At 40.1% G+C, this 72,089-nt stretch overlaps 2 protein-coding genes across 2 annotated transcripts; one reads left to right on the top strand and one right to left on the bottom strand.

The window, feature by feature from the left end:
* Positions 1-10,180: 10,180 nt before the first annotated feature.
* Positions 10,181-24,913, top strand: LOC134577668 (alpha-tectorin-like). Its single transcript, XM_063436522.1, has 7 exons — positions 10,181-10,226; positions 11,185-11,223; positions 14,531-14,661; positions 15,023-15,304; positions 19,089-19,226; positions 24,489-24,648; positions 24,738-24,913. The coding sequence occupies exons 1-7, from the start codon at positions 10,181-10,183 to the stop codon at positions 24,911-24,913; spliced, it is 972 nt and encodes a 323-aa protein (XP_063292592.1).
* A 6,479-nt stretch (positions 24,914-31,392) lies between these two features.
* On the bottom strand, positions 31,393-45,671 carry LOC134577460 (alpha-tectorin-like). Its single transcript, XM_063436219.1, has 8 exons — positions 45,651-45,671; positions 44,439-44,500; positions 44,310-44,348; positions 43,612-43,742; positions 43,214-43,495; positions 38,943-39,080; positions 38,321-38,480; positions 31,393-33,545 (listed from the first exon to the last, which is right to left on the bottom strand). The coding sequence occupies exons 2-8, from the start codon at positions 44,476-44,478 to the stop codon at positions 33,370-33,372; spliced, it is 966 nt and encodes a 321-aa protein (XP_063292289.1). The 5' UTR covers positions 44,479-44,500; positions 45,651-45,671; the 3' UTR covers positions 31,393-33,369.
* Between the last annotated feature and the right edge of the window lie 26,418 nt (positions 45,672-72,089).

The following is a 72,089-nucleotide window of genomic DNA, read 5'->3' on the forward strand; positions in this document are numbered from 1 at the left end:
ATGTGCTCACCTATCATGGTTCCCCTTTCCAATATTGTATCTGTGCTCACCAATCATGGTCCCCCTTTCCCATATTGTATCTGTGCTCACGTATCCCGGTCCCACTTTCTCATATTGTATCTGTGCTCACGTATCCTGGTCCCCCTTTCCCATATTGTATCTGTGCTCACCTATCATGGTTCCCCTTTCCAATATTGTATCTGTGCTCACGTATCCCGGTCCCCCTTTCCCATATTGTATCTGTGCTCACCAATCATGGTCTCCCTTTCCCATATTGTATCTGTGCTCACGTATCCTGGTTCCCCTTTCTGATGTTGTATCTGTGCTCACGTATCCTGGTTCCCCTTTCTGATGTTGTATCTGTGCTCACGTATCCCGGTCCCCCTTTCCCATATTGTATCTGTGCTCACGTATCCCGGTCCCCCTTTCCCATATTGTATCTGTGCTCACCTATCCTGGTTCCCCTTTCCCATATTGTATCTGTGCTCACCTATCATGGTTCCCCTTTCCCATATTGTATCTGTGCTCACCTATCATGGTCCCCCTTTCCCATATTGTATCTGTGCTCACCTATCATGGTCCCCCTTTCTCATATTGTATCTGTGCTCACGTATCCTGATTCCCCTTTCCCATATTGTATCTGTGCTCACGTATCCTGATTCCCCTTTCCCATATTGTATCTGAGCTCACGTATCCTGGTTCCCCTTTCCCATATTGTATCTGTGCTCACGTATCATGGTCCCCCTTTCCCATATTGTATCTGTGCTCACGTATCATGGTCCCCCTTTCCCATATTGTATCTGAGCTCACGTATCATGGTCCCCCTTTCCCATATTGTATCTGTGCTCACCAATCATGGTCCCCCTTTCCCATATTGTATCTGTGCTCACGTATCCTGGTCCCCCTTTCCCATATTGTATCTGTGCTCACGTATCATGGTCCCCCTTTCCCATATTGTATCTGAGTTCACGTATCCTGGTTCCCCTTTCCCATATTGTATCTGTGCTCACGTATCCTGGTACCCGTTTCCCATATTGTATCTGTGCTCACCTATCATGGTCCCCCTTTCCCATATTGTATCTGTGCTCACGTATCATGGTCCCCCTTTCCAATATTGTATCTGTGCTCACGTATCCTGGTCCCCCTTTCCCATATTGTATCTGTGCTCACCTATCATGGTTCCCCTTTCTCATATTGTATCTGTGCTCACGTATCCTGGTCCCCCTTTCCCATATTGTATCTGTGCTCACGTATCCTGATTCCCCTTTCCCATATTGTATCTGTGCTCACCTATCATGGTCCCCCTTTCCCATATTGTATCTGTGCTCACCTATCATGGTCCCCCTTTCTCATATTGTATCTGTGCTCACGTATCCTGGTTCCCCTTTCCCATATTGTATCTGTGCTCACGTATCCTGATTCCCCTTTCCCATATTGTATCTGAGCTCACGTATCCTGGTTCCCCTTTCCCATATTGTATCTGTGCTCACGTATCATGGTCCCCCTTTCCCATATTGTATCTGTGCTCACGTATCATGGTCCCCCTTTCCCATATTGTATCTGAGCTCACATATCATGGTCCCCCTTTCCCATATTGTATCTGTGCTCACCAATCATGGTCCACCTTTCCCATATTGTATCTGTGCTCACGTATCCTGGTCCCCCTTTCCCATATTGTATCTGTGCTCACGTATCATGGTCCCCCTTTCCCATATTGTATCTGAGTTCACGTATCCTGGTTCCCCTTTCCCATATTGTATCTGTGCTCACGTATCCTGGTCCCCCTTTCCCATATAGTATCTGTGCTCACCTATCATGGTCCCCCTTTCCCATATTGTATCTGTGCTCACGTATCATGGTCCCCCTTTCCAATATTGTATCTGTGCTCACGTATCCTGGTCCCCCTTTCCCATATTGTATCTGTGCTCACCTATCATGGTTCCCCTTTTTCATATTGTATCTGTGCTCACGAATCCAGGTCCCCCTTTCCCATATTGTATCTGTGCTCACCTATCATGGTCCCTCTTTCCCATATTGTATCTGTGCTCACGTATCCTGGTCCCCCTTTCCCATAATGTATCTGTGCTCACGTATCCTGGTCCCCCTTTCCCATATTGTATCTGTGCTCACGTATCATGGTCCCCCTTTCCCATATTGTATCTGTGCTCACGTATCATGGTCCCCCTTTCCAATATTGTATCTGTGCTCACGAATCCTGGTCCCCCTTTCCCATATTGTATCTGTGCTCACTTATCATGGTCCCCCTTTCCCATATTGTATCTGTGCTCACGTATCCTGGTCCCCCTTTCCCATAATGTATCTGTGCTCATGTATCCTGATTCCCCTTTCCCATATTGTATCTGTGCTCACCTATCATGTTCCCCCTTTCCCATATTGTATCTGTGCTCACCTATCATGGTTCCCCTTTTTCATATTGTATCTGTGCTCACGAATCCTGGTCCCCCTTTCCCATATTGTATCTGTGCTCACCTATCATGGTCCCTCTTTCCCATATTGTATCTGTGCTCACGTATCCTGGTTCCCCTTTCCCATATTGTATCTGTGCTCACGTATCCTGGTCCCCCTTTCCCATATTGTATCTGTGCTCACGTATCATGGTCCCCCTTTCCCATATTGTATCTGTGCTCACGTATCATGGTCCCTCTTTCCAATATTGTATCTGTGCTCACGAATCCTGGTCCCCCTTTCCCATATTGTATCTGTGCTCACCTATCATGGTCCCCCTTTCCCATATTGTATCTGTGCTCACGTATCCTGGTCCCCCTTTCCCATAATGTATCTGTGCTCACGTATCCTGATTCCCCTTTCCCATATTGTATCTGTGCTCACCTATCATGTTCCCCCTTTCCCATATTGTATCTGTGCTCACCTATCATGGTCCCCCTTTCTCATATTGTATCTGTGCTCACGTATCCTGGTTCCCCTTTCCAATATTGTATCTGTGCTCACGTATCCTGATTCCCCTTTCCCATATTGTATCTGAGCTCACGTATCCTGGTTCCCCTTTCCCATATTGTATCTGTGCTCACGTATCATGGTCCCCCTTTCCCATATTGTATCTGAGCTCACCTATCATGGTCCCCTTTTCCCATATTGTATCTGTGCTCACGTATCCTGGTCCCCCTTTCCCATATTGTATCTGTGCTCACGTATCATGGTCCCCCTTTCCCATATTGTATCTGTGCTCACGTATCATGGTCCCCCTTTCCAATATTGTATCTGTGCTCACGTATCCTGGTCCCCCTTTCCCATATTGTATCTGTGCTCACCTATCATGGTCCCCCTTTCCCATATTGTATCTGTGCTCACGTATCCTGGTCCCCCTTTCCCATATTGTATCTGTGCTTACCTATCATGGTCCCCCAATCCCATATTGTATCTGTGCTCATGTATCCTGGTCCCCTTTTCCCATATTGTATCTGAGCTCACCTATCATGGTTCCCCTTTCCAATATTGTATCTGTGCTCACGTATCCCGGTCCCCCTTTCCCATATTGTATCTGTGCTCACCAATCATGGTCCCCCTTTCCCATATTGTATCTGTGCTCACGTATCCCGGTCCCCCTTTCCCATATTGTATCTGTGCTCACCAATCATGGTCCCCCTTTCCCATATTGTATCTGTGCTCACGTATCCTGGTTCCCCTTTCCCATATTGTATCTGTGCTCACCAATCATGGTCCCCCTTTCCCATATTGTATCTGTGCTCACCAATCATGGTCCCCCTTTCCCATATTGTGTCTGTGCTCACGTATCATGGTCCCCCTTTCCCATATTGTATCTGTGCTCACCAATCATGGCCCCCCTTTCTCATATTGTATCTGTGCTCACCAATCATGGTCCCCCTTTCCCATATTGTATCTGTGCTCACGTATCCTGGTCCCCCTTTCCCATATTGTATCTGTGCTCACCTATCATTGATCCACTTTCTGATATTGTATCTGAGCTCACGTATCCCGGTCCCACTTTCTCATATTGTATCTGTGCTCACGTATCCCGGTTCCCCTTTCCCATATTGTATCTGTGCTCACCTATCATGGTCCCCCTTTCCAATATTGTATCTGTGCTCACCTATCATGGTCCCCCTTTCCCATATTGTTTCTGTGCTCACGTATCCTGGTCCCCCTTTCCCATATTGTATCTGTGCTCACGTATCCTGATTCCCCTTTCCCATATTGTATCTGTGCTCACCTATCCTGGTTCCCCTTTCTGATATTGTATCTGTGCTCACATATCCCGGTCCCCCTTTCCCATATTGTATCTGTGCTCACGTATCATGGTCCCCCTTTCCCATATTGTATCTGTGCTCACCAATCTTGGTCTCCCTTTCTCATATTGTATCTGTGTTCACCAATCATGGTCCCCCTTTCCCATATTGTATCTGTGCTCACGTATCATGGTCCCCCTTCCCATATTGTATCTGTGCTCACGTATCCTGGTTCCCCTTTCCCATATTGTATCTGTGCTCACGTATCCCGGTCCCCCTTTCTGATATTGTATCTGTGCTCACGTATCCTGGTTCCCCTTTCTGATATTGTATCTGAGCTCACGTATCCTGGTCCCACTTTCTCATATTGTATCTGAGCTCACGTATCCTGGTCCCCCTTTCCCATATTGTATCTGTGCTCACGTATCCCGGTTCCCCTTTCCCATATTGTATCTGTGCTCACCTATCATGGTTCCCCTTTCCCATATTGTATCTGTGCTCACGTATCCTGGTCCCCCTTTCCCATATTGTATCTGTGCTCACCTATCATGGTCCCCCTTTCCCATATTGTATCTGTGCTCACGTATCCTGGTCCCCCTTTCCCATATTGTATCTGTGCTCACGTATCATGGTCCCCCTTTCCCATATTGTATCTGAGTTCACGTATCCTGGTTCCCCTTTCCCATATTGTATCTGTGCTCACGTATCCTGGTCCCCCTTTCCCATATTGTATCTGTGCTCACGTATCCCGGTCCCCCTTTCTGATATTGTATCTGTGCTCACGTATCCTGGTTCCCCTTTCCCATATTGTATCTGTGCTCACGTATCCTGATTCCCCTTTCCCATATTGTATCTGAGCTCACGTATCCATGTCCCCCTTTCTCATATTGTATCTGTGCTCACGTATCCTGGTCCCCCTTTCCCATATTGTATCTGTGCTCACGTATCATGGTCCCCCTTTCCCATATTGTATCTGAGCTCACGTATCATGGTCCCCCTTTCCCATATTGTATCTGTGCTCACCAATCATGGTCCCCCTTTCCCATATTGTATCTGTGCTCACGTATCCTGGTCCCCCTTTCCCATATTGTATCTGTGCTCACGTATCATGGTTCACCTTTCCCATATTGTATCTGTGCTCACGTATCCTGGTCCCCCTTTCCCATATTGTATCTGTGCTCACCTATCATGGTCCCCCTTTCCCATATTGTATCTGTGCTCACGTATCATGGTCCCCCTTTCCCATATTGTATCTGAGTTCACGTATCCTGGTTCCCCTTTCCCATATTGTATCTATGCTCACCAATCATGATCCCCCTTTCCCATATTGTATCTGTGCTCACCTATCATGGTTCCCCTTTCTCATATTGTATCTGTGCTCACGTATCCTGGTCCCCCTTTCCCATATTGTATCTGTGCTCACCTATCATGGTTCCCCTTTCCCATATTGTATCTGTGCTCACGTATCATGGTCCCCCTTTCCAATATTGTATATGTGCTCACCTATCATGGTTCCCCTTTCCCATATTGTATCTGTGCTCACGTATCCTGGTCCCCCTTTCCCATATTGTATCTGTGCTCACCTATCATGGTTCCCCTTTCCAATATTGTATCTGTGCTCACGTATCATGGCCCCCCTTTCCCATATTGTATCTGAGCTCACCTATCATGATCCCCCTTTCCCATATTGTATCTGTGCTCACGTATCCTGGTCCCCCTTTCCCATATTGTATCTGTGCTCACCTATCATGGTTCCCCTTTCCCATATTGTATCTGTGCTCACGTATCATGGTCCCCCTTTCCCATATTGTATCTGTGCTCACCAATCATGGTCCCCCTTTCCCATATTGTATCTGAGTTCACGTATCCTGGTTCCCCTTTCCCCTATTGTATCTGTGCTCACGTATCCTGGTTCCCCTTTCCCATATTGTATCTGTGCTCACGTATCCTAGTTCCCCTTTCCCATTTTGTATCTGTGCTCACGTATCATGGTCCCCCTTTCCCATATTGTATCTGTGCTCACGTATCCCGGTCCCCCTTTTCCATATTGTATCTGTGCTCACGTATCATGGTCCCCCTTTCCCATATTGTATCTGTGCTCACCAATCATGGTCCCCCTTTCTCATATTGTATCTGTGCTCACCAATCATGGTCCCCCTTTCCCATATTGTATCTGTGCTCACGTATCATGATCCCCCTTTCCCATATTGTATCTGTGCTCACGTATCCCGGTCCCCCTTTCCCATATTGTATCTGTGCTCACGTATCATGGTCCCCCTTTCCCATATTGTATCTGTGCTCACCAATCATGGTCCCCCTTTCTCATATTTTATCTGTGCTCACCAATCATGGTCCCCCTTTCCCATATTGTATCTGTGCTCACGTATCCTGGTCCCCCTTTCCCATATTGTATCTGTGCTCACCTATCATGGTTCCCCTTTCTGATATTGTATCTGTGCTCACGTATCCCGGTCCCCCTTTCCCATATTGTATCTGTGCTCACGTATCCTGGTCCCCCTTTCCCATATTGTATCTGTGCTCACCTATCATGGTTCCCCTTTCTGATATTGTATCTGAGCTCACGTATCCCGGTCCCACTTTCTCATATTGTATCTGTGCTCACATATCCCGGTTCCCCTTTCCCATATTGTATCTGTGCTCACCTATCATGGTCCCCCTTTCCCATATTGTATCTGTGCTCACCTATCATGGTTCCCCTTTCCCATATTGTATCTGTGCTCACATATCATGGTCCCCCTTTCCAATATTGTATCTGTGCTCACCTATCATGGTTCCCCTTTCCCATATTGTATCTGTGCTCACGTATCATGGTCCCCCTTTCCCATATTGTATCTGTGCTCACCAATCATGGTCCCCCTTTCCCATATTGTATCTGAGTTCACGTATCCTGGTTCCCCTTTCCCATATTGTATCTGTGCTCACGTATCCTGGTCCCCCTTTCCCATATTGTATCTGTGCTCACCTATCATGGTTCCCCTTTCCCATATTGTATCTGTGCTCACGTATCATGGTCCCCCTTTCCAATATTGTATCTGTGCTCACCTATCATGGTTCCCCTTTCCCATATTGTATCTGTGCTCACGTATCCTGGTCCCCCTTTCCCATATTGTATCTGTGCTCACCTATCATGGTTCCCCTTTCCAATATTGTATCTGTGCTCACGTATCATGGCCCCCCTTTCCCATATTGTATCTGAGCTCACCTATCATGGTCCCCCTTTCCCATATTGTATCTGTGCTCACGTATCCTGGTCCCCCTTTCCCATATTGTATCTGTGCTCACCTATCATGGTTCCCCTTTCCCATATTGTATCTGTGCTCACATATCATGGTCCCCCTTTCCAATATTGTATCTGTGCTCACCTATCATGGTTCCCCTTTCCCATATTGTATCTGTGCTCACGTATCATGGTCCCCCTTTCCCATATTGTATCTGTGCTCACCAATCATGGTCCCCCTTTCCCATATTGTATCTGAGTTCACGTATCCTGGTTCCCCTTTCCCCTATTGTATCTGTGCTCACGTATCCTGGTTCCCCTTTCCCATATTGTATCTGTGCTCACGTATCCTAGTTCCCCTTTCCCATTTTGTATCTGTGCTCACGTATCATGGTCCCCCTTTCCCATATTGTATCTGTGCTCACGTATCCCGGTCCCCCTTTTCCATATTGTATCTGTGCTCACGTATCATGGTCCCCCTTTCCCATATTGTATCTGTGCTCACCAATCATGGTCCCCCTTTCTCATATTGTATCTGTGCTCACCAATCATGGTCCCCCTTTCCCATATTGTATCTGTGCTCACGTATCATGATCCCCCTTTCCCATATTGTATCTGTGCTCACGTATCCCGGTCCCCCTTTCCCATATTGTATCTGTGCTCACGTATCATGGTCCCCCTTTCCCATATTGTATCTGTGCTCACCAATCATGGTCCCCCTTTCTCATATTTTATCTGTGCTCACCAATCATGGTCCCCCTTTCCCATATTGTATCTGTGCTCACGTATCCTGGTCCCCCTTTCCCATATTGTATCTGTGCTCACCTATCATGGTTCCCCTTTCTGATATTGTATCTGTGCTCACGTATCCCGGTCCCCCTTTCCCATATTGTATCTGTGCTCACGTATCCTGGTCCCCCTTTCCCATATTGTATCTGTGCTCACCTATCATGGTTCCCCTTTCTGATATTGTATCTGAGCTCACGTATCCCGGTCCCACTTTCTCATATTGTATCTGTGCTCACATATCCCGGTTCCCCTTTCCCATATTGTATCTGTGCTCACCTATCATGGTCCCCCTTTCCCATATTGTATCTGTGCTCACCTATCATGGTTCCCCTTTCCCATATTGTATCTGTGCTCACATATCATGGTCCCCCTTTCCAATATTGTATCTGTGCTCACCTATCATGGTTCCCCTTTCCCATATTGTATCTGTGCTCACGTATCATGGTCCCCCTTTCCCATATTGTATCTGTGCTCACCAATCATGGTCCCCCTTTCCCATATTGTATCTGAGTTCACGTATCCTGGTTCCCCTTTCCCATATTGTATCTGTGCTCACGTATCCTGGTTCCCCTTTCCCATATTGTATCTGTGCTCACGTATCCTGGTTCCCCTTTCCCATATTGTATCTGTGCTCACGTATCATGGTCCCCCTTTCCCATATTGTATCTGTGCTCACGTATCCCGGTCCCCCTTTTCCATATTGTATCTGTGCTCACGTATCATGGTCCCCCTTTCCCATATTGTATCTGTGCTCACCTATCATGGTTCCCCTTTCCCATATTGTATCTGTGCTCACCAATCATGGTCCCCCTTTCCCATATTGTATCTGTGCTCACCTATCATGGTCCCCCTTTCCCATATTGTATCTGTGCTCACCTATCATGGTTCCCCTTTCCCATATTGTATCTGTGCTCACGTATCATGGTCCCACTTTCTCATATTGTATCTGTGCTCACGTATCCCGGTTCCCCTTTCCCATATTGTATCTGTGCTCACCTATCATGGTTCCCCTTTCCCATATTGTATCTGTGCTCACCAATCATGGTCCCCCTTTCCCATATTGTATCTGTGCTCACCTATCATGGTCCCCCTTTCCCATATTGTATCTGTGCTCACCTATCATGGTTCCCCTTTCCCATATTGTATCTGTGCTCACCTATCATGGTCCCCCTTTCCCATATTGTATCTGTGCTCACCTATCATGGTCCCCCTTTCCCATATTGTATCTGTGCTCACCTATCCTGGTTCCCCTTTCTGATATTGTATCTGTGCTCACGTATCCCGGTCCCCCTTTCCCATATTGTATCTGTGCTCACCAATCCTGGTTCCCCTTTCCCATATTGTATCTGTGCTCACCTATCATGGTCCCCCTTTCCCATATTGTATCTGTGCTCACCTATCATGGTCCCCCTTTCCCATATTGTATCTGTGCTCACGTATCCCGGTCCCCCTTTCTGATATTGTATCTGTGCTCACCTATCATGGTCCCCCTTTCCCATATTGTATCTGTGCTCACCTATCATGGTCCCCCTTTCTGATATTGTATCTGTGCTCACGTATCCCGGTCCCCCTTTCTCATATTGTATCTGTGCTCACGTGTCCTGGTTCCCCTTTCTGATATTGTATCTGAGCTCACGTATCCCGGTCCCCCTTTCTCATATTGTATCTGTGCTCACGTGTCCTGGTTCCCCTTTCTGATATTGTATCTGTGCTCACCTATCATGGTCTCCAAGCACCTGGAAGTTTTTCCCACATATCAGAGATCACAAGGACACGTGAGAAATTATCTCAACAAAAACTTAAGCAGACTCCCCGCCTCTGCTTTAAACTAATACGAATTACTGAAAATTTTCTGATTTCTCACACATTCTGTAAAATACCAGTAAATAAAAGTAGTGATTTTTCTTTATTTTCAGATGTGCAAAAAATGCAGTCTTTAAACAATATGAAGATTGTCCCACAGCTTGTTTTTGGTAAGTGTCTTGTTTATAATAATGTTTATATACACGTATATATATTTTGCCCTCTTGTGGATATATCTTGCAACTCCTAGTCTAACATTCCTAATAGTCAATTTTATCTTGTATTTACAGTATACACTCCACATCGTTATGTAAATTAAAGATATAATTATTCCAAAATGAATTGTAAGAAACAGAACCAGTCAATGCTAAGTTTACACATTGAAGTATGGATGGCACAGGCGAGGTGTTAGATGTGAAGAACAGATGAGGGTAAAAGAGCGATAATTTGAGTGAAACAGTTGGAAAGTGTTATATAGGATTAAGATATTACAGGAGGCAATCTATCTCGTACTCGGCTTATGACATATCCTGCAATTAAAGAGGAATGTATTGGGATATTTACTAATTATTTTGCACAACATGCCTAACCCTTTGAAGATGTAAAATAGATTTTATTTTGATTTGTATATTATTTAAGAAATCAATAGCAGACACTTTGTTGTTTGTATATGTAGTGCTCAGTGGAACTGTTGTTGGCTGCAGTAGGAGCTGGGGTGAGCATCTATCCCGTAATAATTTCTCTTTCGCCTGGCCAACTGTTCACACTCTGTCATTCTTTGGGGAACATTCGGAATGCCTATGTTTGTGTTTTCTCATATATTCCAGTCAGACAGAATTCTGGGCTGTGACTTGGCCAATCAGGTTCTTTGTTTTAAGTGACTGCGGAGTAGCATTGTGTGTGTTTAGGGTCTTTATCCTCTCCTCCAGTCTTTAATGTCCTCCAGAGTGAAGAAGGGTTTAGGAATTGCCTTATATTGATCTCCATTCTGACCTGAACGCTCCCAGCCTTCGATGATGATAAGAATATTACTTTTCTAGATTTGCTGTAAAAAAAAGAAATCAAATCTTTACTTTCCTCGTGGAAACCTGCAGATTCACAATATATAATCCTCTGTTTATTTTGCAGTTGTGATATTTTGTGTTGGTCAAATCACGTCGGAACAAGGTATGAAATATTTGTCTGGTTTATATTAGAGAGAGTTATATCGAGAAATTGGATCCAAATTTTTTTTTCCAGTGATATGGAATAGACGCCATACGCGATATTTAAAGGGGATCTCCAGGGCCAGGAAAACAATCCGTTTTCCTGGCACTGCAGGTACCCTCTCCCTCCCACCCCCCAATCCCCGGTTACTGAAGGGGTGAAAAACCGTTCAGTCACTTACCTGAGGCAGCGACGATGTCCCTCGTCTGGTGAATTCAAACTTTGCGCCTAAACCAAGCAATGATCAATCAGCCAAAATGGCGTGAACCAAATCGCGCCAATCAGCCTTAGGGGGATGAAGGAGTTTCGACACCCAATCCGAAGAAAGGGCGCGAAACTCGGCTGCACCAATCTGTGCTTGAGGAGGATGGGGGTTTTGCAGCCCAATCAGAAGATAGGGCGCGAAACCCGATGTCACCCGAATCCACTGGAAGGTGCGAAACTTAATCAGAGCCCAGGGATGGGAGGAGTTTCGCCGCCCATTCAGATGAAAAAGCGCGAAACCCAGTTTGAACAAGCGCTCCTCCTCGGATTGGTCACTCGCTCCCTGCGGTGACGAATCAACACTTTATTCATGCCGGCCAACCAGGATAGTGTCGCAAACCCAGTTTGAATGGGCGCTCCCTCTCCCATTGGTCGGCATGGACTTCCATGCGGCCAGTGGGAGCCCTGTGGTCATGAGACTGACTCACAAACCCAGGGACTTTCTGGGCTTGTGCACGTCCCTCGCCTAGGCAGCCATGAGCATAACCTCGTAGCTCCCAGGTAACAGACAGGGATGAGGGATTACGGGTAGGACAAGGGAAGGGAGGAGTGATTATAGCTCTGTTTGGAGTGGGTAGGGTGATCCCTGACACCAGGATCAAAGACAGGGTACACAGACCGTTCGGGAGACAAATGCTCCCCCCTGGTGGGCATTCGGTAATACGAACCGGCGGCCACCCAGGGGCAGCACGCGCAGCTCGTTCTATTGTGGTTTGTGGTTTTCACACCTCATTAGTGAGGTGTGAACGTTCTAATTGGAATATCAAGGTGGTCTGGCACCGTTCGGGAGATACGAACCGGTGGCCACCCAAGGGAAGCACGCGCAGCTCATTCTCTTGTGGTCTGTGGTTTTCACACCTCATTAGTGAGGTGTGAACATTTAAGTAAACGTTCTAACTGAGGTGACCTGAGGTGCCCCCGGTCGGTCAAAAGGTGTAGTGCAGGATTTTATAGTCAAAATTATAGAAAAAGGAATAGGAAAGAGTGGAAACACACATTCTAGAAGAGTACATCCACACACAAAAGAAACACTCATCCAATCCTACCAAAATACTCATCCAAGTCTCCTGATCTCACCTTGCCAAAATACTCATAGAAGCCTATCGAATTACTCAACTCAGCATACCAAAATACTCACCCAAACCTAACGAATTATTAAACTCAGCACATCAAAATACTCATCCAAGCCTACTTAATTATTCAACTCAGCCTACCGAAATACTCATCCAAGCCTACTAAATTACCCAGCACGTCCTATTGAAATACTCATCCAAATCTACAGAATTACTCAACTCAGCATACAAAAATACTCATCCAAACCTACTGAATAACTCAACTCAACCTACTGAAATACTCATCCAAGCCAACTGAATTACTCAACTCACCCTACTGAAATACTCATCCAATCCTACCGAAATAGTCATCCAAGCCCACTTAATTACTCATCTCACCTTACCAAAATACTCATAGAAGCCTATCAAATTACTCAACTCAGCATACCAAAATACTCACCCAAGCCTACCGAATTATTAAACTCAGCACATCAAAATAATCATCCAAACCTACTTAATTATTCAACTTACCGTAATACTCATCCAAGCCTACTGAATTACCCAACACACCCTATTGAAATACTCATCCAAATCTACCGAAATACTCATCCAAGCATACCGATTTACTCAATTCAGCCCACCGAAATACTCATCCCAGCCTATCAAATTACTCAACTCAGTCTACTGAAATACTCATTCAAGCCTACCGAAATACTCATCCAATCCTACCGAAATACTCATCTAAGCCTACAGAATTACTCAGCATACCAAAATACTCATCCAAGTCTACTGAATTATTCAACTCAGCCTACCAAAATAATCATCCAATTCTACCGAAATACTCATCCAAGCTTACCAAATTACACAACTCAGCCTACTGAAAAACATATCCATGCCTACTGAATTACTCAACCCACTCTATTGAAGTACTCATCCAAATCTACAGAATTACTCAACTCAGCATACCAAAATTCTCCTCCAAACCTACCAAATCATTCAACTTAGCCTACCGAAATACTAATCCAAGCCTTCTGAATTACTCAACTCAGCCTACCGAATTACTTAACTAAGCATACCAAAATACTGATCCAAGCATACTGATTTACTCAACTTAGCCCACCGAAATACTCATCCAAGCCTACCAAACTACTCAACTCAGCCTACTGAAATACTCATCCAATCCTACCGAAATACTCATCCAAGCCTACTAAATTACTAAACTCAGACTACCAAATTACTTAACTAAGCATACCAAAATACTCATCCAAACTTGCCGAATTACACAACTCAGCCTACTGAAAAACTTCTCCATGCCTTCTGAATTACTCAACTCACCCTATTGAAATACTCATCCAAATCTACCGAATTACTAGACTCAGCATACCAAAATTCTCATCCAAATCTACCGAATTACTAGACTCAGCATACCAAAATTCTCATCCAAACCTACCAAATTATTCAACTTGGCCTACTGAAATACTCATCCAAGCCTACTGAATTACTCAACTCAGCCTACCGAATTACTCAACTCAGCATACCAAAATACTCATCCAAGCCTACTGAATCACTCAACCCAGCCTACTGAAATACTCATCCAAGCCTACTGAATTACTCAACTCAGCCTAACGAAATACTTATCCAAGCCTACTGAAATAATCATCCAAGCATACCAAATTATTCAACTCAGCCTACCCAAATACTCACCCAAGCCTACCATATTTGGTAACCTTCTCTAGGCTACCAAATTACTAATCTGAGCTTAGTAAATTAGCCACTTGAGCCTTAAAATGACTAATTAGAGCATGAAAAAGAATAACTCACAAGTGCCTACCTAGTTACTTATCTTAGTTGTTATCCTGACACAACTAAAGTAAACATCTTGCAATGTGCCACTTTGTGTCCTGTTTGTATATTACAGCATCTCTTACTTTCTATTTGATTTTAACTGCCAGAATCAACTCTCTATCCCTATGGAGCATCAGTGGGGGATAAAGAGACCCCAAAAGAAGATGACGGTGCCAGCCCTGAAATTGAATCCTCCGTTCCATTTACATTTTTTGGAAGGACTCACAAATATCTCTACGTAGGTGCATCTCCCTACAGAAGGTTCAGTTGAAGACAATCAGGTTTAATATGTTTTACTTGTATGATACATGGAGATATTAAAAGTCAGACAATGCCTGATCTAAAATAAAGCTTGATTTACACTGTTGGCATCCCGACAGCAGGCATGGAAAGTCTGCTTTATGTGCAATCTCATCATCAGCAGTCAGAGAAATTTGAGGATAAATTTGACAGGGGAAGAGGCTAAATATCCATAAGGGAATATAATTATAAAATTGGGTGATGCACTGATCCCCTCTACTGCAGAAAATGGAAATTCAGAGGAATGACCATTATGGAGAGAAATAATAAATCCAATAAAGTTCTGTTTGTGTTTTTAGGTTAACAATAATGGAGTGGTTTCTTTTGGAGTTCCAGTTTCCACGTATACGCCAAATGCCTTCCCATTAGCTGATGGCAGCCCTTTTGTCGCCCCTTATTGGGGAGATGTCGACAATGAAAAATCTGGAACGGTGTATTACCGGGAGACCACTGGTTCAGCTTTATTACAGAGGATAAATGAAGAGATGGCCAAATATTTTCCAAATCTTCATTATAAGGCGACTTGGGCATTTGTTGCTACTTGGGATGACGTCCCTTACTACCAATCTCTGTCCAAAAAGGTGTGCTGTTTATTAAATGAAGGCAATACTTAATTTTACTGTAATTCGATCCCCTATAGATGCTTAGGGTGTTTAATGATTCTCCAGCAATTCACCCATCACTGTCTACAGACCCTCTACCCATCATCCAATCACTGTCTACAAACTCTGTACCCATTGTCCAATCACTGTCTACAGACTCTCTACCCATCGTCTAATCACTGTCTACAGACTCTTTACCCATTGTCCAATCACTGTCTACAGACCCTCTACCCATCATCCAATCACTGTCTATCTCTACTCATTATCCAATCACTGCCTACAGACACTCTACTTATTGTCCAATCATTGTATACATACTCTCTACCTATTATCAAATCACTGTCTAGTAACTCTCCTTCTAAGCAATCACTGTCTACAGACTTTCTACCCATTGTCTAATCACTATGTAGTCACTCTTTTCCTACTATCCAATCACTGTCTATAAAAAACTCCATTCACTGTCCATTGTCCAATCACTGTCTACAGACTCTCTACCCATTCACTAATCACTTTCTACAGACTCTCTACCCATTGTCCAATCACTGTCTACAAACTCTATACCCATTTTCCAATCACTGTCTGTAGCGGACTATGGGTAATCCGACTGGTTACCTCCGCTAATTCCTTCCTTCAGTCACTCTGGCTCCATTAAAGCATACACACATCCATTCCCCCAGTAACCAGACGAAACATGGTTCTAGGAGTTAACTGATTATATTTTGGCCACACACGGCTTTTATGCACAAACCCCTACATCGGGTCTCCCATACAATAATACAGGGCTTTCCCTCCCAGGATCCTCTACAGAAAAATATGAAATATTCTAAAAAAAACAAAACATTTTTTAATAACTTTGGAACCCCATGAAAGTTATATCACCGAATAGCTTAGCTCTGAGCACACACTTTGCCAAAATATCATTCAGATTCCTCCAATGGTTTATTTCCCTTAGAGCTACTACATGAGCGCAGTGGGTGAGAAGGCAAAAAAAAAGAACAAGTGCCGATATGCAAGGTAGAGGCATGAGAGCCCTCTCCCATTGTGTCTCTAATCTGGGGGAGGTGTCACGGCAAGGGTACACAATTCATTGTTGTACTATAGAATATAACCATTTAATGTAATTTGTGTAGTGTATATATGAACTCGCATCTTGGTAGAGGTGGTATTGACAATTTCAAAATGGGTTAATTTGATTGTATGGGAGGTCAGAGCTTACAACCTAAATTCCTCTTTGAAGCTGGGACCCCAACAGAACTACTCTGTAAGATGCGAGAAGTCACACATAAGTGGCCTGGAAGTCTGGTTTCAGTATAAACTAACTCTCTCATTTGCCATATGTCTTGATTCCCTCTTAGATAAGGAGTCATTTGATATAAATAGTCATTAGCTTTCAAAACCAAGCCTTGTGTTCCAATATCATATCCAAAAGAGACATTAATACCTATCCACAGATTAACAATCAAGCCTCATTTTTTTAAAATCATATTTAGAATGGGACAAGCACAATCTTCTTAACAAGCCTAAACATGATTTACGTACAAGGGGACCCCACAAAGTTGGTTTGGTAAACGAACGAGCATCAAACAAAGGGATTAAAAGTGTAGCTAGGTCCTCTATCCCGCTACATATATAATAACTCCCGAATGGAAAAAGGGAAAAACACAAGAATAGGGGCAAAGTATACGAAATTGGCAGTAGGTTCTGCCACACTGTCTACAGACACTTTACTCATTGTCCAATCATTGTGTACAGACTCTCTGCCCATTGTCCAATCACTGTCTCTACCCATCGTCCAATCACTGTCTACAGACTCTCTCCCCATTGTCCAATCAATGTCTACAGACTTTCTACCCATCGTCCAATCGCTGTCTACAAACTCTCTACGCATCGTCCAATCACTTTCTACAGACTCTTTACCCATTATCCTATCACTGCCTACAGACACTCTACTCATTGTCCAATCGTTGTGTACAGACTCTCTACCCAGTATCCAATATCTGTCTAGTCACTCTCTTACTACTATCCAATAACTGTCTACAAACTTTCTACCCCTTATCCAATCACTGTCTAGTCACTCTTTTAGTACTATCCAATCACTGTCTACAAACTCTCTATGCATTGTCCAATCATTGTTTACAGACTCTCTACGCAATCACTAATCACTTTCTACAGACTCTCTACACATTGTCCTATCACTATCTACAAACTCTCTACCCATCATCCAATCACTGCCTACAGACACTCTACTCATTGTCCAATCATTGTGTACAGACTCTCTAACCATTATCCAACCACTGTCTAGTCACTTTGTTCCTGCTATCCAATCACTGTCTACTTCTATTCATTGTCCAATCATTGTCTAGTCATTTTTTAACCACTATCCAATAACTCTATACAAACTTGTGACAAACGCTCTTGGAGGAGTGTGGAAGCCAGCCTCCTGCACACCGACTATGGTCCAGTTCAGAGACCCCATTTTGGAGTTACCCTACACAGTTGCCATTAGCAGCTTTCCCTGGGTGCCCCTGTTTCAGCACTTTCCCCTAATTCGAATAGAACTGAACGCTAGCTCCCTGGCGGCCGTTCGCATGAACCAAACCCACGAATGGCCCTCATTGGTACTTAGCTGCAATCGCTATGGAACTAATTTTGGCATGAGAACATCGTGGGTCCCCGGTCACGAGGGGGGGGAGAGGTGGTAACACATCTCCTTCGCATAGAGTTGATCAGGTTGTGGATTGTGGCCTGTGGAATGTTGGTCCACTCTTCTTCAATGGCTGTGCAAAGTTGCTGGATATTGGCAGGACCTGGAACATGCTGTCCTATACGCCAATCCAGAGCATCCCAAACATGCTCAATTGTTGACATGTCCGGTGAGTATGCTGGCCATGCAAGAACTGGGAGGTTTTCAGCTTCCTGGAATTGTGTACAGATCCTTGCAACAAGGGGCCGTGCATTATCATGCTGCAACATGCCTCTCTGTTCCTGGGAGATAATCAACTTACCTGTTTTAATGCAATTATCTCCCAGACACAGATATCTTTATATTGTTTGGAGACCCCCTGCTTTGGTTGTGTATATAATCAGGCAACTTCTCCCTAATAACAAAGCAGTTCCTTTTCACCCTTCACTCAGTCTGGGCTAGAGATTGGGTGGATCAATATTATTCTGCAGGAGAGCTTAATCACTTGAAGCTGTACCCAGGACCCTGTTCCAGGGCGGGAAGCGATGGAGAGACCCCAGACAAGCTGCAGCAGCTAGGGGCTGAAGCACTCCTGTGCACCGGAGGAGAGCTAGGAAGCGAGCTTGATGGAGGTACCCAGTCGGGGTGCCAGGCAGTCCATCACAAAACTCTCTATCCATTGTCTAATCACTATCTACAGACTTTCTACCCATTTACTAATCTCTTTTTACAGACTCTCTATCCATTGTCCAATCACTGTTTACAGACACTTTACCAATTGTCCAAACACTGTCTACAGACTCCCAACTCATTATCCAATCACTGTCTACAAACTCTTTGCCCAGTATCCAATCATTGTCTACAGACTCTCTACCCATTAACCAATACAATGTCTACAGACTCTCTACCATCTATAACTATTGGCTCTGTACTCATTGTTTATTCTCTACGTTCTCTCTTCAGAAGGCTGTTTAATTATGGGCCAAAATGTGACTGAAAGTCCAAATCATCCATCATGCACAGCTGATATGAAATTTACCATATTATATTTAATATTATAAAAGCTGTTCTGTTTTCCAGACAAACACATTTCAGGCAGTTCTTCACACGGATGGTAAGAGATCGTTTATTATGCTGAATTACGGCAAAATTACTTGGACAACTGGTGGTGCCAGCGGTGGCAATCTGCTGACAGGGTTAGGAGGTGTTCCAGCCCAGGTATATCTAAAATCTTGTGTCAGATAAAATATTTGTATATTTACTTGACACTACGTATTAACCCTTTGTGAGGCTTTTTAATATTTTATGATTTGTGCCTGAGAGATAATTAGTTTAAGCAAAGTACAACAAATTATCTCCCAGACACAGAGACTCCGGGGCATGTTGTGGGAGTATCATCGTCCTGTTGTGGAAGTGTTATGCTATGTCCTTGCTTTAGACCTCCTGCTGGGGTTGTGTGTATAAAAGTGGGCCATATGGCCATACTAAAACATTCCCATTGTACCCTTCATCAAGTCTCGACTGATGTTTGGGTATGTGATCGATGAACCATTGGATTTGTTCTCACAAACCGCTTGGATTACGGGAACATACGAATAAACTTACTATGTGAACGGGCTGTAAGCACTAAGTCCTCATCATTTCGGGAGTATATGAACGAATGGATTATTCGAAAGACAAGGCGTTCTTTACAATTGGTGGCAAGAGACAGGATTTGAATGGACCTCCCGAAGACAGGAAAGCAGTGAATGGTCCAACAGTATGAAAGCCTCAAGCGAAGTATGCTGAAAGACCTGCAGGAAGCTTGAGTATTCTGTAAGAAGACACAGCATCGCTACCAGGATCTAGTAATGGAGGACAGCGTAAGAAAGTTAATTATGCTGCATTTAAAAACTTTACAGACGGCGAAATGGAACTTTGCAGGATTTTTGTTCTCTGGAAGACATAAGGAGAGCTGGGCAGGAGAGCTGGGCAGCCATCCTGACCAGCAAATTATCAGGCAGAGCAGCTGAAGCCTACCGGGAAGTACCCGACTCCGACATACACAGCTATGAGCAGGTAAAATACATTTTACTGGCCCAGTACGCTGTAACACCCAAAGCATACAGGAGGAATTTTCAGGGATTAAGAAAGGGGAACAGAGACTCTTTTGCAGAATGGACTTTCCGGATGCACTGGGCAGCCAAGAAATGGATGCAGGGATGCCAAGCAACAATCTTGGAAGATGCGCTACAACTGTTGCTGCTGGAGAAGTTCTTTGACCATGCACCAACTGAGATTAACCACAAGGAAGTAATGGGTGAGAGGTCGTAAACCTGGAACTGTGGAGTAGGCAGCATGGTTAGCAGATGAATATCACGATGGAAGGAAGATAGAATCAAGTGGAGGATGCAAAGCACTCCACCTCCACCCAGACGAACTACCTTCACTCCAGCACCCACTCAAGCACCCTTCCGATGCCCGGTGCCCTTGTGCCATGTGTGCAGCCAACCCTGGCATTTCAAAAATAATTGCCCAAGCAAAAACAGAGGGAACTGAAAACATCCAGCTTCACAACCAACCAGGGCATCAGCTCATTGTTACCAACAAGAGTTTCCACCATGCAAGGCCACAACGAGGAGCAGTGGACCGTTCTACATGAGGTGAATTTTGTCCAAGCTGCAGGGAAAAACTGGGAACATCATCTGCAATGGGTCACCATAGACGAGCAAGAGGCAAGGGGACTGAGAGATACTGGAGCAACGTTAACTCTGGTCCAACCGCACAAAGTCAGTCCACAAGCCCGAATCGGCCAGACCATAGCAGTGAGGGTGGCTGGAGGCGCCATCCACTGACTACCAACAGCCCGAGTTCATCTTAACTGGGTGTGGCGAAAGTGACCTCACCACTCACCACTGGCTTTTGGAGGTTTGCCAACCTCCTACCTTGCGATTATGGCCCCTGCAATAGACCTGGCTAAAATACTTCAAACAGGCTCTGAGACCACCCTGGAGCTTGTTAACAGCGATTAACAACTTGGAACATTTCTCACCGCAGTGTTCTAATTGTTCGTCTGAGTGGCCACAATTCCTATGAACAACCATGAAATGGCAGCCATCTTGTTTGCATGAATGCAGGCAGTGGGCATGAGGATGAGTTGGTGACCCATCCTACCCAGCCTTATGTCAGTTTTGTTCCTGTCCAAAATTGCACCGGTGGCGTCCCTTGATCTAGTCTTTGAGTGCAACTAAGGCGACGACTTCCTGGGTAACCTCTGTCATCATTTCTGGATGATCAATTTCGTGCACATGGCGAAACGCATCATCACGCTCGACCTTGTACAGACGCACATTGGGAAGCTTGCAGACTGATAACTCCGCCCCCCGGAAGTCTCTGATTGCGGCGTTTTGGCTGCTCGTGGTGGAAGAAGCTGGCCCTTACACTGGGAGAAGTCCGAACTTACACATTGCATATACGGGGGGGTTGTTTGGAGAAAGCTGCTATTTAAATCTGTGCAATAAATCTAAAAGTGGATCGTTTTGCCTCTGCCGTTTTTATCCCAGGAGGGATTGAAATTAGGAGCTGTCATAGTTAGAGCAGACTTCTCTGCTCTACTCTTGTGAGTGAACACTTTATTCATTTATACTTTGCTTTCTGTGTAATAGAATTACACTATTATTGTTTTATGTTACATGGAGAGGATTTACATATGAATTTATAAGTGAGTGTTTTGTGTATTTTACCACGATTGCACATTTGAGTACACAATATAAGTGTTAAGGAAATGTATGCACTTTATATAAATCACATTTTGCACAATACAGCACTTGTTACACTTTAAAGACATGTTTGTCTTAAATGCACAGCACACCTATGTTTTGATTTTTGTATTATATGTGTGTTTTTATGAGCTAGAACACTGTATATGGTGCTGCTTCTTTTAAAAGATTTGTTTGCACTTTAATCTAAAAAATAAATAGCATTTTATTTATATTTTCACGTCACTTTTTTATTCTCTTATAAGAGCTTCACAGCTATACTCTCTTGGTGTAGAGGCCTTCCCACTGAGTCCCTGGAACCAAGGTGGGAAGGGACAGCAAGACCCCAACCAAGCTGCGGCAGTTTGTGGGGTCTACGGTGCTTATGGTGTCCGGTGCGGTGCTTATGGTCCACAGCGTCATCTAGGAAGCATCAATTGGCAGAGGTACCCAGTCGGGGGACCAGGTGGTCCGTCACACTGTTGTTTGGGGGCCAAATGCTGAAGGTTGGCATTATGCGAGATCTCCCCGCTGAAGAGTTGTTGGGGAACGACCCAGGCTGCCTGACATCGCAGTTCAACACTCCCCGCCCAAAGGAGATGTTACCAGTGACCACATGACTACAAGCCTGCAGGGGAGAGCCACCATCCTGATTAGTCCATGAGTTCAGGGGGATTGGTGTGAGAGGTGCAGCTAATAGTCACTACATATCTATCTGTTCACATAGCAGCTCTGTGTTACAAAGCCTTACTGTAGCTTAATCCAACTGAGATTGTGTTCTTGGAGCACCATCAAGTGGACATATTTATTATTGGCCTGATATCTTATTAATCGAAAGTTATAGCTTTGTCTCTAGTTCAGGTTGTCCTAATCAGCACTCAATTTAAGATTTGTTTTTTTAAATTTTACAATTATTTTTTCAATATATTAAAATATCAAAAAATATATCAAATATAAAAAGCATAACAATATATAAAAAAATTGGCAATAAATTAAAATATTCTTCAAAATATGAAATCATTAGATTAGTTTATCCAAAAATATTAAATAATTTTAAAAGCCTATTCAACAATATTTTATGGAGGCCAAGATATGCGTGCCTCAATTTTGCGATTCGTTTTCAATAAAAAAATTAAATGTGTAGAAGAAGAAAAACGTCTTGTCTTTCGTATACTCCGTTTGTTCGTATACTCCCGAAATGTTAGGAACTTAGTGCTTATACCCCTTTCGCATAGTACATTGATTCGTACGTACCGAAATCCAAGTGGTTCGTGAGAAAAAATCCAGCAGTTCGTCGATCACATACCCAAACTTCAGTGAGTAAAATAGTGTAACGGTGAGTAACATAGAGTAATAGTGAGTAACATAGTGTAGCAGTGAGTAACATAGAGTAATCTTGAGTAACATAGAGTAATAGTGTGTAACATAGAGTAATAGTGTGTAACATAGAGTAATCGTGAGTAACATAAAGTAATAGTGAGTAACGTAGTGTAGCAGTGAGTAACATAGAGTAATAGTGTGTAACATAGAGTAATAGTGTGTAACATAGAGTAATAGTGAGTAACATAGTGTAACAGTGAGTAACATAGAGTAATAGTGAGTAACATAGTGTAACAGTGAGTAACATAGAGTAATAGTGGGGAACATAGAGTAATAGTGTGTAACATAGTGTAATAGTGAGTAACATGGAGTAATAGTGAGTAACATGGAGTAATAGTGAGTAACATAGAGTAATAGTGGGTAACATAGAGTAATAGTGTGTAACATAGTGTAATAGTGAGTAACATGGAGTAATAGTGAGTAACATAGTGTAACAGTGAGTAACATAGAGTAATCGTGAGTAACATAGTGTAACAGTGAGTAATGTAGAGTAATTATGAGTAACATAGTGTAACAGTGAGTAACATAGAGTAATAGTGAGTAACATAGTGTAACAGTGAGTAACATAGAGTAATCGTGAGTAACATAGTGTAACAGTGAGTAACATAGAGTAATAGTGAGTAACATAGTGTAACAGTGAGTAACATAGAGTAATAGTGAGTAACATAGTGTAATAGTGAGTAACATAGAGTAATTATGAGTAACATAGTGTAACAGTGAGTAACATAGAGTAATAGTGAGTAACATAGAGTAAAAGTGTGTAACATAGTGTAACAGTGAGTAACATAGAGTAATCGTGAGTAACATAGTGTAACAGTGAGTAAAATAGTGTAACAGTGAGTAACGTAGAGTAATAGTGAGTAACATAGTGTAACAGCAACGCAGTGTAATGTATTGTAACATAGTGTAATGTATTGTAACACAGTGTAATGTATTGTAACATAGTGTAATGTATTGTAACACAGTGTAATGTATTGTAACATAGTGTAATGTATTGTAACACAGTGTAATGTATTGTAACATAGTGTAATGTATTGTAACACAGTGTAATGTATTGTAACATAGTGTAATGTATTGTAACACAGTGTAATGTATTGTAACATAGTGTAATGTATTGTAACATAGTGTAATGTATTGTAACACAGTGTAATGTATTGTAACATAGTGTAATGTATTGTAACACAGTGTAATGTATTGTAACATAGTGTAATGTATTGTAACATAGTGTAATGTATTGTAACACAGTGTAATGTATTGTAACACAGTGTAATGTATTGTAACACAGTGTAATGTATTGTAATATAGTGTAACTTATTGTAGCACAGCCTCTATGTGACGCCACCTTACTATGTCGTGTATACAGGCTGGATTTAACAGTGGTGACAATACACATTATTTCAACATTCCTGACTCCAGGACAGACAATGTCATTAACATAAATCGAACATCCAACGTAGACACTCCTGGACGATGGGTCTTCCAGGTGGACACCTTCAAGGCCCCCGGAGGGTGTATTTTTGAAGGTATGTTAATGTTAATGATCTAATTTAGAACAGACCCTGAGATTAAATGTAAACCTGCATTTAATTGTCTGATAATTTCTATTCTTCAGCTAACTTTGCTCGTTATAATGAAACCTTCTGGAAGGACGATAGCTGTGAAAATAAATGTGTATGTAACACGGATGGCGAGATGAAATGTACCGATGAGTCATGTCCAGGGTTCATGGTGTGCCAGCCCTCGGCCTGGCACTTCACTTGTCAAATCAGTCTTGGAACCTGTTTCTGACGTTACCAAGTTATAGTGTCTTTACAAAGCTAGCAGTTCCCAATGGAGACATGTTTCAAACTCATTGTCAATATCTGGATAAAGGCCTGTAAACAGCAAACATCCAATAAATAATCATTTAGAGATTTCTTGGTTTTCTTGAAGTGAATTTTTGGAGTTGTGTATTTTGTGTGTTTTAGCACAATTGTAAGAAATGTATCTTGTTGTATCCTTTGCTTGTCAGGATCTGTGGTCGAACATGTGCTTAGTGCAGCCTGGCTCCCTGCCACCCTCCGCCCAATGCTGAATGTAGTGTGTCTGCTCTCTAGGGTTAAGAGATTAAAGTATACCATGACGTGATTACGTATATTGTTATATTTTATATTCTGTTTAGATTTGCCAGGAATGATAAACATGAATAAATATCTACATTTCACACTGTTGTTGTACACTGCCATTGACCCATTTTTAGCTCACTTTGCTTTTCGTTATTGGGGACTCTGTCACTCAGGTCTCTAAGCCCCCTTGTTTGGTGATGCCCTTTTTCCACTTTACTTTTGTCTTCTAGTTAAATCCTAAATTTATAAACACAACATTTTACATAATTCGCTCTTAAACAGGGATATCAAACTTACTGCTTTCTTTGGGAAAAAAAGATTTATACACTGCACTTTTATATATTTTTCTACCTACTATACCTTTTATAAAGTTATTTGTTTTAAGCTATTTTTAGATTTAAAGTTTGCTTTATACTATACCTTCAACGTTGTTCTCAAATACTGTCTAAAATGAAAGCAGCGTTTATGACATATATACTGCCTGCACCCTCTACTTTTATACTTTGTGCTTTCAAATCTATACAAATTAATAGGAGTTATGACACGAGATGGCTCTCTACATAAAATATGTGGAGGATGTTAAAAAAAATCTGGATGAAAACCTGCTTTGAATAATGAAAAGATTCATATGCTTCCTCAGGATGTGAGCACCCTCGATGGAATGGATGTGGGTCAGAAACAGAAAGGACAGATCCTGAGGAGGCAGGCTGAAAGCTAGCCGGATAAGAGGCATGTGTGGGTGTGGTGAGTGTAGGTGCAAAGTGGTAAAGGAAATGGATAAGGGGCTGGACTATATAAATAGGCAGTCATTTTGCCTCCTGACTTCAGCCATCTTAAATTAACGGTTTGGTAACAGCTTTCCAGGTACCTTGTTTCAAGACTTGTGTTGCCAGAGCTTGCTACGTGGCCAGGGCATAGATATTGATAGCATCCTTGTTGCCCTCAGGGCTGAGGCCCTACAGGACGGTGCACCTGCAGGCCCAGCCGCCGAGACTTCAGGGTGCCGTTGTGGTTGCCGCTTCTCCCAACAGTGGTCGCAGTTTCCCGCGCCGCCAGGCGCGCGGCCCCCTTGGCGGGCTCGCGGGCCGGGCACCATGCAGCCGCGAGCATGGGTAGTGTGGCCCTGCCTGCTTCTGCTGCCACACCCTGCACTTCCTTGCAGGCCGGGTGCCTTGCGGCTGTGAGGTCTCTCACCTCCAGGATGTTGTGGGCTGCACGACGGATTGCGAAAGCCCGCCCTGCTTCTCCCAGGTCTCCAGCTGGACAGGGGCCTTTGCGGCCTACACAGAAGACGTTGGAGGTGTGGTCTACAGCCACAGCATCCTCAACCAGGCAGTCCTCAAGGAGGGTGAGTAAGCCGTAGGCTGGCAGGAGGGTTTCCGCTATATCTGGGGGGTTGGAGGCCAGGGCATGGAATCTGGGTCGGTTAGTGAGTCTGACAGCCCCCCTCCTTCCCCTCTTGCTTCCCCCTCAGTCTCCCTTGGGCCTGTACCTACTGGGCTTCCTTCCAGCTCCTCTGTGGCTGGGCCTTTGTCTGCTGGAGTGGGTGGGCTGGGATCTCACTTACCTTTGCTGTCTTCACAGGTCACTCCTGCACAGCTTCCCACGCGGTCTTCCACCACCGTGACTGGCTCGGTTTCCCTGTTACCTACTTCTCCTGCGTCCATCGGTGATTATTACAGCAGGGTGGGGGTGGGCCTTGGGCAGCAGGCGCTGGGGGATCTCAAGACTGGGGTGACTTTGTTAGGAGTATGCAGTGTTTTCTGGATGCCTGGGAGCATAGCAGTCGCACTGCGTCTCCTTTGCCATCTTCTGTGGATGGCCAGATTCGGACTGGCTTGGTGGGTGATCCTCCTGGGGTCGCTAAGTCGCCCCCATCACCCGGGAAGAGGACTTCTCAGGGCCCAGCTCCTGCACCGCTAGTTATGTTGCCTGAGGTTCCTGTAATAGCGGCTGAGGATCCTGTGGTGTCGGCGCCAATCTCAAATTGTAAGGTGGCTCCGGCTGCCCATGGAGCAGCTTACATGTGCTGGTCCGGCACACAGGGCCTGCACTTGAAGTCGGATGGTGCAGGAAAAGATTTGGAATGGGGTGTTTGTGGAGATTTATTCCCTTCTCCCATTGGAAGAATTGCCACAGTTGGACAAGGATGCTAAGGAGGCTGACAAGGAGAAGGAGCGTTTCCGGTATAGGAAAATACCGAAAACCTTTGGTAACTGGATTCGGGCCTTTTTCATCCTGGCCAGCGTGATTGGAGGAAAAAGCACCAGAGAATTGCTCTTTCCTTTTTTGCTACCAGGATCTTATTTGGAATGCGTGTCGGGTCTACGGGGGGCTTGGATGGTGGCGGTACGACAAGCAGTTCTGCCAACAGTTGTCGGTCCGCCCTTCTACTGGCTGGGACCAAATGGACATTGGTCTATGGCTGGCAATCATGACTCGCCCAGCCTCACACCAAGGAGGAATCTTGTATTTTCTCGGGGGAGCCGGCGCGGGTACTTTGCCCGCCGCGTCGGCTGGTCAGCGCAGAGCGGGATGTTGTTGTCAGTACAATGACAACCAGTGCAAGTTCGGCGCTGGCTGTAGATTTAAACACGAGTGCTCAGGGTGCAGGGGGTCCCACCCTGTTTCCCGCTATTTTAAGCTGGGCAGATCTGGTGACAAGGGGGAAGTCTTGGGAACTAAGGGAGAGGACGCCAGTGGACATCGACGCGATGCATCCCTGTCTAAACCTTTATAAGAAGAGGAAGGAGGCCGCCTTGCTGCTCGAGAGTTTTGGGGAAGGGTTCTGGATCCCTCACCGGGAATGGGTGGCGATCCCAGCCTGTTGTAACCTTCGGTCGGTGAAGGATCACCCAGTTGTAGTACGGGAGAAATTAGCAAAATAAGTGGCACTGGGACGCATGGCGGGCCCCTTTCGGGAGCCGCCGTTTCCAATTCTCCGGGTTTCACCCCATGGGCGTTGTGCCAAAGAAGGAACTGGGAAAATTTAGATTGATTCATTATTTGTCACATCCTCATGGGGGTTCGGTGAATGATGACATGAAGGGTGTCATACCCCTCGTTTGATGCCGCAGTAGGGATGGTGAGAGCCGCGGGTCCGGGTGCATTAATGGCTAAAAGCAATGTAAAATCTGCGTTTCGTGTCCTCCCGATTCACCTGGAGTGTCATCACCTCCTGAGTTGAGCCTTCGTAGGGTATTTCTATGTGGATATGTGCCTTCCAATGGGGTGCGCGATTTTGTGTTTTTATTTTGAATGCTTCAGTTCCTTTTTGGAAAGGGTGGTAAAAGTGGAGTCGGGTCACGACTCCATTCTTCATGACCTTGAAGATTTCCTATGTGTGGGTCCTGCCCAGTCACAGGTGTGTGCCCAGCTCCTGCAATCTGCTGCGGACATGGCTTGTTTCTTCGGGGTCCTGTTGGCCCCCAACAAAACGGTGGGCCCAACGATGTGTTTGAGCTTTCTCGGGATCGAGATTGATTCAGTACACGGGGAATGCCGCCTGCCCTTGGATAAGGTGCGGGATATGCGAGGGGCGGTTAAAGAGGTGAAGGTCCTTAAAAAAATAACACTGCAAAGGTTGCAATCACTGTTGGGCAAATTGAACTATGCGCGCCGTATCATGCCTATGGGCAGGATATTCAATCACCGTTTGACTGTGGCTACGGCAGGGATTACGAAGCCACACCAATTTGGACACCTTACTCGGGTGCTTAGGGAAGATCTGGTGGTATGGGGGGCTTTTCTCGACGGTACAATGGTAGGCCCTACTGGCAACAGCCAGAAGTTCAGAATTCAGTGCTCCATCTGTTCACACATGCGGCGGGGTCCATGGGGTTTGGTGCCATACTTGGTGCGCATTGGTGTGCGGAGTCCTGGCCAGAGGCATGGCATTCTTAAGGTCTGACTAGGAACCTAGCGTTCCTGGAGCTGTTCCCGATTGTCGTAGCAGTTCATCTGTGGGGGACAGTCCTTCGGGACCGGTGGGGGACAGTCCTCCCCTCCAGTGGTCCGGCTGTTGCGTTATCTGGTATTGAGCTGCTTGTCCTTAAATGTATCTTGTTGAGCTGTGCACATTCCGGGCATGACGAATATCACAGCAGAGGCACTTTATCGTTTGCAGTGGCAGGTGTTTCGGGTGGCCGCGCCGGAAGTGGTCCCTTGGCCTGAGTGAGTGAATGCGTGGTCATTGGTATCGGAAGCAATTTGGTCCCGGTATGGTAAGGCGTGGGGAGACTAGTTGGCCATGGAACAGGAGTTTGAGGGCTTTGGCTTGGTCGAGGGCCGGGTCCAGGGTTTCTTGCACCTGCTCTGGTTTTGGGAGGCCAATGGGTGCTCGCCGGCGTCAGTCTGAGGGCAAATTGTCAGACCTTGGCTTTTGGTTCAAGTTGACCAGTGTTCCGGACGTCACCAAGGACTGTCTGGTCACCTTGGTGATGAGGGGTTGGCGTAGAGGGCCAAGCGTTCATGACTCTCGCAGACCGGTTTTGGGAGCACTACTACTGGGGATTATGTCGGTCCTTCCTCAAATTTGTCTATCGGATTTCGAAGTCAAGTTGTTCCGGGTGGCATTTACATTTGCATTTTTCTGGGCTCTGAGGATCGGGTAGTTGTTGAGTCACATTAAACGGGTGCCAGGGGGAATTCGATTTACGGATGTATCAAGCGTGGAAGGGGTGATTCGGTTCCTCTTGCGGAGGTCAAAAAACGATGTTTGCGGCCGTGGGGTTTTGGTCACCATTCGGGCAATCTCGGGGTCGGGGGTATGCCCTGTCTGGTGCTTCCAAGGTTATTGTTCGGTTTGCCCACAGGTTACGGGCCCTCTGTTGATCCACAGGAATGGTAGTTATCTGTCTAGATTTCAATTCATTAGGGTCTTTTGGATGGCGCTGGAGCAGCTGGGCATTCCGGGTAGGGACTTTGGGGGTCACTCCTTCCGGATTGGGGTAGCGACTAAAGCCTCTCGTCTGGGCTTCTCCGAACAGTCTATTCAGAGGATTGGTAGATGGGATTTGGGGAGGTTTAGGTCCTATGTACGCCCAACCAGGCTGATTCCCTTTTCCATGTGTTCTCTCCACAGGGTCCGGCTGAAGGGTCTGGTTAATCGGCCATTCCGGGGTACGGCCTGGATGGACTCGTCTCAGCCTTTCCATGGAGTCGGCGAATGTCTGTTTGTTTGGAATTCGGGGCATGTGATGGGGCCTGTTACTTCTGGAAATTGTACAGCTTTCTAATCTTTGAGGGCCACGGACATTTTAGTCATACACCTAGGGGGCAACGATCTGGGAGCGCTGCCAGCGTGGGACCTGGGGGATCTGATTAAGCGGGATCTTGCGCACTTGCTGGTCCTTTACCCATGGGTCTGTGTGGTCTGGTCTGAGATGGTGGCATGTAACTATTGGAAGTGCGCTGCAGAATTAAAGTCAACAAGCGGGTTTCCAAATTTGTGTTAAGTGTTGGGGGTCTGACGGTTCAGCATCGCATATTTGAGCAGAATGCAGCGGCTTATTTCCCCTGTGATGGGGTCCACCTGACCGAGGTGGGCCTTGATTTGTTTAATTTAGCACTGCAAGATGCATTAGAACAGGCTATGGCGTTGGTTGGGGGTCGCGCCCGCTGATTTAGTTGTAAAACAGCGGGGCTAGTGGCGGGTATGTTCCTTGCAAGCTGGGTTGGAGGAAGAGTACAGGGGGAAGAAGGAAGGTTGGGTCTGGTCCCTCCCCTAACCTCTGGTAAATGTTTGAACATTTGGATGTGCCCACTGAGCCAAGGTCGGCCAGTGGTTAGCATGGTAGTAAGTTAAGGCCAAGTTGGAGGCCATGTGGTGTTTTGGATGAGGGGGGAGGGCAGGTGCCCAGGAGTACTCTGATTTGGTGATGGAATGGTTTGGCAAGGACGAGTCTGCGGTTAAAATATATATATATCATGTTGATATGGTTTATTATGTTATTTATTGGTTGAAAATAATATTTGATCATTTATAAATAAAGCTGTGACCTGTTTTATACCACAGAGATGTCTCTGGTTTTATTGGGGGGAAATTGGTTGGCAAAGAAGGTTGGTCGCACTACACAGTAACCACTACCTGCACACAAGAGTTTATCGATGGTAACTTACTGATAAACCAGGGGTAATAAACAAACATCACCACACACAATGTGTCAGCAATTATTTATTTCGTATAAATTTGCAGTTAAAGAAGTTTGTGCTATGGGTACTAAATCTCGACAGATTTTCAGAGAGTGAAAGAAGTTTCTTAATGAAGTTCATTTCCACTACTTCACAATTACAAAGAGACATCTGGCTCCCTCCATGACCCCATCCTCCTATATAACTACTCCACAATTACAAAGAAACATCTGGCTCCCTCCATGACCTCATTCCCCTATATAACTACTACTACTCCCCTATATAACTACAATTACAAAGAGACATCTGTCTCCCTCTGTAACCCCATCCCCCTATATAACTACTCCACAATTACAAAGAGACATCTGGCTCCCTCCATGACCCCATCCTCCTATATAACTACTCCACAATTACAAAGAAACATCTGACTCCCTCCATGACCTCATTCCCCTATATAACTACTACTACTCCCCTATATAACTACAATTACAAAGAGACATCTGTCTCCCTCTGTAACCCCATCCCCCTATATATCTACTCCACAATTACAAAGAGACTTCTGGCTCCCTTCGAGACCCTGTCCCCCATGTAACCTTGTTACATCACAACAGGTGGCTGGGGGTTTAGATATCACTGTTCTAGGTTTTGATTGCTCTCAATCCAAGGTAATGTCTCGGTAGTGCCAACCAGGGATATTCTACAAGCTGTGGGATAGAGGCTACGGTGGAGAGACAAGTGGGAGATGAAGTAAAGCGATAGGAAGAAATTACCTGGTAGAAGTTTCATACAGATGTGTCTGTGAGGAACAGAAACTCGCCCCGGGCTCCAAGGGAGCCTACTTGCCAGCCTCCTGCCTCAGGACTTTGGGCCCTGCAATATACCTTGCCCAATGCACTTTAAAAGGCTCTGTTCATGTGATTTATGTACTTTTGTACTCCAGAAAGAGAGACCGTGTGTACGGTCGGTCAAAATTATGACTTCCATGTAAATCCCGAACCCCTGAACCGATCTGGGTTATTCCTGGATATGTTGGTCCCCCAGATCGGGGCTATCATGGCATGGGGGGTTCATGTGTTTTCAGGGTACTTCTGGGATGTTAAAATGTATGTTTTCTGTGACTGGAGATAATTGAGTTTAGTACAGTTCCTGACTCAATTATCTCTCAGGCACAGGGGAGGGATTATCCCGTTTTGTGTGGGAGTGTCCTGGACCTGAGAGCCAATGTAATTATATGTATGTTTTACTGTAGTCTCCTCTCCAGAGGGCAATGCCCCTGGAATGGCCCTGGAATATGTATCCGGAAACCCCTTGCATGAGAAGTTGCATATAAGGCTGCATGTGGCTCCCATTAAACCAGTTCCTCTTCACCCTCAACATAGAGCCTCGTCTCATGTGTGGAGGGAACAGCTATATTCACTCTGGGGATTGCTATACTCATTATACTCCCTTGGATTACAATCACTAGCTCTTGTAAGAGCTATCCTGCTTTACTCTCTGGATTGGGAGAGGTCTACCCACTGGAAACTGGATCCTCGTCTTGGGTCCAGGGTGGATGGAGGACAGCGAGAGCCCAGCCAAGCTGTAACACTGGCTGCAATGTTTACGGTGGTTATGGTGTCTGGTGGAGTGCTTGGAGTACTCGGTGAGCACTAGGAAGCATCAATTGGTGGAGGCACCCAGTCGGGGTGACAGGCGGTCCGCCACAGTGTCTATTGAGAGTGAATTGAAAATGAATTTTAAACATTGACTTGGGCATTTCAGCTATTATGAGTCTAAAAGTTGAATCTCACTTTCAATTCTCTTTTAATTCCTGTCAATTCACACAATAGCGAAGAACCCTTATGATCTCTGGTGCATCATTTATTAAAGAATATGGTTAATGGCTTTTCACAAGGGCCTTTACTTGGTGTTGATTGTGTGAAGGTTGGTTACAAGTGGTGGGTCTGGGAGGAGGATTAATGTCTCTTTGAAATTTTTAGTAGTTTAGAAATACATTTTTTAAATATTCTAATTACAAGAATACTCTTTTTCTTGGCACTTGTAAAATGATCCTGAGGGTTCACAAGTGGCAGTTGGGGGACAAGCTTCGTCCACACAAGGGATATCCCCATCACTTTCACACCGACACTTGGTTCTGCAGCCGGAGTCCTTCCAAAACTCTTCACCTTCTTTAGCAAAGTATGCTGTCAGGGGAAAGAAATATATTGTGTTACCCAGAAATACTACGAACGGAGCAAAACGGCAACTTGTAGAGCTTGTAGTTACTCACGGAATGACAGGACAGAGGTACTGACAGATCCAAACAACTGACAGGACAGAGGTACTGACAGATCCAAACAACTGACAGGACAGAGGTACTGACAGATCCAAACAACTGACAAGAAAGAGGTACTGACAGATCCGAAATACTGACAGGACAGAGGTACTGACAAATCCAAACAACTGACAAGACAGAGGTACTGACAGATCCAAACTACTAAAAGGAAAGAGGTACTGACAGATCCAAACAACTGACAGGACAGAGGTACTGACAGATCCAAACAACTGACAGGACAGAGGTACTGACAGATCCAAACAACTGACAGGACAGAGGTACTGACAGATCCAAACTACTAAAAGGAAAGAGGTACTGACAGATCCAAACAACTGACAGGACAGAGGTACTGACAGATCCAAACAACTGACAGGACAGAGGTACTGACAGATCCAAACAACTGACAGGACAGAGGTACCTGTGTACCTGTGTGTATGTGTACCTGTGTGTGTGTGTACCTGTGTGTGTATGTGTACCTGTGTGTCTGTGTACCTGTGTGTCTGTGTATTTGTGTCACTGTGTTGGCAATCACTTTGCTCCTCCGCTCCTCTCCTGCATGTGGCGTGACGTCTCGGACAGAGACAGTCACGCTAGGGCCTCACTGTGACTGCGCTGGCAGTCTCCACCTCCCTCCCATGTGTGCAGCCATTCCAACGTGTGTTGTACACAGGAGCACACAGGTATGGGCAGCCCCTTGGCCAGCTACACACAGCAACCCTCAGCACCCCCAGCCCAGCAACCCACAAAGCCTCCCCTTCGCCACCCACAGCCACCTACACAGCCCCCCCCAGCATATACATACATACATACATATATATATACATACATATATATATATATAGTAGCAGATTGTATTGATACTGTCCATAGAGATTCGTATAAGAATGTATTCGTGTAATTGTTTCCCTGTATATCGGTAAAAATGTATGTAGTAATCGTATGATGGTTCGGTAGTTTCAGACGAATGAAGCTACCAAACCATCAGACCACCCTAGTGAGAAGTGTGCGCCTCGTTAAGCGTTCACACTCTGCAAACCGCAGCTTAATTGATTCATTGTATGTGCCTGTGTGGTCGCCGTTCTGCATACGAACCACGTGCGGCGGCCATCTTACGCATGAAAATCTCAGCGGTGTTTGATCTTCGAGTCACTGGAACTCAAATCGGACACTCAAACAACCAAACACTGCTGAGACCTCCAGAGCTCCTTAACTCACGAAAGTAGAGACTAGGCAGCCCCTCGTTCGGTAAAAGCAATGTACCGAACAAGGGAATTAATATGAATGGAAGATTAGCTGTGGATGGCAGGTATTTCTATGTGTTTTAACTCCCGAACAGAGACCGACCGCAAGTCCAAAACGCATGGAGCCTTTTTCGGATACCACCTCGTGTGCGGTCGGTCAAATTACACCCTCCACCTAACTCCCGAACCCCTGGTCCGATCTGGGTGAATTTTGGATATGTTAGTCACCCAGATCAGGGCTACCAGGGGATACCCAAATTATTATTAAAACTACGTGTTTTGGGGTACATCTAGAATTCAGGGAAAAGTACAGTATGTTTAATAGGATTATGTGTCACACTGAGGGGAGGAGATGTGTGTGAGGTAACTGTTATATTATTGGCTACTGAACTAATTATGGTGAATCCCTTCCTTGCAAGGGAGAATGCTTTATAAGGAGACTGTGTGGATTAAAAGTCAGTTCTGCTCCTGATGCTGTGTGTCGTCCAGTCATTGGGATCTGTATGGGGATATTCGTGGATTACTTTGTTTGCTGGAATTACTGCTTCATGGTGTTTTTACTACTTGTTCCTGAGCCTCACTGGGATCTTTAGTGGAGTTAACCTGTGGAATACCCGGCCTCCGCTACATATATAATTTAAACCAGCCATATATATATTCTATAAACCAGCTACATAATCGTGTTTTACACATATATATATATATATATATATTGTGTGTGTGTATATATATGTGTGTGTTTTTTGTTTTTGCTTTGGGGTGGAGGAGGAGGGGTTGGATTGATGTCGTGGGGGGTGGGGGGGGGGATCCACAGGACCCAAGCAGATGCTTGCCCAGGGTCCAATCACTACTAAAGACTACAATCACTACTAGGCAGCAATGTAAACACTGCCTTTTCTCTGAAAAGTCAGTGTTTACATTAAAAAGCGTGCAGGGACAGGATAAAGTCTCCAAAACAACTACATTAAATTGTAGTAGTTCTGGTGACTACAGTGTCCCTTAAAATTTTTATTTTTGACGTTGAAAACTTTACTCCTAACTTTTTCAGCTGGCTTCTAGATTCCAATTAAATTTGTAAAGCCCTGGTGAAGGTGTATGGGATGGTAATCCCATCAATGTATACAAAACGTGCTTGATACATGGACTACACCTATATCCGTTATAAAACCAGGTAAAAGTGGGCATGGATGGTGAGCTGATTCGGTGGTGCAATGGGCCACTTGACTGGATTTGCCCCCCAGGCCTAAGGCTTCAAGCCCTCTCCTGATGTGCACCCTCCAAATAAGGTATTTTAGCCCCCAGAGAACCCGACACACTTATACATGGGAGGTATCACTGTACTCAGGAGATGTTGCTGAACACATATTGGGGTGTTCTTTGGCAGTAACCCTTAAAGTTCTCAGTACATGTATTCTTAAATTGCTATGTGTGTCAAAAAAACACCAATTATTATTTTATCTTTTTTTTAAATTTGGCAGATTGTTGATAAAGTGGTTGCATGAAAAGAGTCAAAATATCACATGTTTAATACCTTAGGTTGTCTTCTTTTAAAAAATATATACATGTGAAGGGTTATTCAGGGATTCCTGACAGATATCAGTGTTACAATGTAACTTAATTACCGTATATACTCGAGTATAAGCCGAGTTTTTCAGCACATTTTTTGTGCTGAAAAACCCCAACTCGGCTTATACTCGAGTCAATAGTCTGTATTATGGCAATTTGCATTGCCATAATACAGACAGGGGCTGTGGGGGCTGCAGAGAGTTTACTTACCTCTCCTGCAGCTCCTGTCAGCTCTCTCCTCCTCCGCCGGTCCGTTCAGCTCTTCTGTCAGCTCACAGTGTAAATCTCGCGAGAGCCACGGCTCTCGCGAGATTTACACTGGGAGCTGACCGAGGTGCTGAACGGACCGGCGGAGGAGGAGAGAGCTGACAGGAGCTGCAGGAAAGGTAAGTAACATCTCTCTGCAGCCCCCACAGCCCCCTCCTACACAGTGCCCATCCACTGGACCACCAGGGAAGGAGAGCCCCCCTCCCTGGCCAGCTAGCAAGCAGGGAGGGGGGACGAAAAAATTTATATATAGCAATAATAATAAAAAAAATAAAAATAATAAAATAAAAATAATAATTAAATAAAAAATTATAAAAAAATAATAATAATAAAAAAATTTAATGAAACAAAAAAATATTAAAATAATAAAAAATAAAAATGCCCACCCCCCACCAAGGCTCTGCATCACACTCTGCATTACACACACACATACACACACTGCATTCATACACACACACTGCACTCATACACACACACACTGCATTCATACACACACACTGCATTCATACACACACACTGCATTCATACACACACACTGCATTCATACACACACACTGCACTCATACACACAGCATTCATACACACACACTGCACTCATACACACACTACACTCATACACACACTACACTCATACACACACTACACTCATACACACACTGCACTCATACACACACTGCACTCATACACAGCATTCTCATACACACACACTGCACTCATACACACTGCATTCATACACACACACTGCATTCATTATATACACACACTGTAAATAAATATTCAATTAATATAATTTTTTAAGGATCTAATTTTATTTAGAAATTTACCAGCAGCTGCTGCATTTCCCACCCTAGTCTTATACTCGAGTCAATAAGTTTTCCCAGTTTTTGGCGGTAAAATTAGGGGCCTCGGCTTATATTCGGGTCGGCTTATACTCGAGTATATACGGTAGTTAATTTTGAAAAAAAAAATGGTTTGGAAATAGCAAAGAGCTACTTGTACTTTTTGCCCTATAACTTGCAAAAAAAAAAAAAAAAGATAAGAACATGTTAACATTGTGTATTCCAAAACTCAGGACAAAATTTAGAAACTAGTTAGCATGGGTGTTTTTTAGCGGTAGTAGTATATTTTATAATTTTGTTTATAGTAAATTATATGATATGATGATGATAATGGTATCTTTAGAAAGACCATTTAATGTCTAGAAAAACTGTATATAATATGTTGGGTAGTAAATGAGTAAGAGGAAAATTACAGCTAAACACAAACACCGCAGAAATGTAAAGACAGGCCTGGTCCCAAACGGTAAGAAAATTGAAAAGCGGTCTGGTCACTAAGGGGTTAAATAGTATTTACAGCAGAAATGGTTTCAATGGATTTTATCAGTATAATGATAACAGGAAAAACAGATTTAAAAACATTTAAACAACAAAAAAATATGCAAATTAATCAATTCAAACATCTACCGGGATCTGAAATAATTAACAATAATTTATATTGTGAGAAAAATCCAAAATTATATTTAAGAAACGTTGGTGGATTGCCAAATAATTTAATAATACAGTTTACTCACCTTTATACACACATCCACCAGGAACTTGAAAATCATCGACTCTAAAAATCCATCGACCAGGATAGTTGACATTAGAGGTTGACTTGATCTTCAAGACCTCTGCCGTTCTGGACCCAGGGATATTGAAGTAGTGTGATACATCACCACTATTGAATCCAGCCTGTTAGAAGCAAGGCAAACACGTTTAGAGTATTCTGTTCTCATAAGACCAGACAGTAGGTTGCTATGGTGGGGTACATTGGCGTTGTGGCAGGTTAATGACCACATACTCTAACTCAACCACCATTAGTTTTGCCTAGGCTAGCTGTTTTAAAAAACAAAACAAAAAAAACATTATAATCTGCAAGCTTTGAAATACCCGTTTTAATTATTATTATCGCCATTTATATAGCGCCAACAGATTCCGTAGCGCTTTACAATATTATGAGAGGGGTTTAACTATAAATAGGACAATCACAAGAAAACTTCCAGGAACGAGAGGTAGCTGAGGGCCCTGCTCAAGCAAACTAACGGTCTGTGGGGTTTTTATGCACTTTTATAGTTTCTGTTATTGTTATTTAGAGAAGTCACAGCTATTAAGAAGTAGAACATTCATTTTCTCTTTCCTCGGTTAATGCAGTACCTGAGCTGGCGTTCCCCCCAATCCTGTTTCAGGGTCCCCATCACTAGCTGTTCCGGTCGTCCACTGGATGTCGTCATAGTTCATGATGATAAAGTATCTGAAGCCATCGGTTGTGAGAGCAGCTTGGAATGTGTTAAACTGGCGTTGGTGTAAATAAAAAGACACAGAATTAAGCCCTGGGCCGCAGCAATGGCTGTTATATCAGTCCCATTTATATAAAACCGAAGCAAAGAAGCTTTACCCACGCTCTACGCTAAATCAATACGGACTTTTAAGTAGCGGAGGACAGTGGGAAATGAAGTGTAAGCTCACCAGCCCCCATAAAAGCTGTAAATAATTCTTAGAAATAGCCTTCTAACAATAAACAATTTCATTTAAATAGAAACACCCAAAATGTTTCACTTTCTCCAGAATCGAGATTAATGATATTATTTTAGTAATACTAATCATTTCATTATTTACCCAGAGGGGGAATGGCCCCTGAAGTGTAATATGTAACAGATTTATTTGAATGTGCTTACTAACTAAATGGAGCTGTTTTTGTAGAATAATGTATACACCGTTCTGCTTCCTGAGTGTTTCAAGCTGTGAATAGATTGCAGATCATCCATAAGGAAATAATACCACTGTTATATTATACGGATCTGCCCGTCACTTAACATTTTATTAAACTAAATTAAGGCTGTTTCTTTCCAGAATAATATGTATAGCTTGCAGGAAAGACGAGACAGGGGGGTAAAAATGATAAAATGATAGAAACATTTAAATACATAAAGGGAATCAACACAGTAAAGGAGGAGACTATATTTAAAATAAGAAAAACTACCACAACAAGAGGACATAGTCTTAAATTAGAGGGACAAAGGTTTAACCCCTTAAGGACCAAACTTCTGGAATAAAAGGGAATCATGACATGTCACACATGTCATGTGTCCTTAAGGGGTTAAAAATAATATCAGGAAGTGTTACTTTACTGAGAGGGTAGTGGATGCATGGAATAGCCTACCAACTGAAGTGGTAGAGGTTAACACAGTAAAGGAGTTTAATCCCTTAAGGACACATGACATGTGTGACATGTCATGATTCCCTTTTATTCCAGAAGTTTGGTCCTTAAGGGGTTAAAGGGACCGGTTTCCTGGCACTAGAGAATCCTCCACTGCCTCACTCCTTCCTACCCCCCATCTTGTGGTGCTGAAGGGGTTAAAACTCCTTCAGCCACTTACCAGAATCCACCGCCGATGTTCCTCGGCGCTGGGTCAGGCTCCGCCCCACGCTCCTCCCCTGCTGACGTCCGCCGGCGGGGGAGACCTAATGCGCATGCACGGCAATGGCTGCCAGTGCGCATTAGATCTCCCGGCAGGGAAGCAATATTCAGTGCTTTCCTACAGGGATTCCGGCGACGCTGTAGGTCCTCATGCATAGCGTAAGAACGTCCACTGTCGTTTATACTACTAAAAGTCGGAAGTTTGGTAGACAGCCACTAGAGGAGGAGTTAACCCTGCAAGGTAATTATTGTAGTTTATAAAAGCTGCAATAATTACACTTGCAGGGTTAAGGGTGATGGGAGTTGGCACCCAGATCACTTCAATGAGCTGAAGTGATCTGGGTGCCTACAGTGTCCCTTTAAGCCTATATGGGATAGGCAAGTGTTTAGAAAATTGGGCAGACTAGATGGGCCAAATGGTTCTTATCTGCCGTCACATTCTATGTTTCTATACTTCTAGAATGCCGTTTTTTGAATTAGACTAGCCAAATAAACATTTCCTGCTCGCTGTGCAGTGAATGTTGAAAAATAAATATCTTATCTGTGAGAAGCTCAAATTTTGATTGGCTACGGAAATCACATGGTTTAGCTAGCCAATCAGTAACCTCCAGGGTCAGAAAAATATGCATAAGATTCTAAGATGATGGCATACTTACAGCAAAACATATTGGGGTTATGCACTAAACACCAGATTATCAAAATTAAAAAGAAATCCCAGGGTGCTGACTGAGCACGGGTCAGCATACCCCATCAATCAGAAATCACAGGGTGCTGACTGAGCACGGGTCAGCATACCCCATCAATCAGAAATCACAGGGTGCTGACTGAGCACGGGTCAGCATACCCCATCAATCAGAAATCACAGGGTGCTGACTGAGCACGGGTCAGCATACCCCATCAATCAGAAATCCCAGGGTGCTAACTGAGCACGGGTCAGCAAACCCCATCAATCAGAAATCACAGGGTGCTGACTGAGCACGGGTCAGCATACCCCATCAATCAGAAATCACAAGGTGCTGACTGAGCACGGGTCAGCATACCCCATCAATCAGAAATCACAGGGTGCTCGGGTCAGCAAACCCCCTCAATCAGAAATCCCAGGGTGCTGACTGAGCACGGGTCAGCATACCCCATCAATCAGAAATCCCAGGGTGCTAACTGAGCACGGGTCAGCAAACCCCATCAATCAGAAATCACAGGGTGCTGACTGAGCACGGGTCAGCATGCCCCATCAATCAGAAATCACAGGGTGCTGACTGAGCACGGGTCAGCAAACCCCATCAATCAGAAATCACAGGGTGCTGACTGAGCACGGGTCAGCAAACCCCATCAATCAGAAATCACAGGGTGCTGACTGAGCACGGGTCAGCATACCCCATCAATCAGAAATCACAGGGTGCTGACTGAGCACGGGTCAGCATACCCCATCAATCAGAAATCACAGGGTGCTGACTGAGCACGAGTCAGCATACCCCATCAATCAGAAATCCCAGGGTGCTAACTGAGCACGGGTCAGCAAACCCCATCAATCAGAAATCACAGGGTGCTGACTGAGCACGGGTCAGCATACCCCATCAATCAGAAATCACAGGGTGCTCGGGTCAGCATACCCCATCAATCAGAAATCACAGGGTGCTGACTGAGCACGGGTCAGCATACCCCATCAATCAGAAATCCCAGGGTGCTAACTGAGCACGGGTCAGCAAACCCCATCAATCAGAAATCACAGGGTGCTGACTGAGCACGGGTCAGCATACCCCATCAATCAGAAATCACAGGGTGCTCGGGTCAGCATACCCCATCAATCAGAAATCACAGGGTGCTAACTGAGCACGGGTCAGCATACCCCATCAATCAGAAATCACAGGGTGCTAACTGAGCTCGGGTCAGCAAACCCCATCAATCAGAAATCAAAAGAAAAAATCTCAGGCACTAACAGGGTTAACTTCCAGGAGATTTAATAGATAAAGACCCGGGTACAGGTCGAAACGTTGCTGTGCCCATTAACCCCATGTGTGACATGTCATGATTCCCCTTTATTCCAGAAGTTTTATCCTTAAGGGGTTAAATCTGCATGAAGTTATCACAGTGAGTGCCTGAGAGAATTTCTTTTAAACACCAGATTATGTCCGGCTGGGCAAAATCCACAGAAAATGAACATATTCCAACCCCAAACCCAATTCTCATGTTAACTAAAGCCAAATATTGTCAGAATTCAGTCAGCAAACGCTCTGATCCATTCCATGTCTGGATCTGAATCCTATAGAAAATACAAAGTATAGGAATTGGAATTCCCAAAGCACCGGTTTTAAAGTGAATCGGGAATGTGAGGACCCACATTCACAAATGATCATTCACTCGCTTTTATGCCATCGACCGGTAATATTAAGTACTCTTTGCGCACTCGCAAATAAATAGAAATCCTCTGGGGTCAATAAGACCGCTATATTACTGCAAACATCTCATTGCCCCCACCTACTATTCGGACTTCAGCAAATAACCATGAGCAGCTAGAATGAAACATTACGAGTTGAATAGAGGGGGGTACGGTTTGTCTGCTGGTAGTATTGTGATAAACCGGTTTATGAAGAATCATTTCATGTTCTCAGATGATAGCTCTCCTGATTTGGTTTCCTAAGTTCATTGAGCAGGTTTTACCCTCATAGACTCTTATCCAGGTCTGCTGAGAAATGTCAGAATTTACAAGAGACGTGTTTTTGCTAAAATTATACTTATTGTGAAATCTTGCTAATTTAGTTGTTTTGGAATAAAATGTTAAAATCCCTTCAATCCCTTCCAAAGTGAAACTCTATTTTTGCAGATGTGGTGTAGCTAGCGATATGTACCTTTTAGTACCGTAGTGGTGAGTGTGTGTGTTTTCGTGTTCATGTGTTTGCATGTACCGTAAGTTGGTTTTGTTTTGAGATTCTAGTTATTCTGTCCCAATTCGATATTACATTTTTTTATGGAATCTTTGAAAGGTAACATTGAAACAAGCTGAGCCCACCTTTTCAGATGCTGACCCGTAGTAGGCCACTTTGTCCCAGGTGGCTATAAAGGCCCAGGTTGGAATGAAATGCTGCTCAGGTAGATGCTTTTCCATATCTTTGGTTATCATTTTTAACAGATTGTCGTCTGTGCTCTCCCGGTAATACACGTCGCCATGCAGTTCGTTGTCCACATCTCCCCAGAATGGGGTCACAAATGTTTCTCCATTGGTCAGGGGGAAAGCGTCTGGAGTGTATTGGAAAACGGCCGTTTTAAAGGAAATCACTCCGTTATTATTTACCTGGAGATCAATAAATCTATTAATATATGTATTCTTTTTAGTTCATGAAACACGGCTTAGTTTACAGTGCTCTAATCTAAAGAAGAAAGGAACTATTTAAAGAGAATGATGCTTACAAACAAAGTTGTGTATTCTTTACTGAAGAATTTAAAACCAACTGAGATGGAAACTTCACCAGACGTCCCGTCGTCCTGCACCGGATTCTTGTGGTCACCCTCCGACGGTCCATATGGATAGAGTAGAGATTCTATGAATAAATTCGAATAATAAAAGTTGAATTGTTTAAAGTCATACATTTTTCTTGTTTACAATAAAATATTATATGCATTTTAGCCATTGTCATATTATTTAGCAATATGTATGCATGAATTAATACAGTTTTTTTCAACAATCTCCATTTATAGGAAGCTCAACATATCTGACTAAAGGCCATGGATAAAGCCAAGAAGTGAAACGTGTTTACAAATCCTGATGTTAATGCAGACATTATTTACGTATTCCCATGGCACATGGTATTGTCTGGATAAGTGGCTCTTCCCATAAAAGTGGATATAGAGGTAGTGGCTCCCACTGAGCAGTATACTACGATATGGACTGACACACATTAACTACCCACTCATTATGGAGAGATGGGAAACAGATCTAGACTATCTTGGTATACTCCCGAAACTTAAATAAACCCCAAAAATACAGAATATCGTGATAAAAGACCTCCCAAGTATGTCTGTAGCAGCGTAACATTGAGGTTATCTTGGAGTTTAAAAAGCCATCTCTCCCCAGAGGTTTCATAACAAACATTTGTTTTCCAGTTTACCTGATTCTGAATATCCTTGGCCAAGGGTCAGAGTCAAAACTGCAGAAAAAAAATCATATGAACATTAGATGCTCTAATTTACAATGGAACGAATTTAAACATATTCATATTAAACTCTACTATACTCACTGAGTGCCAGGAGGTAATGACTTTTCTTGACAAACGCCATCCTGTCCTGAAAGATCCACACTCTAAAAGAGAAACGGCATTATCTCAGTCTACATGTCTGTCTCTCTCTCTTTCCCTCTCTCATCTGCCTGTCTGTCTCTCTCCCTCTCTCATCTGCCTGTCTGTCTCTATCCCTCTCAGTCTACATGTCTGTCTCTCTCCCTCTCTCATCTGCCTGTCTGTCTCTCTCCCATTCTCATCTGCCTGTCTGTCTCTCTTATTCCATCTCTCATCTGCATGTCTGTCTCTCTTATTCCATCTCTCATCTACCTCTCTGTCTCTCTTTTTCTATCTCTCGTCTGCCTGTCTGTCTCTCTTATTCCATCTCTTATCTGCCTGTCTGTCTCTCTTTTTCCATCTCTCGTCTGCTTGTCTGTCTCTCTTATTCCATATCTTGTCTGCCTGTCTGTCTCTTTCGCTTTCTCCCTCTGTCGTCTGTCTCTCTTTGCATCTCTCTTTATCGCTTTCTCTGTCTCTCTCTATCACTCTCTTGGTTTCTTTCTCTCTCTGTGTGTCAGCCTCACTCTCTCTGTCTCTCTCTATCACTCTCTCGGTCTCTTTCTCTCTCTGTGTGTCAGTCTCACTCTCTCTGTCTCTCTCTATCACTCTCTCGGTCTCTTTCTCTCTCTGTGTGCGAACCTCACTCTCTCTGTCTCTCTCTATCACTCTCTCGGTCTCTTTCTCTCTCTGTGTGTCAGTCTCACTCTCTCTGTCTCTCTCTATCACTCTCTCATACTCTCCACAATGTAAAACCGAACCTCTGATCTGATTATAAGAACATATTGCGATACATTCAACATCTAAAGCAACAGACAGCGCTGGCAGGAGTAGTGTCAAGAAAAGGGTTTATTGGGCATCAGGGTACCCCATGAAATACACCATTTCCATCATATAATGCTGTAAGTCGCCCAATAAACTCCGTCCTTCACATTGCAGCTTACAGGTTGATACTTTGTTTGTTGGATATTGGGGGATATGCGGTTCCCCAGCCATGGATCACCAGTGGTGCTGAGGGTCCATTTGGCTTCCCAGAGTGCCGCATGGCTCTGTGTGTAATAATACTCTCCATCATGGTGTCAAAGCTTTGCTTTGTATCTCATTAACTGTGGGCTTATAACGCTGCTGATACCTTAAAACAACTAGAATCAGATAATATAACAACACAGATCTTACCTGTAACTGTCTGCCACTGAGAGTCAGCTCTTAGGGTGACTCGTAACGGCTTATATGCAGAATAAATGGGCTGGGAAGGGGGGGTTGGTATGTAATATTTATTCTGGGGTTATATGCTTGAATAAAGTCTGTTTAAACAACACTCCGTCCTGTTTGTAAATGATCAGTGCTATGATTTTATTTTCACACCTATTTGTACAGCCTTTCTCTGTGTTCACCTTCCGTTAAACCAATTGACATGAATCAATAAACTGATCCTTACATTAATAGTATTACACTCAATCTACACGTTCATTGATAAGATGTTAAATCCCTTCATTACTCAGTATCTGACTCTGCTGTACAGCTAGAATCAGGAATTCTGAAAACCTCACATATAAACAGTATACATGTTAAATTCACTTCACCAAAAGCCTTTTAAGATCCAAGCGAATCAATGTGGCCATTTATTTCCCAGACAGATCCATTAATTCGCTGCGGACTAAAGGACTAAGGATACTTGTCTATAAACAGCATCAATAATAGCTTTACATCTATCAGGAAAAAATGATATGGGTGGGTATACGGGAGTGTAGTATTTGGATATAAGACAGTGCAGTATTAGGGTAAAGCATAGTATAGTATTTAGATATAGGATAGAGTATTGTTCAGATATAGGATAGAGTATTTATTTAGAAATAGGATAGAGTATTATTTAGATATAGGATAGAGTATTGTTTGGATATAGGATAGAGTATTATTTAGATATAGGATAGAGTAATATTTAGATATAGGATAGAGTATTGTTTGGACCTAGGATAGAGAATTGTTTGGATACAGGATAGAGTATTGTTTGGAAATAGGATAGAGTATTGTTTGGATATAGGATAGAGTATTATTTAGATATAGGATAGAGTATTGTTTGGATATAGGATAGAGTTTTGTTTGGATAAAGGATAGAGTATTGTTTGGATATAGGATAGAGTATTTATTTAGATATAGGATAGAGTATTATTTAGATATAGGATAGAGTATTGTTTGGATATAGGATAGAGTATTGTTTGGATATAGGATAGAGTATTATTTAGATATAGGATAGAGTATTTATTAAGATATAGGATAGAGTATTGTTTGGATATAGGATAGAGTATTATTTAGACATAGGATAGAGTATTGTTTGGATATAGGATAGAGTATTGATTGGATATAGGATAGAGTATTGTTTGGATATAGGATAGAGTATTTATTTAGATATAGGATAGAGTATTATTTAGATATAGGAAAGAGTATTGTTTGGATATAGGGTAGATTATTATTTAAATATAGGATAGATAATTGTTTGGATATAGGATAGAGTATTATTTAGATATAGGATAGAGTATTGTTTGGATATAGGATAGAGTATTTATTTAGATATAGGATAGAGTATTATTTAGATATAGGATAGAGTATTGTTTGGATATAGGATAGAGAATTGTTTGGATATAGGATAGAGTATTATTTAGATATAGGATAGAGTATTGTTTGGATATAGGATAGAGTATTGTTTGGATATAGGATAGAGTATTGTTTGGATGTAGGATAGAGTATTTATTTAGATATAGGAAAGAGTATTATTTAGATATAGGATAGATAATTGTTTGGATATAGGATAGAGTAATATTTAGATATAGGATAGAGTATTGTTGAGATACAGGATAGAGTATTATTTAGATATAGGATAGAGTATTGTTTGGATATAGGGTAGATTATTATTTAAATATAGGATAGATAATTGTTTGGATATAGGATAGAGTATTATTTAGATATAGGATAGAGTATTGTTTGGATATAGGATAGAGTATTTATTTAGATATAGGATAGAGTATTATTTAGATATAGGATAGAGTATTGTTTGGATATAGGATAGAGAATTGTTTGGATATAGGATAGAGTATTATTTAGATATAGGATAGAGTATTGTTTGGATATAGGATAGAGCAGGGGTAGGCAACCTACGGCACTAGTGCCATGCACGGCACTCAAGGTGTCTTTGCACGGCACTCAAGGCTGCTAGAGCCAAACAGGCTCTGGCCTATCAGGAGTCCCAGTGAAACTTCAGATACCTGCTAATACAAAAAGGTGGTGAAAGACAATCCTCAATTTATGTATTGCAGCACATAGAGGAAGTGATCACAGATCACTTCCTCCCAGCACTTGTGAATGGGAATCCACACTGTAGTAGAGCAGCCTGCAGCTGCTATTGCAGCTCCTGACCTTGACCTGTACCTTGCCAGTCTGGTCCCCACTGGAACCCAGGAAAGCCACACACACTGCTAGATATACACAGACCTGCAGAGTAAGCCTCCCCTCATACAAATAATACGAACAGCCCACAAACATACACACAATCCGCAGAAACAATCCACATACATGCACACAACCGCACATGCAGTCTCTCACATGCAATACCCCAAACAGCCACACACTACCAAAGACACAACGTGACATATCCATCCACACACACAATTCCACAAGCAGCCCACATTCATATGTATCATACACGATACCACAAACTACTCCTGAACATACACATTATAATAGCTCATATACGCACAAACATTCAGCGATACAAAGCCATTACCGTATAAATAACACAAGCAGAATACGGCAGCATACACACCTCAATTAAAAAAAAATAGGAACGGCACGCTACGGGACATCATAATCCTATATCGGCACAGAGCTGCTAAAAGGTTGCCTACCCCTGGGATAGAGTATTGTTTGGATATAGGATAGAGTATTGTTTGGATGTAGGATAGAGTATTTATTTAGATATAGGAAAGAGTATTATTTAGATATAGGATAGATAATTGTTTGGATATAGGATAGAGTATTATTTAGATATAGGATAGAGTATTGTTGAGATACAGGATAGAGTATTATTTAGATATAGGATAGAGTATTGTTTGGATATAGGGTAGATTATTATTTAAATATAGGATAGATAATTGTTTGGATATAGGATAGAGTATTATTTAGATATAGGATAGAGTATTATTTAGATATAGGATAGAGTATTGTTTGGATATAGGATAGAGTATTTATTTAGATATAGGATAGAGTATTATTTAGATATAGGATAGAGTATTGTTTGGATATAGGATAGAGAATTGTTTGGAGATAGGATAGAGTATTATTTAGATATAGGATATAGTATTGATTGGATATAGGATAGAGTATTTATTTAGATATAGGATATAGTATTTATTAAGATATAGGATAGAGTATTGTTTGGATATAGGATAGAAAATTGTTTGGATATAGGATAGAGTATTATTTAGATATAGGATAGAGTATTGTTTGGATATAGGATAGAGTATTGTTTGGATATAGGATAGAGTATTTATGTAGATATAGGATAGAGTATTATTTAGATATAGGATAGAGTATTGTTTGGATATAGGATAGAGTATTGTTTGGATATAGGATAGAGTATTATTTAGATATAGGATAGAGTATTTATTAAGATATAGGATAGAGTATTGTTTGGATATAGGATAGAGAATTGTTTGGATAAAGGATAGAGTATTATTTAGATATAGGATAGAGTATTGTTCGGATATAGGATAGAGTATTGTTTGGATATAGGATAGAGTATTGTTTGGATATAGGATAGAGTATTTATTTAGATATAGGATAGAGTATTTATTTAGATATAGGATAGAGTATTATTTAGATATAGGATAGAGTATTGCTTGGATATAGGATAGAGAATTGTTTGGATATAGGATAGAGTATTATTTAGATATAGGATATAGTATTGATTGGATATAGGATAGAGTATTGTTTGGATATATGATAGAGTATTTATTTAGATATAGGAAAGAGTATTATTTAGATATAGCATAGATAATTGTTTGGATATAGGATAGAGTATTATTTAGATATAGGATAGAGTATTGTTTAGATACAGGATAGAGTATTATTTAGATATAGGATAGAGTATTGTTTGGATATAGGATAGAGTATTTATTTAGATATAGGATAGAGTATTGTTTGGATATAGGGTAGATTATTGTTTAGATATAGGATAGATAATTGTTTGGATATAGGACAGAGTATTATTTAGATATATGATAGAGTATTATTTAGATATAGGATAGAGTATTGTTTGGATATAGGGTAGATTATTATTTAGATATAGGATAGATAATTGTTTGGATATAGGATAGAGTATTATTTAGATATAGGATAGAGCATTATTTAGATATAGGATAGAGTATTGTTTGGATATAGGATAGAGTATTATTTAGATATAGGATAGAGTATTGTTTGGATATAGGATAGAGTATTGATTAGATATAGGATAGAGTATTGTTTGTATATAGGATAGAGTATTATTTAGATATAGGATAGAGAATTGTTTGGATATAGGATAGAGTATTATTTAGATATAGGATAGAGTATTATTTAGATATAGGATAGATAATTGTTTGGGTATAGGATAGAGTATTTATTTAGATATAGGATAGAGTATTATTTAGATATAGGATAGAGTATTGTTTGGATATAGGATAAAGTATTGTTTGGATATAGGATAGAGTATTTATTTAGATATAGGATAGAGTATTGTTTGGATATAGGATAGAGTAGTGTTTGGATATAGGATAGAGTATTATTTAGATATAGGATAGAGTATTATTTAGATATAGAAAAGAGTATTTATTTAGATATAGGATAGACTTTTTAGATATAGGATAGAGTATTATTTAGATATAGGAGAGAGTATTGTTTGGATATAGGATAGAGTAATATTTAGATATAGGATAGAGTATTATTTAGATATAGGAGAGAGTATTGTTTGGACATAGGATAGAGTATTATTTAGATATAGGATAGAGTATTGTTTGGATATAAGATAGAGTATTATTTAGATATAGGATAGAGTATTTATTTAGATATAGGATAGAGTATTATTTAGATATAGGATAGAGTATGTATTAAGATATAGGAGTGAGTATTATTTAGATATAGGATAGAGTATTTATTTAGATCTAGGATAGAGTATTATTTAGATATAGGATAAAGTATTTATTAAGATATAGGATAGAGTATTACTTAGATATAGGATATAGTATTTATTAAGATATAGGATAGAGTATTATTTAGATATAGGAATGAGTATTATTTAGATATAGGATAGATTATTTATTTAGATATACGATAGAGTATTGTTTGGATATAGGATAGAGTATTTATTTAGATATATGATAGAGCATTGTTTGGATATAGGATAGAGTATTGTTTGGATATAGGATAGAGTATTTATTTAGATATAGGAAAGAGTATTATTTAGATATAGCATAGATAATTGTTTGGATATAGGATAGAGTATTATTTAGATATAGGATAGAGTATTGTTTAGATACAGGATAGAGTATTATTTAGATATAGGATAGAGTATTGTTTGGATATAGGATAGAGTATTTATTTAGATATAGGATAGAGTATTGTTTGGATATAGGGTAGATTATTGTTTAGATATAGGATAGATAATTGTTTGGATATAGGATAGAGCAGTGATGGCGAACCTACGGCACGCGTGCCACAGGTGGCACGCCGGGCCCTCTCTGTGGGCACGCGGCCATAGCTTTGCCATCACTGCAGAGTAGGCGCCTGCCTGCCCGAAACAGCAGGCGCCTACTCTGCTTCCGTGTCGGGAGGATCGGAAGCAGGGGGGAGGGATCGAGGAAGCAGCTCTCCTGTCCTCCCGCGAGCTGTGTGGAGCGTTGCCGCGCGTTACCATGGCAACGCTCCACACAGCATCGCGCGGGCGGACAGGAGAGCTGCAGGACCTGTCCTGCATACCACTACCGGACCACCAGGGATGGCTGTGTCCCCCCCCTCCCCTTCACCAAAGGTAACAAGAAGGGAAGGGGGGTGATACTGATTTAATAACCTACCCCCTTACCCACAGCACCCTACTCCCCCTACCCACATCACCCCTCCCCAGCACCCCTACTCCCAGCACCCCTACTCCTTCTACTCCCCCTACTTCCAGCACCCCTACTCCCACTACCCCCAGCACCCCTACACCCACTACCCACAGCACCCCTACTCCCACTACCCACAGCACCCCTACTCACAGAACCCCTACCCCCCCACACTCACAGCACCCTTTCCCCCCACACTCACAGCACCCTTTCCCCCAAACACACACAGCACCCTACCCCCCCACACACACAGCACCCTCCCCCCCACACAGCACCCTCCCCCCCCACACACAGCACCCTACCCCCCAAACACAGCACCCTACCCCCCACACAAAGCACCCCAACCCCCCACACAAAGCACCCCAACCCCCCACACTCAGCACCCCACCCCCCACACTCAGCACCCCACCCCCCACACACAACATTACACACAGACACATACACTGCACCCCTCAATGCAGTATATGTGTGTGTGTTCAGCAGTCTTAATGTATTCAGCAGTGTGTGTGTGTGTGTGTGTGTATTCAGAAGACTGCGTGCGTGTATTCAGCAGACTGCGTACTCAGCAGTGTGCGTGTATTTAGCGGACTCTGTGTGTATTTAGCAGTCTGTCTGTGTCTCGGTGTGTGTATGTATTAAGCAGTTGATGTGTGAATGTGTTCAGCAGTCTGTGTGTATGTATTGCATTTGTTGGAGATACTAATATAAGCTTAATTTATATCATTATTTAAATTTTTTATATATATTTAACTCTCTGTTGTGTTCTTCTTTTAAAACAAAAGTTGTTAACTGTACGAGTAGTTTTTTCTAAACATAAACCTCAGTATTCAGGTTGAATTGCCATGTTGGCACTTTGAGGGAAAAAATGTTGGCATGTATTGCGGTTTGGGCACTCGGGCTCAAAAAGGTTCGCCATCACTGGGATAGAGTATTATTTAGATATAGGATAGAGTATTATTTAGATATAGGATAGAGTATTGTTTGGATATAGGGTAGATTATTATTTAGATATAGGATAGATAATTGTTTGGATATAGGATAGAGTTTTGTTTGGATAAAGGATAGAGTATTGTTTGGATATAGGATAGAGTATTTATTTAGATATAGGATAGAGTATTATTTAGATATAGGATAGAGTATTGTTTGGATATAGGATAGAGTATTGTTTGGATATAGGATAGAGTATTATTTAGATATAGGATAGAGTATTTATTAAGATATAGGATAGAGTATTGTTTGGATATAGGATAGAGTATTATTTAGACATAGGATAGAGTATTGTTTGGATATAGGATAGAGTATTGATTGGATATAGGATAGAGTATTGTTTGGATATAGGATAGAGTATTTATTTAGATATAGGATAGAGTATTATTTAGATATAGGAAAGAGTATTGTTTGGATATAGGGTAGATTATTATTTAAATATAGGATAGATAATTGTTTGGATATAGGATAGAGTATTATTTAGATATAGGATAGAGTATTGTTTGGATATAGGATAGAGTATTTATTTAGATATAGGATAGAGTATTATTTAGATATAGGATAGAGTATTGTTTGGATATGGGATAGAGAATTGTTTGGATATAGGATAGAGTATTATTTAGATATAGGATAGAGTATTGTTTGGATATAGGATAGAGTATTGTTTGGATATAGGATAGAGTATTGTTTGGATGTAGGATAGAGTATTTATTTAGATATAGGAAAGAGTATTATTTAGATATAGGATAGATAATTGTTTGGATATAGGATAGAGTAATATTTAGATATAGGATAGAGTATTGTTGAGATACAGGATAGAGTATTATTTAGATATAGGATAGAGTATTGTTTGGATATAGGGTAGATTATTATTTAAATATAGGATAGATAATTGTTTGGATATAGGATAGAGAATTATTTAGATATAGGATAGAGTATTGTTTGGATATAGGATAGAGTATTTATTTAGATATAGGATAGAGTATTATTTAGATATAGGATAGAGTATTGTTTGGATATAGGATAGAGAATTGTTTGGATATAGGATAGAGTATTATTTAGATATAGGATAGAGTATTGTTTGGATATAGGATAGAGTATTGTTTGGATATAGGATAGAGTATTGTTTGGATGTAGGATAGAGTATTTATTTAGATATAGGAAAGAGTATTATTTAGATATAGGATAGATAATTGTTTGGATATAGGATAGAGTATTATTTAGATATAGGATAGAGTATTGTTGAGATACAGGATAGAGTATTATTTAGATATAGGATAGAGTATTGTTTGGATATAGGGTAGATTATTATTTAAATATAGGATAGATAATTGTTTGGATATAGGATAGAGTATTATTTAGATATAGGATAGAGTATTATTTAGATATAGGATAGAGTATTGTTTGGATATAGGATAGAGTATTTATTTAGATATAGGATAGAGTATTATTTAGATATAGGATAGAGTATTGTTTGGATATAGGATAGAGAATTGTTTGGAGATAGGATAGAGTATTATTTAGATATAGGATATAGTATTGATTGGATATAGGATAGAGTATTTATTTAGATATAGGATATAGTATTTATTAAGATATAGGATAGAGTATTGTTTGGATATAGGATAGAAAATTGTTTGGATATAGGATAGAGTATTATTTAGATATAGGATAGAGTATTGTTTGGATATAGGATAGAGTATTGTTTGGATATAGGATAGAGTATTTATGTAGATATAGGATAGAGTATTATTTAGATATAGGATAGAGTATTGTTTGGATATAGGATAGAGTATTGTTTGGATATAGGATAGAGTATTATTTAGATATAGGATAGAGTATTTATTAAGATATAGGATAGAGTATTGTTTGGATATAGGATAGAGAATTGTTTGGATAAAGGATAGAGTATTATTTAGATATAGGATAGAGTATTGTTCGGATATAGGATAGAGTATTGTTTGGATATAGGATAGAGTATTGTTTGGATATAGGATAGAGTATTTATTTAGATATAGGATAGAGTATTTATTTAGATATAGGATAGAGTATTATTTAGATATAGGATAGAGTATTGCTTGGATATAGGATAGAGAATTGTTTGGATATAGGATAGAGTATTATTTAGATATAGGGTATAGTATTGATTGGATATAGGATAGAGTATTGTTTGGATATATGATAGAGTATTTATTTAGATATAGGAAAGAGTATTATTTAGATATAGCATAGATAATTGTTTGGATATAGGATAGAGTATTATTTAGATATAGGATAGAGTATTGTTTAGATACAGGATAGAGTATTATTTAGATATAGGATAGAGTATTGTTTGGAGATAGGATAGAGTATTTATTTAGATATAGGATAGAGTATTGTTTGGATATAGGGTAGATTATTGTTTAGATATAGGATAGATAATTGTTTGGATATAGGACAGAGTATTATTTAGATATATGATAGAGTATTATTTAGATATAGGATAGAGTATTGTTTGGATATAGGGTAGATTATTATTTAGATATAGGATAGATAATTGTTTGGATATAGGATAGAGTATTATTTAGATATAGGATAGAGCATTATTTAGATATAGGATAGAGTATTGTTTGGATATAGGATAGAGTATTATTTAGATATAGGATAGAGTATTGTTTGGATATAGGATAGAGTATTGATTAGATATAGGATAGAGTATTGTTTGTATATAGGATAGAGTATTATTTAGATATAGGATAGAGAATTGTTTGGATATAGGATAGAGTATTATTTAGATATAGGATAGAGTATTATTTAGATATAGGATAGATAATTGTTTGGGTATAGGATAGAGTATTTATTTAGATATAGGATAGAGTATTATTTAGATATAGGATAGAGTATTGTTTGGATATAGGATAAAGTATTGTTTGGATATAGGATAGAGTATTTATTTAGATATAGGATAGAGTATTGTTTGGATATAGGATAGAGTATTATTTAGATATAGGATAGAGTAGTGTTTGGATATAGGATAGAGTATTATTTAGATATAGGATAGAGTATTATTTAGATATAGAAAAGAGTATTTATTTAGATATAGGATAGACTTTTTAGATATAGGATAGAGTATTATTTAGATATAGGAGAGAGTATTGTTTGGATATAGGATAGAGTAATATTTAGATATAGGATAGAGTATTATTTAGATATAGGAGAGAGTATTGTTTGGACATAGGATAGAGTATTATTTAGATATAGGATAGAGTATTGTTTGGATATAAGATAGAGTATTATTTAGATATAGGATAGAGTATTTATTTAGATATAGGATAGAGTATTATTTAGATATAGGATAGAGTATGTATTAAGATATAGGAGTGAGTATTATTTAGATATAGGATAGAGTATTTATTTAGATCTAGGATAGAGTATTATTTAGATATAGGATAAAGTATTTATTAAGATATAGGATAGAGTATTACTTAGATATAGGATATAGTATTTATTAAGATATAGGATAGAGTATTATTTAGATATAGGAATGAGTATTATTTAGATATAGGATAGATTATTTATTTAGATATACGATAGAGTATTGTTTGGATATAGGATAGAGTATTTATTTAGATATATGATAGAGCATTGTTTGGATATAGGATAGAGTATTGTTTGGATATAGGATAGAGTATTTATTTAGATATAGGAAAGAGTATTATTTAGATATAGCATAGATAATTGTTTGGATATAGGATAGAGTATTATTTAGATATAGGATAGAGTATTGTTTAGATACAGGATAGAGTATTATTTAGATATAGGATAGAGTATTGTTTGGATATAGGATAGAGTATTTATTTAGATATAGGATAGAGTATTGTTTGGATATAGGGTAGATTATTGTTTAGATATAGGATAGATAATTGTTTGGATATAGGATAGAGCAGTGATGGCGAACCTACGGCACGCGTGCCACAGGTGGCACGCCGGGCCCTCTCTGTGGGCACGCGGCCATAGCTTTGCCATCACTGCAGAGTAGGCGCCTGCCTGCCCGAAACAGCAGGCGCCTACTCTGCTTCCGTGTCGGGAGGATCGGAAGCAGGGGGGAGGGATCGAGGAAGCAGCTCTCCTGTCCTCCCGCGAGCTGTGTGGAGCGTTGCCGCGCGTTACCATGGCAACGCTCCACACAGCATCGCGCGGGCGGACAGGAGAGCTGCAGGACCTGTCCTGCATACCACTACCGGACCACCAGGGATGGCTGTGTCCCCCCCCTCCCCTTCACCAAAGGTAACAAGAAGGAAAGGGGGGTGATACTGATTTAATAACCTACCCCCTTACCCACAGCACCCTACTCCCCCTACCCACATCACCCCTCCCCAGCACCCCTACTCCCAGCACCCCTACTCCTTCTACTCCCCCTACTTCCAGCACCCCTACTCCCACTACCCCCAGCACCCCTACACCCACTACCCACAGCACCCCTACTCCCACTACCCACAGCACCCCTACTCACAGAACCCCTACCCCCCCACACTCACAGCACCCTTTCCCCCCACACTCACAGCACCCTTTCCCCCAAACACACACAGCACCCTACCCCCCCACACACACAGCACCCTCCCCCCCACACAGCACCCTCCCCCCCCCCACACAGCACCCTACCCCCCCAAACACAGCACCCTACCCCCCACACAAAGCACCCCAACCCCCCACACAAAGCACCCCAACCCCCCACACTCAGCACCCCACCCCCCACACTCAGCACCCCACCCCCCACACACAACATTACACACAGACACATACACTGCACCCCTCAATGCAGTATATGTGTGTGTGTTCAGCAGTCTTAATGTATTCAGCAGTGTGTGTGTGTGTGTGTGTATTCAGAAGACTGCGTGCGTGTATTCAGCAGACTGCGTACTCAGCAGTGTGCGTGTATTTAGCGGACTCTGTGTGTATTTAGCAGTCTGTCTGTGTCTCGGTGTGTGTATGTATTAAGCAGTTGATGTGTGAATGTGTTCAGCAGTCTGTGTGTATGTATTGCATTTGTTGGAGATACTAATATAAGCTTAATTTATATCATTATTTAAATTTTTTATATATATTTAACTCTCTGTTGTGTTCTTCTTTTAAAACAAAAGTTGTTAACTGTACGAGTAGTTTTTTCTAAACATAAACCTCAGTATTCAGGTTGAATTGCCATGTTGGCACTTTGAGGGAAAAAATGTTGGCATGTATTGCGGTTTGGGCACTCGGGCTCAAAAAGGTTCGCCATCACTGGGATAGAGTATTATTTAGATATAGGATAGAGTATTATTTAGATATAGGATAGAGTATTGTTTGGATATAGGGTAGATTATTATTTAGATATAGGATAGATAATTGTTTGGATATAGGATAGAGTATTATTTAGATATAGGATAGAGTATTATTTAGATATAGGATAGAGTATTGTTTGGATATAGGATAGAGTATTATTTAGATATAAGATAGAGTATTGTTTGGATATAGGATAGAGTATTGTTTAGATATAGGATATAGAATTGTTTGGATATAGGATAGAGTATTATTTAGATATAGGATAGAGTATTATTTAGATATAGGATAGAGAATTGTTTGGATATATGGATAGATTATTTATTTAGATATAGGATAGAGTATTATTTAGATATAGGATAGAGTATTGTTTGGATATAGGATAGAGTATTGTTTGGATATAGGATAGAGTATTTATTTAGATATAGGAAAGAGTATTATTTAGATATAGCATAGATAATTGTTTGGATATAGGATAGAGTATTATTTAGATATAGGATAGAGTATTGTTTAGATACAGGATAGAGTATTATTTAGATATAGGATAGAGTATTGTTTGGATATAGGATAGAGTATTTATTTAGATATAGGATAGAGTATTGTTTGGATATAGGGTAGATTATTGTTTAGATATATGATAGATAATTGTTTGGATATAGGATAGAGTATTATTTAGATATAGGATAGAGTATTATTTAGATATAGGATAGAGAATTGTTTGGATATAGGGTAGATTATTATTTAGATATAGGATAGATAATTGTTTGGATATAGGATAGAGTATTATTTAGATATAGGATAGCGTATTATTTAGATATAGGATAGAGTATTATTTAGATATAGGATAGAGTATTGTTTGGATATAGGGTAGATTATTATTTAGATATAGGATAGATAATTGTTTGGATATAGGATAGAGTATTATTTAGATATAGAATAGAGTATTTATTTAGATATAGGATAGAGTATTTGTAACGGACCGTTTCAGCATACAAGGGGAAAAATGCGTTTAGGCGATAATCCCCTTTTCCATAGACAGGCACAGCTACTGCAGAACATCAGAACTCACGAGCTGGATACGAAATACACTCCGAACTGGAACAGCTGAACAAGAAAAGCATACAATCGGCTTACACTCTTGGCAGTCAGCTTACAATCCAATCCCCCCCAAGAACGAGACGACACTTCATTTTGAGGGTTAAGCAGGAACTCAAGACTGGGACACCCAGTCTGGCTTTTATTACCAACAAGTACATACAGGACACTCCCAGGGGGAGGATGAAATTAACCAATCACATGGATGTACCTCCCACACATTTCCTCCCCTTAGATTAACACTTAACACAATTATACTGTACACCTTTTTCCCCAATTCCTGGATGTACCCCAAATACATATGCTACACCTCCAAAACAGGTATCCCCTGATAGCCCTTATTCAGGGGGACAACATATGCAAGAATCAGCCCATTCGGATAAATGGTTCAGGAGTTATGGAACTTTAAAGTATTGACCGACCGCATGGGTAAAGTATCCGAAATCAGTTCCATGCATTTTGGCCCTGCGGTCGGTCACAAACAAGGGAATGAAAACAGGCGAATTGCCTGTGTTATAGAGCCTGGAGAGGGTTAGAATGAATTCCCTTGTTTGTGGGGTTCTTTCTACCGAACGGCGGGTCATTCGGTAGTTTCCATACGAATTTCTGGAAGTATGGAGGTCTCAGCGGTGTTTGCCTAGTCAAGTGTCCGATTTTAGTTCCAGACACTCGACGGCAAAACACCGCTGTTCGGTAGTTTAAGATGGCCGCCGCCACGTGGTTGTTTCCTGAATGGCGGCCACCCAGAGGACACAGAACACATTACATGATTGCCAATTACCCGTTTGCAACATTGTTGCAAACGGTAATTGGAGGCACACTTAGTCCTGGGTGGTCTGGTTGTTCGGTAGTTTCCTCAATACAATGAATGGAGTGATTCTACCGAACAATCAGATGAATGCTGTATATATATATAACCCAGGTAACTGCATACAAAAATACATACATGACATGAAAGTATTAAAGGCAGGATTACTGTACTACGCTCCACAGTCTTAAAGGGACAGTAGTCCCAAAATGTCCATTGCTGATTTTAAAGGGCCAGTAGCAGCAATACAAATTAGTACATGCCCAAATATAGTCTTTAAAGTGCAATATGTCCAGGGGCCATAGTCAGCGGGCAGGAGGCTAGCAGCCAGGCCTCTCCAGTTCACAGTGGCGAAGCTGGTTTCGCCACATTTCTCCCCTTTGTCAATTAGACTAACAGGGTACCTGACTTTCTGCCGGTCAGTGCCCTGGTTAGTCCAGCAACCCACCCACGAAACAGAAATAACAGAGCAGCCCACCCACACTAACCGGTTACTACATCTGGGTGAGGAAGGATTTTGTCCAAGTTCTGGTGTTTCACCACTGCTGGGTGGGAGACGGGTAGGCTGCCTTGGTGGGTTGCTGAGGGGGCAGAGACCAGCGGTACTCTGTCCTGTTGCCAGCCCTACCACAGGAGTAGTCTGGTGGGCGCCTGGTTGCTGGAGACTGGCTGTCTCCCCTTTAGGTGCACAGCTCGACTGCCGGAGGGGGAGACCGACTGTCTCCCCTTTGGATCCATCACACTGAGGCTGGGGAACAGGACCGACCGTCCCTATCCCTTGTGCTGTAAGGGCAGAGACTACGGTCCCATCTGCACAGTTGTGGGGCTTAACATCTCCCCTTGGTGGATTAGGTTGCCGTGGGAGAGAGGGTGTAACAAGTTCCTCTCTCTGGATGGCAAACTGCCGCTGGGGAGAAAGGATGGCACCTTCTGCTCCCTGAGGTACACACTGCCGCTGGGGAGGAAGGACGCTGCTCTCCTCTCCCTTCACCTCACACTGCCTTCCTGGCACATCACTTTGTTGCTGGGGGGCAGGAACAACAACCTCTGCCCCCTGTAACTCAGCCTGCCGCTGGGGAGGATGGACGACACCATCAGCTCCCGGAGACACACACTGCCGCTGGGGAGGGAGGACGCTGCTCTCCTCTCCCTTTACTTCACACTGCCTTCCTGGCATATCACTCTTCTGCTGGGGGGCAGGAACAACAACCTCTGCCCCCTGTAACTCAGCCTGCTGCTGGGGAGGAAGGACGACACCTTCATCTCCCTGGGACACACACTGCCGCTGGGGAGGAAGGACGGCACCTTCAGCTCCCTGAGGTACAATCTGCCGCTGGGGAGGAAGGACGACACCTTCACCTCCCTGGGGTACACACTGCCGCTGGGGAGGAAGGACGACACCTTCATCTCCCTGGGGTTGCTCACAGGACCAGTCTATGAGGACCCCTACTTCGGGTTCTTCCTGCCGCCTCAGGGGGGGGCGGCTAACCTCCTCGGATGCAGCCTCTACTCTGCTGCTGTACCACTCTTCCTGCTCATCATACTCTTCGTCCATCTTTGAGTTTTGCTCAGCCATGACCTGGTTCCAGATCCCCTGGAATGTGTCCATGGATATATAACCCCCATACTGGGCCACTTGCTGCCTCACCTTGGCCATAAAATCATCTTCAGCGTCAGAGCCTTCCATACTTGTCTGCTCCAAGTCGCTGGATACCTCTGCTACCTCGGGTACTGCTGGTTGCTGTTGGGCGGGAGGACCGGTTGTCTCTTCCCAGGCCTCATTGATGAGTCGCAGGTAATCCCCCTCCAGGTTCCATTCCTGGTTAACCAAATATCGTAGGTCTGCCTCGAGGTCAATAGCGCCAAAGAGACCCAGCATGTTCTCTCGGATGCCGTACAGGTCCCAAAAACGATAGTCGGTATCTTCCCCAAAGTCCTCGTCACCACTATTATTCCAAAATCGACCGGGGCCAGTGTAATCTCCGCCTTCTGGGAACTCATACTCTGCCATCCTGGGGACACACTGAGCCGCGTACCACTGTAGCGCCTGGTATGCGTCGTCGAGCACCAGTTCTGCGTATACTAGAATCTCGAGTCTAGTCACCCACTTTTCTGTGGTCTGTTTTCTCAGGAGGGGCATCCGCTCTGCCATTCTAGCCAGAATTCGCTGCCTTCTGCTGCGGCGCTGATCCCCTCGTGAATACTGTACTTCCTCTAGGGCTTCGTCCCACAATTTGGCTCTGACAGTCTCTCTGTACATCAACATGTTCTCCTCTGAGACTGCTCCAGACTCCAGGACGTAATCGTCCAATCTAACTTGAAACTTCTCCTCCATTTTCTGAGTTCCTTTGTAGATAGGGTCGCTGTACGGATACTAGCGTTGCCCTCAATTTGTAATCCAAAAAATGGTGTTGTCTGTAGCTGTCCCTCTGGTTGTAGGAACGATCCCGCCGCTTGCCACCAATTGTAACGGACCGTTTCAGCATACAAGGGGAAAAATGCGTTTAGGCGATAATCCCCTTTTCCATAGACAGGCACAGCTACTGCAGAACATCAGAACTCACGAGCTGGATACGAAATACACTCCGAACTGGAACAGCTGAACAAGAAAAGCATACAATCGGCTTACACTCTTGGCAGTCAGCTTACAATCCAATCCCCCCCAAGAACGAGACGACACTTCATTTTGAGGGTTAAGCAGGAACTCAAGACTGGGACACCCAGTCTGGCTTTTATTACCAACAAGTACATACAGGACACTCCCAGGGGGAGGATGAAATTAACCAATCACATGGATGTACCTCCCACACATTTCCTCCCCTTAGATTAACACTTAACACAATTATACTGTACACCTTTTTCCCCAATTCCTGGATGTACCCCAAATACATATGCTACACCTCCAAAACAGGTATCCCCTGATAGCCCTTATTCAGGGGGACAACATATGCAAGAATCAGCCCATTCGGATAAATGGTTCAGGAGTTATGGAACTTTAAAGTATTGACCGACCGCATGGGTAAAGTATCCGAAAACAGTTCCATGCATTTTGGCCCTGCGGTCGGTCACAAACAAGGGAATGAAAACAGGCGAATTGCCTGTGTTATAGAGCCTGGAGAGGGTTAGAATGAATTCCCTTGTTTGTGGGGTTCTTTCTACCGAACGGTGGGTCATTCGGTAGTTTCCATACGAATTTCTGGAAGTATGGAGATCTCAGCGGTGTTTGCCTAGTCAAGTGTCCGATTTTAGTTCCAGACACTCGACGGCAAAACACCGCTGTTCGGTAGTTTAAGATGGCCGCCGCCACGTGGTTGTTTCCTGAATGGCGGCCACCCAGAGGACACAGAACACATTACATGATTGCCAATTACCCGTTTGCAACATTGTTGCAAACGGTAATTGGAGGCACACTTAGTCCTGGGTGGTCTGGTTGTTCGGTAGTTTCCTCAATACAATGAATGGAGTGATTCTACCGAACAATCAGATGAATGCTGTATATATATATAACCCAGGTAACTGCATACAAAAATACATACATGACATGAAAGTATTAAAGGCAGGATTACTGTACTACGCTCCACAGTCTTAAAGGGACAGTAGTCCCAAAATGTCCATTGCTGATTTTAAAGGGCCAGTAGCAGCAATACAAATTAGTACATGCCCAAATATAGTCTTTAAAGTGCAATATGTCCAGGGGCCATAGTCAGCGGGCAGGAGGCTAGCAGCCAGGCCTCTCCAGTTCACAGTGGCGAAGCTGGTTTCGCCACAGTATTGTTTGGATATAGGATAGAGTATTATTTAGATATAGAATAGAGTAGTGTTTGGATATAGGATAGAGTATTATTTAGATATAGGATAGAGTATTATTTAGATATAGAAAAGAGTATTTATTTAGATATAGGATATACTTTTTTAGATATAGGATAGAGTATTATTTAGATATAGGAGAGAGTATTGTTTGGATATAGGATAGAGTAATATTTAGATATAGGATAGAGTATTATTTAGATATAGGAGAGAGTATTGTTTGGACATAGGATAGAGTATTATTTAGATATAGGATAGAGTATTGTTTGGATATAAGATAGAGTATTATTTAGATATAGGATAGAGTATTTATATAGATATAGAATAGAGTAGTGTTTGGATATAGGATAGAGTATTATTTAGATATAGGATAGAGTATTATTTAGATATAGAAAAGAGTATTTATTTAGATATAGGATATACTTTTTTAGATATAGGATAGAGTATTATTTAGATATAGGAGAGAGTATTGTTTGGATATAGGATAGAGTAATATTTAGATATAGGATAGAGTATTATTTAGATATAGGAGAGAGTATTATTTGGATATAGGGAAGAGTATTATTTAGATATAGGATAGAGTATTGTTTGGATATAGGATAGAGTATTATTTAGATATAGGATAGAGTATTGTTTGGATATAGGATAGAGTATTATTTAGATATAGGATAGAGTATTATTTAGATATAGAAAAGAATATTTATTTAGATATAGGATAGACTTTTTTAGATATAGGATAAAGTATTGTTTGGATATAGGATAGAGTATTATTTAGATATATGAGAGAGTATTGTTTGGATATAGGATAGAGTAATATTTAGATATAGGATAGAGTATTGTTTGGACATAGGATAGAGTATTATTTAGACATAGGATAGAGTATTATTTAGATATAGGATAGAGTATTTATTAAGATATAGGATACAGTATTATTTAGATATAGGATAGAGTATTTATTAAGATATATGAGTGAGTATTATTTAGATATAGAATGGAGTATTTATTTAGATATAGGATAGAGTAGTATTTAGATATAGAATGAAGTATTTATTTAGATATAGGATCGAGTATTGTTTGGATATAGGAAATAGTATTTATTTAGATCTAGGATAGAGTATTATTTAGATATAGGATAAAGTATTTATTAAGATATAGGATAGAGTATTACTTAGATATAGGATAGAGTATGTATTAAGATATAGGATAGAGTATTATTTAGATATAGGCAAGAGTATTATTTAGATATAGGATAGAGTATTTATTTAGATATAGGATAGAGTATTACTTAGATATAGGATAGAATATTTATTAGATATAGGAATGAGTATTATTTAGATATAGGATAGAGTATTACTTAGATATAGGATAGAGTATTTATTTAGATATAGGATAGAATATTTATTAGATATAGGAATCAGTATTATTTAGATATAGGATAGAGTAGTATTTAGATATAGAATGGAGTATTTATTTAGATATAGGATTGAGTATTGTTTGGATATAGGAAATAGTATTTATTTAGAACTAGGATAGAGTATTATTTAGATATAGGATAAAGTATTTATTAAGATATAGGATAGAGTATTACTTAGATATAGGATAGAGTATTTATTTAGATATAGGATAGAATATTTATTAGATATAGGAATCAGTATTATTTAGATATAGGATAGAGTAGTATTTAGATATAGAATGGAGTATTTATTTAGATCTAGGATAGAGTATTATTTAGATATAGGATAAAGTATGTATTAAGATATAGGATAGAGTATTACTTAGATATAGGATAGAGTATGTATTAAGATATAGGATAGAGTATTATTTAGATATAGGATAGAGTATTATTTAGATATAGGATAGAGTATTTATTTAGATATAGGATAGAGTATTATTTAGATATAGGATAGGGTATTTATTAAGATATAGGATATAATATTTATTTAGATATAGGATAGAGTATTTATTTAGATATAGGATAGAGTATTATTTAGATATAGGATAGAGTATTACTTAGATATAGGATAGAGTATTTCTTTAGATCTAGGATAGAATATTTATTAGATCTAGGAATGAGTATTATTTAGATATATGATAGAGTATTTATTTAGATATAGGATAGAGTATTATTTAGATATAGGATAGAGTATTTATTTAGATATAGGATAGAGTATTATTTAGATATAGGATAAAGTATTTATTAAGATATAGGATAGAGTATTACTTAGATATAGGATAGAGTATTTATTTAGATATAGGATAGAATATTTATTAGATCTAGGAATGAGTATTATTTAGATATATGATAGAGTATTTATTTAGATATAGGATAGAGTATTATTTAGATATAGGATAGAGTATTTATTAAGATATAGGATAGAGTATTATTTAGATATAGGAATCAGTATTATTTAGATATAGGATAGAGAATTATTTAGATATAGGATAGAATATTATTTAGATATAGGATAGAGTATTATTTAGATATAGGATAGAGTATTATTTAGATATAGGATAGAGTATTATTTAGATATAGGAATCAGTATTATTTAGATATAGGATAGAGTATTATTTAGATATAGGATAGAGTATTATTTAGATATAGGATAGAGAATTATTTAGATATAGGATAGAATATTATTTAGATATAGGATAGAGTATTATTTAGATATAGGGTAGAGTATTATTTAGATATAGTATAGAGTATTATTTAGATATAGGATAGCGTATTTATTAAGATATAGGATAGAGTATTATTTAGATATAGGATAGCGTATTTATTTAGATATAGGATAGAGTATTTATTTAGATATAGGATAGAGTATTGTTTGGATATAGGATAGAATATTTATTAAGATATAGGATAGAGTATTATTTAGATACAGGATAGAGTATTATTTAGATATAGGATAGAGTATTATTTAGATACAGGATAGAGTATTATTTAGATATAGGATAGAGTATTATTTAGATATAGGATAGAGTATTGTTTGGATATAGGGTAGATTATTATTTAGATATAGGATAGATAATTGTTTGGATATAGGATAGAGTATTATTTAGATATAGGATAGAGTATTATTTAGATATAGGATAGAGTATTGTTTGGATATAGGATAGAGTATTATTTAGATATAAGATAGAGTATTGTTTGGATATAGGATAGAGTATTGTTTAGATATAGGATAGAGTATTGTTTGTATATAGGATAGAGTATTATTTAGATATAGGATATAGAATTGTTTGGATATAGGATAGAGTATTATTTAGATATAAGATAGAGTATTATTTAGATATAGGATAGAGAATTGTTTGGATATATGGATAGATTATTTATTTAGATATAGGATAGAGTATTATTTAGATATAGGATAGAGTATTGTTTGGATATAGGATAGAGTATTGTTTGGATATAGGATAGAGTATTTATTTAGATATAGGAAAGAGTATTATTTAGATATAGCATAGATAATTGTTTGGATATAGGATAGAGTATTATTTAGATATAGGATAGAGTATTGTTTAGATACAGGATAGAGTATTATTTAGATATAGGATAGAGTATTGTTTGGATATAGGATAGAGTATTTATTTAGATATAGGATAGAGTATTTCTTTAGATCTAGGATAGAATATTTATTAGATCTAGGAATGAGTATTATTTAGATATATGATAGAGTATTATTTAGATATAGGATAGAGTATTTATTTAGATATAGGATAGAGTATTATTTAGATATAGGATAAAGTATTTATTAAGATATAGGATAGAGTATTACTTAGATATAGGATAGAGTATTTATTTAGATATAGGATAGAATATTTATTAGATCTAGGAATGAGTATTATTTAGATATATGATAGAGTATTTATTTAGATATAGGATAGAGTATTATTTAGATATAGGATAGAGTATTTATTAAGATATAGGATAGAGTATTATTTAGATATAGGAATCAGTATTATTTAGATATAGGATAGAGAATTATTTAGATATAGGATAGAATATTATTTAGATATAGGATAGAGTATTATTTAGATATAGGATAGAGTATTATTTAGATATAGGAATCAGTATTATTTAGATATAGGATAGAGTATTATTTAGATATAGGATAGAGTATTATTTAGATATAGGATAGAGAATTATTTAGATATAGGATAGAATATTATTTAGATATAGGATAGAGTATTATTTAGATATAGGGTAGAGTATTATTTAGATATAGTATAGAGTATTATTTAGATATAGGATAGCGTATTTATTAAGATATAGGATAGAGTATTATTTAGATATAGGATAGCGTATTTATTTAGATATAGGATAGAGTATTTATTTAGATATAGGATAGAGTATTGTTTGGATATAGGATAGAATATTTATTAAGATATAGGATAGAGTATTATTTAGATATAGGATAGAGTATTATTTAGATATAGGATAGAGTATTGTTTGGATATAGGATAGAGTATTTATTAAGATATAGGATAGAGTATTATTTAGATACAGGATAGAGTATTATTTAGATATAGGATAGAGTATTATTTAGATACAGGATAGAGTATTATTTAGATATAGGATAGAGTATTATTTAGATATAGGATAGAGTATTGTTTGGATATAGGGTAGATTATTATTTAGATATAGGATAGATAATTGTTTGGATATAGGATAGAGTATTATTTAGATATAGGATAGAGTATTATTTAGATATAGGATAGAGTATTGTTTGGATATAGGATAGAGTATTATTTAGATATAAGATAGAGTATTGTTTGGATATAGGATAGAGTATTGTTTAGATATAGGATAGAGTATTGTTTGTATATAGGATAGAGTATTATTTAGATATAGGATATAGAATTGTTTGGATATAGGATAGAGTATTATTTAGATATAGGATAGAGTATTATTTAGATATAGGATAGAGAATTGTTTGGATATATGGATAGATTATATATTTAGATATAGGATAGAGTATTATTTAGATATAGGATAGAGTATTGTTTGGATATAGGATAGAGTATTGTTTGGATATAGGATAGAGTATTTATTTAGATATAGGAAAGAGTATTATTTAGATATAGCATAGATAATTGTTCGGATATAGGATAGAGTATTATTTAGATATAGGATAGAGTATTGTTTAGATACAGGATAGAGTATTATTTAGATATAGGATAGAGTATTGTTTGGATATAGGATAGAGTATTTATTTAGATATAGGATAGAGTATTGTTTGGATATAGGGTAGATTATTGTTTAGATATATGATAGATAATTGTTTGGATATAGGATAGAGTATTATTTAGATATAGGATAGAGTATTATTTAGATATAGGATAGAGTATTGTTTGGATATAGGGTAGATTATTATTTAGATATAGGATAGATAATTGTTTGGATATAGGATAGAGTATTATTTAGATATAGGATAGCGTATTATTTAGATATAGGATAGAGTATTATTTAGATATAGGATAGAGTATTGTTTGGATATAGGGTAGATTATTATTTAGATATAGGATAGATAATTGTTTGGATATAGGATAGAGTATTATTTAGATATAGAATAGAGCATTTATTTAGATATAGGATAGAGTATTGTTTGGATATAGGATAGAGTATTATTTAGATATAGAATAGAGTAGTGTTTGGATATAGGATAGAGTATTATTTAGATATAGGATAGAGTATTATTTAGATATAGAAAAGAGTATTTATTTAGATATAGGATATACTTTTTTAGATATAGGATAGAGTATTATTTAGATATAGGAGAGAGTCTTGTTTGGATATAGGATAGAGTAATATTTAGATATAGGATAGAGTATTATTTAGATATAGGAGAGAGTATTGTTTGGACATAGGATAGAGTATTATTTAGATATAGGATAGAGTATTGTTTGGATATAAGATAGAGTATTATTTAGATATAGGATAGAGTATTTATTTAGATATAGAATAGAGTAGTGTTTGGATATAGGATAGAGTATTATTTAGATATAGGATAGAGTATTATTTAGATATAGAAAAGAGTATTTATTTATATATAGGATATACTTTTTTAGATATAGGATAGAGTATTATTTAGATATAGGAGAGAGTATTGTTTGGATATAGGATAGAGTAATATTTAGATATAGGATAGAGTATTATTTAGATATAGGAGAGAGTATTATTTGGATATAGGGAAGAGTATTATTTAGATATAGGATAGAGTATTGTTTGGATATAGGATAGAGTATTTATTAAGATATAGGATAGAGTATTATTTAGATATGGGATAGAGTATTATTTAGATATAGGATAGAGTATTATTTAGATATAGGATAAAGTATTATTTAGATATAGGATAGAGTATTATTTAGATATAGAAAAGAGTATGTATTTAGATATAGGATATACTTTTTTAGATATAGGATAGAGTATTATTTAGATATAGGAGAGAGTATTGTTTGGATATAGGATAGAGTAATATTTAGATATAGGATAGAGTATTATTTAGATATAGGAGAGAGTATTGTTTGGACATAGGATAGAGTATTATTTAGATATAGGATAGAGTATTGTTTGGACATAGGATAGAGTATTATTTAGATATAGGATAGAGTATTGTTTGGATATAAGATAGAGTATTATTTAGATATAGGATAGAGTATTATTTAGATATAGGATAGAGTATTATTTAGATATAGAAAAGAGTATTTATTTATATATAGGATATACTTTTTTAGATATAGGATAGAGTATTATTTAGATATAGGAGAGAGTATTGTTTGGATATAGGATAGAGTAATATTTAGATATAGGATAGAGTATTATTTAGATATAGGAGAGAGTATTATTTGGATATAGGGAAGAGTATTATTTAGATATTAGATAGAGTATTGTTTGGATATAGGATAGAGTATTATTTAGATATAGGATAGAGTATTGTTAGGATATAGGATAGAGTATTATTTAGATATATGAGAGAGTATTGTTTGGATATAGGATAGAGTAATATTTAGATATAGGATAGAGTATTGTTTGGACATAGGATAGAGTATTATTTAGACATAGGATAGAGTATTATTTAGATATAGGATAGAGTATTTATTAAGATATAGGATACAGTATTATTTAGATATAGGATAGAGTATTTATTAAGATATATGAGTGAGTATTATTTAGATATATGATAGAGTATTTATTAAGATATAGGATAGAGTATTATTTAGATATAGGATATAGTATTTATTTAGATATAGGATAGAGTAGTATTTTGATATAGAATGGAGTATTTATTTAGATATAGGATCGAGTATTGTTTGGATATAGGAAATAGTATTTATTTAGATCTAGGATAGAGTATTATTTAGATATAGGATAAAGTATTTATTAAGATATAGGATAGAGTATTACTTAGATATAGGATAGAGTATGTATTAAGATATAGGATAGAGTATTATTTAGATATAGGATAGAGTATTATTTAGATATAGGATAGAGTATTTATTTAGATATAGGATAGAGTATTACTTAGATATAGGATAGAATATTTATTAGATCTAGGAATGAGTATTATTTAGATATAGGATAGAGTATTACTTAGATATAGGATAGAGTATTTATTTAGATATAGGATAGAATATTTATTAGATATAGGAATCAGTATTATTTAGATATAGGATAGAGTAGTATTTAGATATAGAATGGAGTATTTATTTAGATATAGGATTGAGTATTGTTTGGATATAGGAAATAGTATTTATTTAGATCTAGGATAGAGTATTATTTAGATATAGGATAAAGTATTTATTAAGATATAGGATAGAGTATTACTTAGATATAGGATAGAGTATTTATTTAGATATAGGATAGAATATTTATTAGATATAGGAATCAGTATTATTTAGATATAGGATAGAGTAGTATTTAGATATAGAATGGAGTATTTATTTAGATCTAGGATAGAGTATTATTTAGATATAGGATAAAGTATTTATTAAGATATAGGATAGAGTATTACTTAGATATAGGATAGAGTATGTATTAAGATATATGATAGAGTATTATTTAGATATAGGATAGAGTATTATTTAGATATAGGATAGAGTATTTATTTAGATATAGGATAGAGTATTATTTAGATATAGGATAGGGTATTTATTAAGATATAGGATATAATATTTATTTAGATATAGGATAGAGTATTTATTTAGATATAGGATAGAGTATTTATTTAGATATAGGATAGAGTATTATTTAGATATAGGATAGAGTATTACTTAGATATAGGATAGAGTATTTCTTTAGATCTAGGATAGAATATTTATTAGATCTAGGAATGAGTATTATTTAGATATATGATAGAGTATTTATTTAGATATAGGATAGAGTATTATTTAGATATAGGATAGAGTATTTATTTAGATATAGGATAGAGTATTATTTAGATATAGGATAAAGTATTTATTAAGATATAGGATAGAGTATTACTTAGATATAGG

This window comes from Pelobates fuscus, chromosome 11 (genome assembly GCF_036172605.1).
Source record: "Pelobates fuscus isolate aPelFus1 chromosome 11, aPelFus1.pri, whole genome shotgun sequence".
Lineage (NCBI taxonomy): Eukaryota > Metazoa > Chordata > Amphibia > Anura > Pelobatidae > Pelobates > Pelobates fuscus.

Coding starts and splice junctions, on each gene's coding strand:
- LOC134577668 (XM_063436522.1), top strand. CDS start 10,181: ATGCAGTCTTTAAACAATATGAAGATTGTCCCACAGCTTGTTTTTG. Junction 11,224..14,530: donor TCAAATCACGTCGGAACAAG/GTATGAAATATT, acceptor TTTAACTGCCAG/AATCAACTCTCTATCCCTAT. Junction 24,649..24,737: donor CGGAGGGTGTATTTTTGAAG/GTATGTTAATGT, acceptor TCTATTCTTCAG/CTAACTTTGCTCGTTATAAT.
- LOC134577460 (XM_063436219.1), bottom strand. CDS start 44,478: ATGGCGTTTGTCAAGAAAAGTCATTACCTCCTGGCACTCA. Junction 43,743..44,309: donor CCAAGGATATTCAGAATCAG/GTAAACTGGAAA, acceptor ATTTATTCATAG/AATCTCTACTCTATCCATAT. Junction 39,081..43,213: donor ACGGGTCAGCATCTGAAAAG/GTGGGCTCAGCT, acceptor CACCAACGCCAG/TTTAACACATTCCAAGCTGC.